Source organism: Melopsittacus undulatus, chromosome 13 (assembly GCF_012275295.1).
Source record: "Melopsittacus undulatus isolate bMelUnd1 chromosome 13, bMelUnd1.mat.Z, whole genome shotgun sequence".
NCBI lineage: Eukaryota > Metazoa > Chordata > Aves > Psittaciformes > Psittaculidae > Melopsittacus > Melopsittacus undulatus.
The window spans coordinates 2424872-2496457 of NC_047539.1; the positions used below are offsets into that span (position 1 = coordinate 2424872).

Sequence of the window (71586 nt, forward strand, 5' to 3'; positions counted from 1 at the left end):
CCCTCTGGCAGCAAGTGCCTGAAGCTGCTCCACCTTTGCACCCATGGTGGGCACAGCCTGTCCTGCTCTGTGCTCCTCAGGGCAACAGGGAGCCATGTGGCTGTGGCTGGAGTAGTTTGGTGTCCTGCTGACCTTGGTTTTGGGGATAAAAGCTGTGCTGTAGGGCTGGGATTTCAGGTGCTCAGCACCTTCTCCTGTGTGGCTTTGAAGGGGTGGTTGTGGAAGCATGATGCTAGTGCTGTCAATGCCTCAGTGACAGCTGAGCTGCTCTGTAAGGGTGTGTACCAAACCAGGCTGAGTGCTAGGTTGTGACGGTTGCATTGATATTTCTTATGGGATTAATTCCTGGTCCTGCTCCTCCCTGCTAAGAGTTCCCAGGGAAGGAGATCTGGAATTCCCAGGATGTGGTCAGTGCTTTAGAGGCAGAGCCCAGCCCAGAGACATGTCAGCTGCTTCTCCCTCCAAGAGAACATGTATCCCACTCCAGGAGGAGCAGCTCTGAGCAGGGATGGGGAAGAAGAGGCTTTGCTCTTGAACCTCCATGTAAAAAACCCTTCCTGCTTCCTTCTGTTGCTGGTTCCCAGGGGTCTCTGTGGGGCACTGCTTCCCCCGGATGCTTTTCCATCAGGTTATCCTGCGTTGCCAGGGCTTGTCCTCCCGGAGCAGACCATGCGTGTGTGGGTCAGCCCTGCTAATAAGGGTTGCATGTGTTTTTCCAGTCATTAAGCATATGACTAATAGAGCTGTCCTGGCTGCTTAATGCACCCTGACAACAAGGAGCCTCAGAGGAGGGGAACAGAAACAGAGGAACGTGAAGAAAATGTCTTAGATTCATCCCTGTGCCAGTAGCTGTGTTTTCCCTATAGGTGTTGTGTCCACACCTTGCTGGGGCAGGAGCTTGGGGAGCCCCTTCCCATTGCAGCTGCCTGGGGGTCTGTGTGTCTGTCTGTCTGTCTCAGGCCATTTGATGCAGCACAGTGGCTCTCTGTGCTGTGATCTACCCCTGGTGTGGGAAATGCTGTATGTTCATCCCTGTAGGTGATGTCCCTGTGCATCCCGACCCACCATGTGTTCACTTCAGCTCTGGTGTCAGGAGGCTGCTAATGGCAATGCTGGGTGTTGGTAGTTTATCCTACTGTTGCATGCTGAGTGTGTATGAGGAAGGGTCTGCAAACCTCAGAATGCACACACAGGTCTCTGGTGTCCACACATCTCTGCATACCCCTGCACAAACATGCCTGGTCCAGGGTAGCACCTCCCCATCGGGGTCCTGCAGACCCACCTGCCTCCCACATGAGACCTCTCTGTAATGGGATACAGAAAAATGCCTTCAAGTTTCCTTTTAATAGCTCCTGTAAATCCTATTGTATGCTAAAGTTAAAGACACATTTATTATTATCATAAAGGAGGAAGAACTAAGGACTCCCTGCCTGGCCCCAGAGTGGGTGACTTGGGAAGAGCAAAAGCCATGGTTTTCCCTTGCCATTTGGCATATCTGGAGACATATCAATGGCAGGAGGTGAAAACCTCCAGCTGCCCATATGGTGCAGACCCCTATGCCTGGGATGGGCGCGATGAGCCAAGGAGCCCTGGGTGCAGCACATGGAGCTGTGGGTCACAGCTCAAGGACCAGGCTGGAGATACATGTGTCCAAACACCCAGGCTCTGTTTTAGCTCCAGCATCCTCCACGCCATAAGGAGCCATGCAGGATGTCTTTTTCTTTAATGTTTTATTTAATATTTTTTAAATCATTGCACATTCAATCTCAATCCCAAATCCCAGCCCAGAGGTCAATGGAGAATTGGCCCTGCACCTGCAACCTGAAACCAGCTCTGCCTGGCTGGTGAGCCTCATGCTGCGCCTCTAATTAAGGGTTCAGGGGGTTGCTTTTCTTTTCTGTTTTATTTTGAGACACTGTTTGGAAGAGCACAGCCAAGAATGAGAATTTCATAGGGTAAACAGAAAGGCTGTTCTCAAGTTATTTATTGGTTCTGTTTTCCAGCACGTGGACTAGTATTGATCTGTTTTGCAGCGTCTCTAGAGGCTTCTTCAAGGTTAAAATGTAGACATTGCATGTTAGGCTGGACTAAGTACTGGCAGGAAAACACATTTGGCTCTTTTAATTGGAAAAACATATTTCTTTTATCACCCTAAGGCCAAGACTCTACCACAGCAGCACAGGGAGGGCAGGGGAATGTATACAGGCACAAGATGCTCTGGTTCATGCTTGCTTCAGGGGATTTGGTGGGAGCACAGAGCCCCTCACAACCACAGCTGGCTCTGGGGTCCCACTGGGTCTTGAAACCTGGGGGATGTCCTGGATGGGGAATCTGGGTATGAGTCTTCTGCTGACCAAACCTGTGTTGGTTTGAGGAGCTGCCATGGCCAAACTTGGTCCTGGCTCCATTTTTGCTTCTCTGAGCTCATCCCAATTGACTTAGGGGGCCAAGCGGGCTCCTACAGCCTGATGGGGACAGCTCAATGCTGGTCCCCAGCAGCTGATGGCTGTGGTTCATTCCAAGTGGGGATGCTCTTCATCAAGAGCAGAAGAGACCCACACATGCCAGCCTCAGACCTCATTATCCCCTGTTTTCAGTCCATACAGTTGGAACCATTATTCAGCTGGAAAGAGTATTCCTCATCCCTAAGAAGCACTTGACAGCCCCTTACATCCTCAAAGTGCTTTCCAATCCCCATGTTGCTTCTGTTCTTGTGTCCTCTTCTTTGGCAGGTTAAAGGAGTCACCCCAGGCCACAGAAGGAGGTGGTGTCAGAGATGGGATGGCTGCTGCAGCTGTGGGTCCCCCTTCTCCATTGCTTCCTTGCTGGTGGTGAGTGCATGCTGCCGGCACGGACGTGGGGAGCTCTGCTGAGAAGGTACAAGCTGAGGTTTAGAAATCATGATGTGTGAATTGAAATGGGAAGCAACGGATCTCAGGAATCACCGCAACTGCTACAAGGTGTTCCTGAAGCTGTCAGCAAGCCATCTGCCTGCTTGCCCTAGGTAAACACCGTGCTGCAACCAGCCCTCTTCAGAAAGCCATGAAGCCGAGGGGTCCATGGGGTGGATCCCGCTCGGGTGGCAGCGTGGGCTGGGTGGGAACAGGAGGGAAAGGGCCCTGCGGTGTGTGTGTGCAGGGAGCTGTGCCACCTCGCTTGTGCTGGGGCTCTGGAGCAGAGCCCTGGCTGCAGCGCTCGCTCCTCGTAACTCATCCCAGGGACACCCGCAGTGGGGAGGCAGCGGCGGCCGCTCGAGGGCCGCCGGCCCCGGCACGCAATTTATGGCTCCGGGAGAAGGAGCGCAGCTGGTCTGGGAGCGGAGCAGCAGCAGCAGCGGGAGCAGCGCGCCTGGAGCCAGGCTGCTGCACAGGCTCTCTCACTCGGAGCTCGTTATTCAGGCATTGACTCTGCCCTTCGCTCCCTTGCACATGCCGCATGAGTGCAGTGGGGAAGGTGAGGAGCACCCACGCAGCAGGGCACAGCTTAGGGCACTGGGTGGAAAGGCTTCCAAGCTTCTATCCCACTACACATCACAGCTTGGGCAGTGGGGTTGTCACGCTCCCCCCCCCCCCCCCCCCCCCCAACAGGGACATCTGGATCCCTGATGCTCTTCACCATCAGGCTGCTCATGCACCGGTGCTCATGGTTAGTCAGCTCAGAGGCCACGTGGAGCAGTGAAATGGCCACGGGCTGGCCCCATCCGCAGCCCCAACACAACGAGGCAGGCAGGCAGCCCTGAAGAGGCTGATTAGTAAAAGCTGGGTGACCTGGGATGACACGGGAGGCTGGTGAGTCAGTATGGCCCCAGAAATGGGCCCACTGGGTCAGGACTGCAGCATCGCTGCCAGATCTGAGGGTGGGAGTGGGAAGAAGGGCCCATGGCTGAGGTAGACCCAGTGAGGGAAGGCTTGGAGGCCACTCATGCTTCCCTGTGGGGTTGGGGTGCAGTCCTGGGCAATGCCCCCAGCCCCTTGCCTGCTGCACGCCCAGGACTGTTAGTCTCACCGTGCCTCAGTTTCCCCTCCATGCAGGGAACAGTGGTGCTCCATCCCCAAGCATCCAGGGAAGTCTGCTGAGCTTTGGGAAGTTCTGGGACTGAGTGAGGTGGAGAAAATCAAAACTGGGAAAGAACAAGTATATTTGTAAGACTGGGCAAACAGATGTCAATGTCCACCTGCGCCTGGCACAACCACACAGGGAGGAGTGGGGGGGGACAGTTTTGGGTTTGAGCCCCCTTGCCGAGGATGCTGGGGTCTGTGTTATCCCAAGGCTCCCCGCAGTGCCAGCCAGTGCTCTCAGACGTCCTGTTCACTCGCAATTCAAAATAAATACAGGGAGTGAACACGACCTTGAGTGTAGTCAAAAGCTTTTAAAACTCTCCTCTAATTCTTTTAACTTCCCGCACATCTATCCTCTACACCAGCCTCCTCATTTCTCTTCCTCTACAGTAAACTTATACTCTTTCTAAAGTGCCCAGCGAAGACACTACAGATGAAATGTTGCTTTAGCTTGATTTCCTATTCCTAACATATGCTTTAATTAATGTCATTTGCTTTGATTTGCTGCCAGCATGCCAGTGCAGCACTTCCTTCGTTTCACAACCTTTGCTGTAACCTTGTGGGAATGAGTATCAGGTGTTCCCGGCTGATTTCATCTGGTTTAGGGCATTTATCTTGAGCTCCATGGCTTTTCTGTGCTGTGTTGATGGCACCAGCACAAAGGCAGAACTGCAAAGTTGTACTTCACTGTATATGTGTGGTACAGAGAGAAGGATGCTTGTATGTAAAGTGCTGACCAGAATTTCTCATCCATGTTTTTTATACTTTCTAGGGCTGATAGCTCAATCCAGAGTGGTGAGGGATGTCACTCCCAGCTCCTGGTTTCTGAGCATCAGGATCACAGAGGTGTTTCTGCTCCCAGCCTGGGTGCACGCTTGTGGTGCAGCAGTGTTTGGGATCTGGGGCAGAGCCCTTTTCACCCCCTCCCAGAGCTGGCTCCCAAAAAAGTGTGAGGAATGGCAGGGACAGAAGCCTCATGTCTCCTTCTGTAGCAGCAGTCATTCTGAAGCTCGGTGGTGCAAACCTTCTCCATCCCACTACACTGAGCAACAGGGCTCCATGGGTGACAGCAGCCTCTCCTGCTGTGCCCACTGCTCTTGCTTCTCCCCAGGTCTCATCCTGTTGTTTTATGACAAGTGCAGATTGACCAAGAACCACTCTCACTATTCCCACTGCATGGCAAGAAGCTTGTGCCCATGTCATTGAACAAAGCCATGGACATGAGATGCCCTCCCAATAGCTGGAGCTGCACCAACCTCACTGCACCACCAGGTCAGTGCCCTGAGCTTCTGTTTAAGAAGGAAAACTGCTAATATGGGGATCTTTTTCCTTCCCTTTTCCTGATGGAGCCAGCTTGGCCTCCTGTTCCAGGCAGAAAAGCATCATTAAGCTCCCCACAGCTTTCTGCAACTGGTACACTTGAGAGCAGCTCCGTGCACAGCAAAGCCTGGAGGAATATTTAGCAATTGTCTATTCTGGCCCCAGATCACTGGCACTTGCATACAGCAGGCCTGAAATGGCCCCTTTCCCAGACAGATCCTTAAGCAAGGTTTTCCTGTCTCTTTGTTTAATCAATCTCAGCCATCCTTTCTCTCCTCTCTGGAGCCAGGGACAGATGCTGCTCCAGCACTTCATCTCTCCCTACTCTCCAGTTTCCCTCCTACCTGTGGCAAGTCTGGGGTCTCAGAGTAAGTCATGCCTCACAGTAAGAAAATTCCCAGCTCCCAGTTGGCTATTGTTTCACTTCCCATTTGCTCCTGTTGAGATCCTCCCTCAGGGATGGGAGTGTGATGCCTTTTTGCAGCTTTTCCCCTCTTAGTATGGAAGCAAAGCCACACCAAAGGCTGATCCCTGCTCTCAGAGCAACCCCGCTTGCTGGATGAGAAGGAAAATGCCCAAAATGGAGAATGGCATTTGTCCCAGGCCTGGCCCTGCCCCACTGCAGCCTCCGGAATGTGTTTCATTGCCGCGTCCCAAGAGCAGGATGGAGGCGTGGGAGGGATGTGACTGAGGAGGGAGCCGCCACATCCTGGATGCTGGCTGGCAATGCAGCGTGGCCTCCTGGTGAACAGTTACAGGGAACCAAACCCAGCCCAAGGGTTTGCCTCTTAATGGGAGATGCTCAGCAGAAATCCCATCCCAGCGTCATGGTGGCACAGGGGGATGCGATGGTGAATTTTGACAGGCTTTGCCTACCTGCTTCCTAGGAAGGACATTTTATTCCCCCTTCCTTCCCTCCCTTCCTCCATCCACATTGCCAGCTCCCCAGTGGCTCTGCAGCCTCCCAGGCCTGGAGCTGACCCCACAGCTTCTCCCCCTCTATCTCTGGGGCAGAAACCCAAGGCCATCTTGCTGCCCCACAAAGCAAAAGCCCTCCCTGAGGTGGACAACTTCGTACCGCAGCCTCCTGTTCCCCAGACCCCTGAGCAGCTCCCTTCCTCCCTGCTTTCATCAGCCTCTCACCTCTCCTTCCTCCATCCTGTCTGGCCACCTCCTTGCTGGCAGCTCCACATCCGGATGCGTGTTTGTGCCTCTCCACTCCAGCCCAGGAGCCCCTATGGTCTGAGGCTGGCTGCTTGCACTGCTCCTGCTCCCCTCCACCCTTTTAAATCACAGCTGCCTTTCCGTGCTCCGAAAGCCTCGCACTCCTTAAATCTGCCCTGGGTGATTTAGCAAGGACCCAGGACATGACAGTCTCCCAGAAGCATGATACATGGCTATTGTAGGCATCTGGCAAGTACTTAAATCCCCAGGGTCCCTAAACTCCCATGAGCAAAGAAGAGAACAAGTCCCCTCACCCGTCGCTAGGGAGCCAAGCTCTGCTTTGATCTGCTGCTGTGCTGCAGGGTCTCTTCCCAGCCCAAAGAGAAGACTTCCTCTTGGGCAACACCATAGGGGAAAGGGACTGGCCAAGAAGAGCCACAGGCTCTGGTGGGGACCAGGGGCTTTTGTGTGACAGCCTGGGAGATGGTGGCTCTGCTGATGGCTGAGATGATGCTGCATGAGCTGCAACCTCCTTCCAAAAGCACAGCAGTGCTCACCAAGTACTACCGGCATACACTGGTGTGTTCTTGTGCTGCCTTACTCAGGCTGTTGGTCGGTAGGGTCTGTTTCAGAGGTGAGGGTCCATGTTGGGGTTTAATGTTTAAATGTGGTTGTTTGACCCAACTGCCCTGGCTGCTGTGACAGAGCAGCATGTTGTCCCACACTGGGGACTTGGACAGGGTCTGCATCCAGCTCCAGGACAGACACAGTGCTGGCAGCTGGCTGCCTTCATCCCCCCTGCTAGAAATCTCTCACCCAGACCAGCATTTTGCTCTGTTCACCCTGGAAGTCAGTGATTTCCCATAGCAACAACAGCCTTCTCATCCCCAGCACAAATTAAATAATCACTTTGGGCAGGACTCACCCTGAACCCCTCATCCCCTGCACAGTGGTGGGTAGATGATGCCAAGTACTCTGTGCAGAATCATGATGCGTTGATCAGTGTTCTGGTGTAGTTTTGTAATACCTTAAGGCAGTTTCTTGCTCTGATGCAAGGCTTCTGAGACAAGTTTCTCTTTTCTTCCTGCCTGGTGAGAAGTGACTTGCAGTGTTGTCACTTGGTGGATTTATGTGTGTCTCATTTTTGCTCATAGCGGGTGTTCTCCAGAGCAGCTTACCCAGGAGGTTCTATGATTCCTCCTCCTGCTCCACCAAGGTCCCCACAGGATGCTGAGCTGCCCTGGGGCTGCTGTCCCCTCTCTGCACACACACCAGGCTGCCACCCTGATCCACAGCAAGTCCCTTCTGTCCTAGGCTGTCCTGCAGGCCTTGGCCAAGGTTACTCGGTGGTGCTGGTGACCATGGCACGTCTAACTGAGGGCTTGTGTGACCAGAGGCACTGGTGGCTGCCGCACGTGGAGCAGCAATGGTAGGGCCTGCTCGGACCCTATCCCGGCAGCACCATTTTGGCTTGGTGCAGGAAGCAGAGCAGAGCTGTGGCTGCTGTGGCGCTTGCATCCCGGCTGTATAAAACACACAACGTGCTGAGCACTGGGTGTTATTCTGCTTTTATTTTTTAAACCATTATTTCCATCTTGGCGTGGCCCCGTTTGCCTGCTCCCATGCTCCAGCACGCTGTAGCTTCAGGGATCTTTCCATTAAAAAAACAAAGAAGTAATTGCAAAGCAGATGGAGCAATTTCTTTTCTTTTTTTTTTTCCCTTGTTTTTTAATATATGTTGAAGTTAAATCAGACCTTTGGCTAGGAAAGACCACTGGGGACTATCTCAGTCTGACGTTCACCAGGGCAGTGATCTCCGGACTATTCATTCTTACAAAGAGTATTGCCAAGCTCACAGTCAAGTCTCTTCTGTACAAAATGTGAAGGAATTGATACGGTGTTTTTCTGGATGCTATTTCAAAAAATACTGCTAGCATACTAAAAAAAATAAAATTAACGTTAATTTTAAATATTAAACATATTTCACAACAGTTTGTTTTTATCTGTAGGATATTGCTTTTAAAAATATTTGGATACCTAAATATTCGTTAATGGTTTAATTATTACTGGTTCCACAGCGAACATTGCCTGCTTGCATCCTACACAGCTTTGCTTGAAATTACGAGGGGTAAGTACACTTGGTACACTGGCACAAAATGATAACATATCCCCCAAATATTTAAAATCCAATCGGAACACGGTTGTTCGTTCGATTTGCCCAGTTTCGGTGGCGCTTGGTGCAAGGCTGTGTAACACATTCGTTTACAACGTTTAAAAGCATTCGTTAAAACATTTACTTAATGGTCTAAGACAAAGCCTCGGAGCTTGCAAACTTGCCCAGCTCAGGCAAATGCCTGCGGATAATTCGACAGAACGATTAAGAAGCAGAGAATCACTTGCAATTGAAACCGTGCGTATTTTCAGTGCTCCCTTAGTGCATCTATTTAGGCAGATGCTTGAGATGAAAGGGCCGCGTGTCAGCCCGTATCTTACCCATGCTTCCTGTCATCGTTTCTTTGCAATTTAATTTTGTGTTTTTCTTTCAGCCTAGAAGTGTTTGGTACCAGTCTCTTGGCAAAAGAGCCTGAGGAATAGAAGGGTAAAGAAATATGACCCAGCTGCTATGCACAATGAGGTTTGTAAGTCCTTGTATGGTATAAATAAGCATACTACACAGTTATTAGAAATTTGGCACTGTCCCTGTTTAGAAGCCCAAGTCTGATGCTATGTAATTCCTCCCGAGCACATGCATAATTCAGTATTAGCACTCCATTCTTCCAGCCTTACTGCTGGCCAAATTCGGCAACTTTTTCTCAGTTTTCATCCATTCAAAATCTCCTCAGCAGTGTAAACCGGTGAGTTTCCGCTCAAGCCAATAAATCTATGCCAACCCACACGGCCGAGGCTCGGTCTTGACTTCGCGGGGGCCGGGGTCGGACCCCGAACGGTTTCCCCGGCGCCCTCCGCTTCGCACGGGTGCTTCGAGCAGCAGCCGCCGTCGGGCAGCCCGGTACCTTCGGGTTGAGGGTTCGGGGCTCCCTTCTGCCCTCGTCTCCGTCGTGGTCGGCAGGCTTTCCTGGGGGAAGGGGACGAGCGAAAGGGAGCAGCGGTGGCCGCAGAGGCTGGAGAAGCAGTGGAGCATCCCCGCAGGTCTGAGCCCGCTCGGTGTTTCCCGGCCCGCAGACTCAGTGTAAATATTGGAGAAAAGCGACAGTAAACTTTTATTAATCGCCGGTGTTTAGGGCCAAGGCATGAGCGAGCTCGGTGACAGTGATGAGTGGTTTGGAGCGCTGGTCCCTGAAAGCAGGGCTTATCCTCCCCCTGCCTGCTCCTTTGACTCGGCGATGATGAGCCGTGAATAGGAGCCACCCTGCCGTCGGGGATCCGGCCGTTTATCTGCCGGGTGATGACAGTCGGGCTGGTTTCGAGCCTCGCCGTGCTTCGGCAACCGAAGCCACCGGGAAAAGCTCAGAGCTGCCGCGGCAGGGGAGCTCCGTCCGGCAGAGCCGTTTCGCCCCGTCCCAAGCCGGGGATGATGAAATCGGCTGCGGTTAAGGGTCCCCGGGGGACCCCGCGGGCCAGAGCCCGCTGCGGGCAGGTGCTGCCCAGGGTTACGGCACTGCAGAGCCGAACGCAGACAGCCTCGGCGGGGTCGCACGGGAGGAAAGGGCCGGACACCGCAGCTCCGGCTGCCCCGTCCGCGGAGATGAGGAGGGGGTCGGGGCTGCTGGGAGGAGGGGAAGGCTTTGGCTTTGCTTTAATTAAATCCTCCCCACCTGGGATGGCCTCTTCCACCTTTCTTTATTATTATTATTATTATTATTATTATTATTATTATTATTATTATTATTATTTAGGAGGGGAGAAAATGCATTTAACGTAGAGAAGCGCGGGACGCGTCAGTGACTCCCTCTGCCAACGGCTGCGTAGGAAAAGGTGGAGGGAGACTCACCCAAACAAAGCCGAGCGACCGACACCAGCCGCAGAGTAAACACAAGAGTTCACCTTGCCGTGGAGCCCGGCCCTCGGCAGCCGCAGCGGGTGTGGGACAGCCCAGCCCGCAGGTGGGAACCAGGGCGGGACCGAGCGGTCTAAGCGGAGGCAGCTGCGGTGCTCGGGTGTGCGCATCCTCCGCGGCTCTGTGCGGGTTCTTTCCTCCGGCGGAGGTGGGGTTGCAGTACGGGACCGGCTCGTGGCTTAGAGGTAGCTGTTACCCGAGAAAACCACCTCAGCCGCCCAGAGGGCCAAGTGCAGCGGGTCAGTGGCAAGGAGCGGTGCTCTGGGAGACTTAAGCCGAGCTTTCCTGCTTTCCTTCCTCGCCCCTAGGCTCGCTTTAGCCTCTTCTCCATTCGTAAGGACGCGGGTTCCTCCTGGCCTCGGTGCAGGAGGCGCACGTCGGGGCCCGATGCCGGCCCGGTCTCACCTACAACGGGCCCCGGCCCGCCGGCTCCTGCGGGAATTGCTGCTCCCTCACCCGCATCCCCTGCCTGCCCAGGCCTTTGGTGTCTTTCTTTTTTTCAGGAGTAGGGGAAAGGTTCATTAAGGGTTGACCCCAGTTTACTTTTTATTCTGCTCCTGTTCCCAATTTCGGCACCACGTGACGGTGGGAGTGAGTCTGGGTTTAAATTCACTTTCAAGAAAAACCTGATTAAAAAGGGCCCCGTGAAGCCCCATCGGCCCATGGCAGTGCCCCGGTGAGGCCGGCGCTGCTGGGAGCAAGCAGCACCTCGGCCCCCGCCCGGGACCGGCCGGCTCGGGTAAGCGTCTCCTGCCTGCCGCCCTTCCGCGGGCGCGGAGTGAGGTGCAGCCCGGTCGAGGGGACGTGAAGGGGCACGATGCAGAGAAAAGCCAGGCGGGGCTGCGGCGATATAAGGCCGTGCGCAGCAGTGGGGCTGTCGCGATAGGCACAAACAACTATAGGAGGAAGCGCTGGTGGTTGGGTACGGTTTGGTCGCCGGTGGATGCGAGAGAGAACTCAGCACAGGGCAGGCAGCCCCAACAGCAGCACTGTGGAGGAGTGGAGGTGTGTGTATGTCTCGTTAATAGTGACAACAGAGCTGATGTGGCCCGGTCAGTCGCGACAGAACTAAGGAATTCTCCTGAGGGGGGGGTCTCCTCCCTATCTGAGGGTTTAGTTTGAGGGTGGGAGCCCCGAGAAGGCCGTGCCCGCGGCCGAAGAGAGCAGGGGCTCCTGCCCGGGGTGTGCGGGCCCGGGAGCTGCTCTGTGCCCGTCGCGCTCACCTTGGGCAGCCCCGGCAAGAGCCGACCCGGCAGCCCAGCCTCGCTGCTGCTGTGTCTGCGGCCTCCCAGCCCGCACACCTCGTGGGTCAGCCTGTTGTGGCTGGGGGAGGACAAGGAGCCCTGCCTCTTTACCCGGGCTCTCGGGAACAGCCGCACTCGAAGGCCGGCCCAAGGCCGGCGGGACACGGGCAGTTTGGTTGCCGGTGCGGCAGGGCTGGGGAAGCCGCTGGAGACTGCGGACCCCTCCCGAAGCGTTGCCCCTGTCTGGACCCGGCTGTTCCCCATTCCCTCTTCTGGGAGGCCTCTGCTCCTGCTGCAGGGTCCAGCTACCCGGCCCACCGAGTCAAGGGCCCTTCCAGCGCGGCCTGCTCCCTCAGCGGCCCTGCTGCCCTGCTGCAGCCCCAGACCCGGTCCCGAACCCCGGCGAGCAGTGGGGAGAGCCGGGACCATCAGTGCTGGGAGGGGGCGGTGGGGCTGGGGGTGTTCTCCCCCACCAGGCTTCCCTCCGAGCAGCAAGAGACTCCGTTCCCTGTCGGGCCCGGTGTAACGCCGGGGAAGGCTGGGGAAGGCCGCGGCTGGGCCCGGTGAGCAGGGACCGAGCGGTCGGTGCCCTCGGTCGGTGTCCCCGGGAGCGGACCGTCGGACGGGCGCGGGGCTGGGGCGAGCGGGTCGGGCCGGGCGGAGCGGGCCAGAGCCGGTCTGTGGGGACGTGATTGACAGCGGCAACGTCAGCAACAGGAGGGGAAGGGAAAAGGGAGGGGGGAGACAAAGAGGGAGGGAGTCGAAAGGCCCCAAACTGGATCTTTATGGAACATTTTCCGCCAAGATCAAGGGAAAGTGAATCCGCGCAGCAGGGGATGCCCCGCAAGCCGCTGCCATCGGGGGCCGCGGAACCGCGCCCGGCCTGAGCTCCCCGCGCAGCCGCCGCGCTGCCCCGCGGATGCCCTTCATGCCTCAGCCGCCCCAAGGCGAAGCCCGGAGCCCCCCGCTGCGCCTCCTGCCCCCCGGCCGGCCGTGTGAGTTCCTGGGGTGCGGAGGGAAGGAAGGGAGGGAGGGAGCTGGGCTCGTGGGTACGGGGCTCCCTGCGGCCTGTGCCGGGGCGATCGCTGCAACCCTGCCCCGCTGTTCCCATTCCACCACCCCTTCTGTCCCCGGGAGTACTGGGGTTCCCTTCCGCGGTCAGGAGCCCCAGCCCTCGGGGACTCCCACCTGTGCTCCCCCGGGTCACCCGGCCCCGCTCTGAAGGTCGGCCGCCGGCAGCATCCGTGCCTCGCCTTGCCTCGGGTTACCCCATCCCTTCCCTCCAAGCGGGGTAGGAGACCGGTGCGCTCGGGGCACCGGAGATCTGCTGCCGCCGGGGGCTGCGGGGCGCTCGCTGCCCCGGGATGTGCAGCGGTGCAGGGGGGCGTGTGCGTGCACGGCCGCACACAACCGTGCCGGTGTCCGTCTCTGTGGCTGGAGCTCTCCTTGAAGCTCTGCTGCCACTGGAACTGCGGGTCCCAGCTTCACTCTTTGCCTCCACCGCCCCGGACTGGCGGCTGAGCCTCGGCCGCACAGGGCAGGGGACCGGAGCGGAGCAGTGCTGTCGGGGTCACGGGTCCGGGTGCTGTTAGTATTTCCCCTTTGGGACCGTCGGTTTCCGTTCCCGGGGCTGGGACCCGCATCATGCTCGGGACGGCTGCACGTCCCTTTATCTGTCCGTCTGTCTGTCGAGCGGGGATCAGGGCGGGAGTCCGCGTCCCTCCACGCTGTAAAAGTCGGGGTTGATGCGCGGCAGCCTCGGTGGAGCTGTCAGCCCTTATCTTTATTGGCTTTTCCCAGTCTCCGTCCAAGTTTAAGAGAGGCCCTTTTATCTCGAAGACCAGCACTCTGCCTGTTTACGCTGCTCCACTCCGCCACAGCGCTTCACCGCGGCCCCGAGCGCTGGTGCGGAGCCTCCGGGAGCCCCGACGGGAAGGGACAGACAGACCGACCGGGTTGGGCTACTCTCCCCGAAGGGTAGCGGCCCCGAACGGTGGCAAACAGCGGGGAGGAGAAGTTAAAGGCTGGGGGGCTGCGGCCACATCTAAGACGAGCTGACCGGGCCTCAAGCGGGAGCGCAGCCACGCGGGGGTGGCTCCCCGGGGGACAGGAGGGCCCAGCCCCGCTCTCCCGAGCTCTGCGGCATCCCACGGGAAGTGTCACGTCCCAGTCTAGCCGAGTGTGGCCGCCTGAGGAGGGATCGAGGGCCGGGAGGGCCTGACCCCGCAGGTGGCAGTACCAGGAGGGCGAGCAGGGGCTGGACGTGGCCCCCGGTGCTGCGAGCTAACGGTGCGCCTCTGTTCCCCCAAGGAAATGCTCCAGGAGAAAAGCCTGTCTGAAACCGAGGAAGGGTTTCCAACAGCCCCCGCGCCCGGCCATGCGGACTCCTCCGCCGGTTCCCCCGTCCTCGGCGTAGCCGGCGGGAGCAGCACGCCGCTCAGCAGCCCACAGCTTCCCGATCCCGAGCAGGTACGCACCGCCCGGCCGCGTCCTGCCCGACGGCTTTGCCTCTCTGCTCCATCCCGGCCTCCCGCGGCCGCGGGTGTGAGGAAATGAGAGGGAATTCAGGGTTTTTTATTCTTATTTTTCATTTTTAAGCATTTTTTCGCACTGCAAAGCAGCGCCTCAGAGCCGCGGCCACCGGGCCCGTCCTGTGCCGGAGCCGCGGCCGCTCCTCCCGAGCAGGGCCTTGGGTTTCATCGTTTTTTTTTCCCCCCTAAATAAAAGGCCCGAAGCCTCTGGGCACATCGCGATTTCCCTGCCCTCACCCCCGAGCCCGGCGGGGCCTCTGCCCTACCCCAGCATCCACGAAAATAACGGCTCCGCGCAGAAACCGCGGTCCTGGACGTGCGTACCGTTCATCGGATCCCGTGTCCACATGGATGAGCCTGCCGCCGGTTTCTGGGAGTCACAGGGGGACAGTGGGCCCTGTCTGCCCCGTCGGGGCACGGAAACCCCCACGGAAAAGAGAAAAGAAAGGGAAAAAAACCCTTTTGGCCGCTGCATCCCCCCTAGATGTGAAAGTCGATTAAATCCGGCCTCAGTTTGTTTCTCTTATTTTTGGCAGAGGGCAGTGGAATTTTTGGGACTCCGTCCTCTTCTCGCACAGGCAGGCCCGAGGATCCTGCAGATTCGCCCGGTGCCTGCCTGTGGCTCTGGTCCTGGGTGCGCGGCCACCGAGCCCCTAACCCTTCCTGCCCCGCTCCTGGGTTTTCTTAGTCATTTCTTACTGTTCTCATGATCTTTATTTTTCCAGACCATAGAAAATATCAAAGTCTATCTCCATGAGAAGGAGCTATGGAAGAAATTCCATGAAGCTGGCACTGAAATGATCATAACCAAAGCAGGCAGGTTAGTGAAAATTCCTCTCGGATGTGTATTGCTTCTGATCTGTACGAAGTGTCTCTGTATGCCAAGACTGGCGTCTGCAGAGCTGCAATCAGTGGTATTAGAAAAACATTATTTATGTGATTGCAGATTTCAGTGAGATCATTTCTTTCGGTGTAAACTGTGCGTGTGTTTGAGCGTGGCAATGAGGTTATGGGCTGTGGAGTCCTTTGCTGCATTTAGTCCGATTTTCTTTGGTAATTCTTCCTGTTCTTATACATATATTTTTTAAGATGTTGGCATGGTTGTGGCTCTGTTCAAACCCCACTCCCTTTTCTCTGCACTGTGCACTAAGACCTGTGCTGGGATGCTTTGCACCAAAGGTTTAGCAGTATGGCGGCTTAGGCTCTGTTTTTAATCTCAAAACTGAAAGAGAGGCAGGTACCACTTTTATCCTGGTAGCTGTGGAAAGGAAAATCTGCCTTCCCTTGGAAACAAACGATGGTTTCACCCGTCGTGCACACCGAGGCCCTGATGGGAAGGAGAGAGCGGCTTGCGGAGCCTTCTCTTCCCTGGAGAACCCATCTCTGTGCCCGCCCAGGGATCCCTTCCCACCCGGGCTGCTCTGGTGGGCGATGGGAGAATTAATGTCAGAAAGATAAACATCAGAATTACACCTCAGCCCATCGCCAGCCTGGGAATCCCGACAAAACCAACGCAGCTCCCACTGCGGGCACCGGAGCAGCTGCCCTTGACTTCTGCGGCCGCTGGAAAGAAAAGTTGCCAGCCTTAGGTATTAAAATCCATTCAGTTCTAACACAGTCCTGTGGCTCTGCCAGTGCTGATTTTATGCAGTGCTAGAGCTGTGAAGGACACTCAAATAATGGGGAGAAAGCAGCAATAAGAAGTCTTTTCACTGTGGTCCCTGATTGTTCGAGCAGGGCAGCTCGAAGCGGGGCTGTGTGTGTATGTAACTTTTCTCCCCTGTTTGTTGCTCACAGAGTGAGATCAAGATCCCAATCCCCCGCTTTGGATTTTGGGGTTGATGAGCGGTTTCTCTATCTTTTCCCCTGTCCCCAGCTCTGCGCAGCAGCTGCCCCGAGTAGGGCAGATTTACTCTAATAACCAAGATATTCTCATTAGTCCCCATGGAGAGGGGGTGTATGTCCCGGGAATCTTCAATTTGTTTGCTGTTTGGACTATTTATGAAGTGATTGTGCGGGTAACTGTCCTTATCACACTCCATTTTGGTGTATAAAATCTTAGGGCTTGTTCTGTAGCATTTACTGATGTGAAGAGCCGGATTCGTTTTGATAGGTCTGCTACCTAAGTCAGCTAAGACTAAGGGATCAAGACCTCAAATATTTCACCCTTAATTTATAGTATCTGAGTGTGTCTGTGCGGGATGTGTAATATCTTTACCAAATTCTAGACCCTAAGCATCCCAAATGTGCATGTTATCTCTTTGTAAGTCTTAACGTGGATTGTTTAAACAAATCCATATGTATAGGGCTCAGTCCCACATTCTTTGTCCTGTGGAGCTGGCAGTGCACACGTAGTCACCTTTCATGAGCATGTGGATGGGACTGAGGAGATTGACGTGAAGATGGAAAAAACTTTGGGTTTGTTATTTTTTTTAAGTCGTCCAAGCCAAATTCTGTAGTTGTGAAAATCGGAGCAGCACCATCAAACCAACGGCCGTTATTTAAAATAGCTTTTAATTAAAACCAAAAACGAAGCAAACGAACCAAAAAAAAGCACCCCTTCCCCCCCCCAAAAAAAAGAAACCCAAAAAGGCAAAGAAAAAGAAATAGCTGAAATGCTAAGAATACCTGAAATGAAATCGCCACTTCGTTTTTTTCCTCTATGTCCAGATGCAAATGGTGGCAAAACACAGGGTAACGTTTTAATCAGTGTTAAAATGGAGCGAGATGGAACAAAGCCGGTACTGGGCTCCGGCAACACCGAAAGCAAGACATAAAAACCCAACTAAATGCACAAAACAATTAGCGTGAGGCTGGCAGAAAGCTCGAACCATTTAAACCCCGTCATGGCTTAATTCACTTCGTTCCCACCGAGGGCCAGGCTGAGCCACTCGAGTCCGTGCTGCAGCCCCAGAACAGGAATATGTCACTAATCGGAACGCAAATGATGGGATGCTAATTAGTGCTTCATGCAGATTTTACTTTACCCAAGCTGTTTAAGTAAAGAGTAGCAATAATAAACCTCCTCTTGACCCAATTAAATAAGTGATGGTTAATGGAGGTTTGTATGCCCTTGCATTTAGCAAGGGGTGGAGAAAAGGGAAAACAGCTAATTGCAGGCATTAATTAGGACTCTAAGTCCCCTCCCAGCAGGGACAGAGATGCCCATGAATGCAGTTAGTTGAAATCACCTCCATGTCGGTCTGCCTGACCTCAAGGGGCACAAACGAAAAGAAACTGAAGTTTGATTTTTAAATTTCAAACAACAACAACAAAAAGTTACTTTAATGACAAGCTCACTCAATGGAGAGGAAATGTAAAGCTCAGCGGAAGCGTTAATTCCATGGCAATGGTGTAAAATAGCCTTTTTGTATAAACAAGGCAAATATTGATAACTTAGTAGGGGGGAGAGGGGGAGTCATTTGTTTCATTCTTTGGAGAGCTCCACAGAACGAGCCAACTATAAATTATCGAGAATTTAATGCTGAGAATTACTTTGGGGGATTATTACTCCCTCTTAGGACTGATCTGTAGGAGATATTAGGAGAACACAGCAAGCTCAGCATTGAAATAGAAATCATGTTGTTGCCAAGAAAGCTTGATTTATAAAGTGGAAACATCTTTAAAATGCACTCGCTATCTTCTTAATGTCCAACTGGTTCATTGTGGGAGGGGGAGAAAAAAGGAGATTATTTTATATTAAAAGGATCCTCAAAAGATAAAAAGTTTATGTTAGCGAAGTTCCCTGAACTTTGCATAAAAGCGCTCGGAGGTAGAACCCTGCCTGGCGGATGGGACGCCAGGCTCCATAAATCAGAGCCTTTGTCTCGTTCCTCCGATTTGAGGTTTGCTCTAATGACGAATTTCGCCTCCAGAGGATTTTCCGTTGATGGCTTTTGAAGGCTCAATTACACCCAGGGCAGGAATCGCTCCGTGTCCGCCGCTGCCCGGGGCTGTGGGTGCCTGCGGGCTGCCTCAGCCGAGGGCAATGGGAGGAAACCCGGCCCCGTGGTTGCTGCCGGTGGCAGTTGGCAGAGCCCCGCTTTCGGTAGGAGCCGTTTGCCGGTGAAACCTCAGTGTTCGGGGGCCTGCGAGCCCGGCTCGCTCCTCCCGGCCGCCTCTCACCGCACAGCCCCGGCGCGGCGGCAGCGGCCGGTCCCGCTCCCGGTTCTCCATATCCCGTTCTCCTTCTCGGGACGGGTGAATAAGCTCAGGGTCCAGATGGAGCTGTGCATGCCTGTGCTTATAAATAACGTTATAATTGTTCACAAATCCCCAGTTTATAGAAGAAAAGAGGGGGAGAAAAGGGCACTTTCCCAATTGTCCTATAATTTTTTCAGTTGTCCTATTAAATCAGATGACTAAAATCCATCATATAGCGGCAAAGGGAACAGGTTGCATGAGGGGATGGACGTGCAGATGTTTACCCGAATTCCATCCTTCTCCAGCCCTGCTGCGCAGTGGACGGCTCTGGCCGTGCCCGTCGGGCTGTTGGCAGCCGCAGCCTGTCCTAGCAAGGCGCACACCTTTCCTGCTGGATTTTAGGAATTCCGGAGCGATGAAGTTGTATGAGGGGTGGATAAAACGCAAAGCAAAGGAGAGGCTTCGGTATAAATCTTGCTTTCTAGTTTCATCTTCTTGCTCTCGTGTGCTATTATTTAACTGAACAATTGCGTTTTATTTTTAACCTTGTGGCAAACCCCACTTTGCCTCTCATAATCCTTTGCGAAATCTCGTCTTCCAGACCTTATTTCTTCGGGAATCTGTGATTGCACAGTATTCCTGCCTCAGGGTTTCTTTCTTTCTGGTCGTTTTAGTTTAGCTCTGGCTGTTTGCTAGGTTTTTTCCAAGGTGCCAACCTTCACAGCGTTGCAGTTTCTATTCAGATATCACCAGGGACAAACAATTGATGAAGCTGATGGCTAATGAGTGAAAAATGACAGTTCACAGGATGTTTGGTCAGAGTTTTGTGAACAGTTACTGAAGAGAAAATATTGTGTCATTCCCCTATGGTAGCACAGCCATCCCAGAGATGTGAACGGGAGGCTCAGGATGCTGAAACTGAGTTTTAGCTGGAGTGCAGGAGGTGCATAGGTACACAGATAGCTTCAGTCTTTGTGGTAGCAGGTCTTAAGAAGCACGTGTAGGAAAATATTGCCCGGGGGGTAGGAGGGGGGATCAATAAAGCAGCTTGCATGTGTGCAAAAGATGCAATCCCCCTTTAGATGTTCATGTTTCATTTTAAAAGTGGCTTATTTCAGTTTAAAAAAATCTGTTCCTAATCAACTTTAGTAAACCAAAATAAAACTAGTTTTTAGGACATCAAGGTCTGAAGAAGTATAAATGCTTTGGCTAAGCTGGTGCAGCTTTCCTCTGAGAATAATCCTTTAAAAGTTAAATTTTCCATGGCTCTGTAGGGCATATGGATGCCCAGTTCTCATTACAATTAAAGGGAAATATTTGTCCAGAATCTTTGGAGGCAGTTACAAGAGTTTCTGCAAAAGGTTTTTGATCCAAAAGCAAACCTTAATATCTGAGATCAGCAATGGAATGTGAGGCATCAATTCAAAACTTGGAAATAAAATAGATATTTAAGGAATGTTTGATCTGCTTAATCCTAAATTTGGGGTCCTGGAGTTACCCTGTGTGGGCAAACTCCTGCTTTTAAAGAACGGATCAGAAGCAAACTCCAATGGCTCTTGGCAGTGCTGCTAAAGATGTCAACAGCTTTGGCAAGGAAGACAGAGCTTATGTACCCAGAGTAGTGCAGGGATGGGATTTTAGTTTCTAATATAATTCTCTCTTCAAACAGCAAATCTTGGTTTTAGTTCGTTGAAGACACGGAATGCTCATGGTTAAGGGTGTTCCCAAAGCTTCCCCGCTTGTGCTTAGACCAGAGCTGCAGCAGTACTGGCCAGGGCTGCAGGGGAGGGTTTGGTCAAGCTCAAACCAGCTGGGAAAGAGCCCCACTATTGCTCAGTCTCTGCGCCTGCATCGAAGGCTCCCGGGCACAGGGGCTGCGGATCACCTCCTGCCCTGTGCTGATGAGCCGGTGCATGGCCTGGCACTGATGCCAGGGCTGCCTGTGGCTCCCTTGGAAAGCCCTGTGGAGCCCACACAGCTCGAGGGGCTGCACCGCCGAGGGAGCCAGGCTGGAGAGGGAGCAAACCCGCTCTGAAATGCTGCAGTGCCGGGTGGTTGTCAGCGCTCCTGCACAGGTCCTCTCTGAGGTTACCTTTGTGCTGTGCTCCTGGTGCTGCTGGCACCCACCTCTCCCATCCTCTGGCACTCTGGAGCCTTTTCTGCTCAATTTCGGTTGCAGCAAAACGAAAGCACTGGAGAAGCATCCCATGGCAAGAAGCCTGCCCATGTTTCAAGTTACTGTGGGGCAAAGAGAGGAAATGTTTCTAGACCATGAAAGCAGCCATCCAGCCAACCACGTTCTCAAGTATGTGAGAAACAATGTTTTATTTAAAAATCAGATGTGCTAGCCAGAAGAAAAAAATACAACCTCACCATTCCAAAATATAAAAATCCCTTAACTGTCTGACCTTCTCATCACTAGGTCATGGTCCTGCCACCAGATAAATCTCTCCTATCTGTCCATAGACTGAGAGTTCAATGTTGCTTGTGTTAGTGACAGTGAATTTGGGGCTGAAAAATGAACTACTGATGAGAACTCCTGTTGAACCTGTATTGTTTGTTATTCTGAGGCAAGGATCTGGCATGGGCTAATCCAGCACTTCAAAGTTAACTGCTCTTACTTTGTATACAGAGAGTCATAGCGGAGTGGCGTGGGTGATAAGAGAAATAAGGGACTCAGGGTTAGGATACACTGGGAAAATGGGACCCTGTTGAAAAAGTCTTTGATCTTTTTAAAGTATTTTCTGAAAGCAAGAATCTATCAAAAAGGAAATGCCATTTAAAAGGCTAAAAGAAACAGCTGACATCCCCAAATTTGTTTGAATCTGCCCTGGAGAATATTAGTTTTAAAGATGCGTTAAGTCAGTGGAAGAAATACTTGTCAAAAGAAGGGAAATTAGAAAAAAGAAGAAAGGTCATCGGAATGGAAACATGATTCTTGCAGCCTCTGTGCACCATTCCTTTCCCTCCTAACAATGAAGAAAAGGAGAGGCATCCTTAGGTGGCCATGGCCAACTCTCAAGAAGACTTTGGAGCCACATTAGTCATTATCAGGGATGCAGGCATGTCATCTACCTCGGTGCTTTGGAACCATCACTGAAGGCATCTCAACATGCCCAGCAGCTTCTGAGGGGCTGGTCTTTCAGCCATGACATGGGTTTTTAGCCAAGATGTTGAGCGATTTCGTGTTTTTCTGATGGTTTCACAACCTGATGTGTAATGAGCATCACCTTTCCAGCACCATGCAGCACCATACTTCTGAAAATCCAGTCATTGCTTTACTTGACCATCCCAAAACCAAACACTGTAAAAGTGTAAAAACCTTTGTCTTTTATTGAAACTCATTTTGAAAACAGGACTTAATCTTTGAGGAGATGGGGGACATTTTACCCTGGAAAGGACAGAAGGAAGTGCTTGGTAGTATCTGAAGCACCATTTACACCACAGGGACATGCAGTGAGCACCAGTCTGCACATTTCCATGGGCTTCAGAGAACACCAACAGCCTTTAGTGAGGACATGACCTGGGTTGCTCCAACAGACCCAGGTGTCTTGGTTCCATGCAGTTTTTTCTGTGGAAGTACTTGAGTTCCTCATGGCTTCCCTGCTTATCCTGTGCTGGTGAGATAAACCTCTTCACAGCTAATGCATCAGTAGGGGCATCAGAAATGATGTTTGCACCTAAGCAGGGAAGGTCGGATCAGATCCTTGTGAGCAGGCAGGTGGTGACACCTGGGGGGCTCCAGAGGCCACTTTTTGTCAATCAATAGTATCAAGGCATGAGCCAGTGTCCCTGGGACACACAGGTCCTGGTACGCAGGACAGGGCAGTTGGTGCTCAGATCAATGTCTTGAGCTCTTTGCTGGTTTTGATGCTCTTGGCTATTCTGTTTACTATTATTCCCTGCCCCCAGAATAAGACTTCATTGGATCTGGGAGCCCTGCAGTTGCCCATCTTTCCAGGACCAACCAAGCCTGTCCCTGAGGATTAAACCACAAGTAAGATACCCAGAAGTGGCTGAGCCTGGAGCGCCCAAGAGGCTGGGAACTACTGCCCCAAACAAAAGCAAAGCTTTCCTCTTATCACTTACTTCCAAATCCAACCAACCAATTAGACATTAATTAAACTTTGTTTGAACATAATAGAAGCTTTGGCTCCATGTCAGTAACTGCTCCAAGCTTAAGGGGATTGGATAGTAATAGGATAAATAAATAAACAAGAGATGCTTATTCTAACAGCTCATTTTAAAACAATTTGTGAATATCATGTAGAGATAAAATGTGCCTAGCATAAACTTAGCTAAGCAATGGCTGCTTCATTATCAGAACAAATAATTCACTCACACATCATCTTTGAAGCTTGGGAGGGCTGTAGAATTGTGCTGCTTGTTTATTTTCCTGGCTTTTACTGTTTTTGCTACATTTCATCTGCACAGAGCGGTGGGGAAGGGTTTAGCTGGGGCTGTGGCAGCACAGTGCAGAGCCCCTGCAATGCCAGCCCTGCTTCAGTTGCCCGTGGTTCCTAGAGCCAGCTCCTCTGCCCTCCGCAGGGCATCCCCCTGCACTTCAGCCCCCAGCAATGGGGTGCCAGACCATGGTGTTTTAATGCAGTATCAACTGTTCTGCTTGCACAGGAGCCTTTCTCCCGTGATCGCTTTCTTTGAGGGCAACTTTCTCATGTGAACATCAAAACTGATTTAAGTTTTCCACTCCAAAGGACATTGAGAACTGCTGCCATCACACAACAGCGCTGTGCCCCTGCCAGTGCAGGGAAAGGAGGTAGAAATGTGCCCGTCCATAACCCAAAAGAGAGCTTTGGGGAGTGCAGCAGACCATCAAGAGAGTGCTGAGGAGTCTGGATGGTGCCTTCTTCACTGGCTTGAGCTGGAGGGAAGGAGAAGTGTGTTTTGAACATGTCCAAAACTGAAATTGCTGACTCTGGTTTGCAGAAAGGCTGTCGGGGCTGATGCTTGGCTGTTTGTGCTGTATTCCCTGTGTATCACTGCATCCCTTGTGCATCACTGCCTGTTGCACAGGCGCTCTGTGGGCTTGTGGCTGGTCGCTGGGTGGGCAGGAGTGGCTCTGTGGCTTCTGCTCAGTGAGTGGCCCTGCAGGCTGCCCTTAATGTGTGCTGGTGGGGCAGACACACACCTTGCTTAAAGAGCAGAAAGGGGAAGAAACCGGTTCAGTTCTGGACTCTCCCACGTGTGGTGTTTGCATGTTCAAATCACTGTGTCTGAGCAGGTGCTGGGTCTGAACAAAAGATGATGAGGGCAGGAATTGCTGCTCTTAATCTCCTGTTCACTGATGCCTTAAACATCACCTAATGGTTTTTGCTGTGCTGCACATGTTCCCAATGCTGAACCTTGCTGAGCTTCCCTGTTTGCACAGCCACCCTTGGCTCAGGAGGTGTCAGTGAGGATCAGATGCTGCCTGCTTGGACACCTTCCTTGGAAGCCCTGAATTCCCAGTTTGTGTAACTGGTTTCCATGCAGAGAAGCTCTCACCCAGCCTGGAGCTGTGTGTGGCAGTGGGGAAGAGGGTGGGTAAAATGTGGATCTGCCTGGTTCTTGCTTCAGACCTCCCACCAAAGCCAGGCTGAGCTTCCCCAGAGCTCCGCAAGGTGCTGGCAAGTCCTTATGGCAGTGCTGGTTATTCTTCTGCCACCACTGGTCCCGGAGCAATGGATGATGAAGCAAGCTATTGTCAGGGAGAGCTGGCCAAAGCGAAGCATTCTCTGTGGAGACACCCATCCCTGAGAGCTCCTGCCTGCAGAGATTTGGCAGAGGGACTCGCTATGCAAAGCTACTGCTGAGCATAGAGCCACGGCTGTGAGTAGTGCCATTGACCTGTAGTAAATCTGGGGAAGCAGGCAGGTTTTTGGCCCCTTCCCAGGGCTGACGGGGAGCTCTATAGACCTACTGTAGGCATGGCCTTGCTCCCGGGCAGGGCTGGTGCAGCTCAGTGCCTCCATGGTGGCTTTATGCTCCTGCTCTTTCAAATGGGACATTTAATAAGGGCCAGGACATGGCATTAAGTGCTCTCGCTTGCCTTAGTTTTAAACCCTTGAAGCTGTATGACTGCATTTTCTTGGACCCAGCTCTTCTTGTCATGCCTTCCCATCAGAAATGCACAACCCATGTTTGTATCGTATTGCAAAGAGATATTTACCAAATGAGTCTCTGCCAAGGGGTTGAGAAATATGTTTTCATTAAGAAAATCAAACTGACAAGTCCCTGGACAACACATTAGTTGCCTTTTTCTCTTCTTTTTTTTCATAAAGCAAAATGCAGCAGCTAATAATAATGATGAAATGTCCGTGCACAGCCAAATTACTAAAGTCTACCCCATGTTTTCCTGGAAAAGAATGCTGAGAGTTGGCAACCTTGGTTGTAACTGGGTCTGCCGACCGCTGAGTACAATGCTACCACTGCGAGATAGCGAGCGGTTCGCAAGTTAAGCAACACCTTCAATCAGATGCGAGTCCCCATTTGTTATCCTTAAAGAATTTCAGCTGTATATATTATAGTAGTACTTTGGCTCTTTGTATTTATTTTAGAGGGCTATACTAAAGAACATTATAAACTCAGGCATGTCCATGCTATATGAACTCCATATGCTGAAGCTTAATTTTAAATGCCATTAAAAAAGCACTTAACATTTACAATATATCAGTCGGGCTACTTTAGCAGCTTGGATGTACTACAGTAAATGAAATGATTGAGAAAAAAAGATATTCAGAAGCGAGATGTTATAAAAATCCCCAGTGCAGGGCATTGACCTGGAATGATGCAGGAACCATCACATTGTGTCCATCTCATTTCTGGGTTTTAATCATTTTCTCCTCTTTTATTTTTTTTTGTTTAATTTTTAAATGTAATTTTAGGGCATAATTAAAGGGAAAAAAATCTTGGCATTCAGATTGGATTCCTTGTGCAATGTTTTTTCAATGTGTGAATTGGGCTGTGTATTCACAGATTGAAATGTCCTACTGTATTTATCCAGGTGCTCACCTGTAGGAGGACAAGGTTAAGAGGAGTGCAGAGTTTATGAATGAAAATCAAAGACGGACATTGGTAAACCACCCCTTTTTAGTCCCAGCTAATTGCATGGTAAACATCTGGAATTTATGCAGGGTGGTTAAAAGAGTCAATTGAAATGGTTTCGAACAGGGCCCATTTTGTTGCCTTCTCCCAAAGCAGGGACAAAATGGTGCTGCAGACCTGGGCCAGCTCAGCCGGGCATGGAGCAGCACACAGGGGATAAAGGGGCAAAGTGGCCCCAACATCTGATGGAGAAACAACATCAGGATTTGGGCCTTTCTTAATTAGGGTAATTAGAATGACTCCAGGATGTAGCAATTCTCATCCTCTGTGCCCTTCTCCTGGCAGAAAGGAGACTCTTCTGTCCAGTAGCTTGCAGGCTGTGGTGAGCTGGTTTGCTCAATTGACTTGTTTTTTACTGGATGAGGAGGAGGTTGGGAAGATGGAGCCAAGAAAATAGTTACTCTGAGGATGCAAAGTGCCTGATCCTGCAAATCCAGGCTCCTGATGCAGTCTTGGGGGCTCAGAAAACCCATGGCTGTGCCCATACTCATCAGGGCCATCTCCTTTGGAGTGCAAGACCAGACATAATGGTTTCACTGTTCTAGGTTTATAAAAAGATGTTCTTTAATATTGCAGAGATTCTTCAGGTACATATGAACATTCTTTAGTGATATGCTGGTTTATGTGACGTTCCCTGTTTGGCGTTGGTTGCTACGTGTCTGCTAAAGTCGATGCTAAATCCATGGGATGGGCACAATTTGCTCCTGGCTCCAACAAGGATTAATGAGTGTGCTGTGAATATGGGAAATTTGGGAAAGCCAGGAGAGCAGTGGCTGGCTGCACCACTGCAGGGCTTAACCCTTTGTCTCCCCCCAGCCTTGGTTTTCAGTCTGTCAAAAGGAACAGAGGTTCAACCACCACGTAGGAGTAATGGTGGGACTTGGTGTTGTGGACATTGGGAATGTGTGAATGAGACAGTTGCATGTGCTTAGTTTGTCCTGTACTCAGAGCTCATGACTTGCATGGCAGCAAGGAATTTGCATTTTTGAGGTTGCCATAAGCCACGTGGAGCCTGCTGAGGCAATGGGGGCTCTCTGCCTGAGCCTCCTATAAGGATGTATGTGTTGACCCTCACCCCATATCTCTCCCTGCAGCCAGCATTTCCTGGCACTGGCCCCCAACCCCCCTCTATATACCCTCATCCATATTAGTGCCCCATTTTGTGCTAGCCCTGCGCTCTGGAAAGAGTAAGTTTAATTCAGGTGATGTATAAGCAGCAATAATGTTTTGTAGCTCATTTGTCCTAGCATGAATCCATCACATGGTGGCTCTGTCTCTTGGGGTGCTGCTCCAAGCTTCCAGCAGTTCCAGAGCTGCAGAGGTTGCTCACTAATGTGTTAACCCTTTTTTATCTCCTAAGGAGGATGTTTCCTAGTTACAAGGTTAAAGTGACCGGAATGAACCCCAAGACCAAGTACATCTTGTTGATCGACATCGTCCCAGCTGACGACCACCGGTATAAATTCTGTGACAATAAATGGTAAGTGAACGTTTCTGTTTGCCCCCTTTTCCATAAGAAAATTGCAGTTGGATCAGCCGTTTGCTCAGGAACCAACATAAATACCTTCCCATGGGAGGGATGCCAACTTCCCAGAGCTCTCTTTGCTGGAGCAGCAATAGACACAAGAGCCAATGGCTGGAAGTTAAAACCAGACAAGCATAAAATATTCTTAACAGGCTGGGGGATAACTGCTGGAACAAACTGCTAATGGAGGTGCTGGATTGTCTATCTCCAAATTGCCCAAGACTGGGTATCTTCTCGGAGGAGATGCTTTAGGCCAAGCATATGTTATCTGGCCGTGTACAAGTGTGGGAGGGTGAAGCTACAACCTCCATTATACCAGAGGCTGGACAAGATGATCTAATGGTCCATTTTGGCCTTCAAAATCAGGCATCTATGTGAGTTGAGAAAAGTCTTAAATTCCTTTCTTTTAGAGTAATATTTTGCTTTTAGGAGATTGGTTATAAAGAAAAACACGGGCGGTTTACGCAAAGCTCTGCTTCAGCCATGCTGATCCAGCAAAGGGAGCAGCGATCCCCCCTATGGCAGCCCAAAGCCAGATCCGGTTTAAAGCTTCTTTTCCCTATAATTCATTCTTCCTCTGTAATTTCTTCCTCTTCTGTTATTCTTCCATTCCCTGTGCTTTGATAGTGAAGTTACTTACCCAAGAGGGGGCTATGATTTTGCTTTCTGAGGAAGGAAGCATGTTGTTTTCTCTTTTGCTTTTTTACCCCCAGATGCTCTCAGCAGCCTCCCTCACTGTGACTATTCACTGTGGTTTTTCCCAAACCCTTCCACTGACCGCTGCCTGGTGAAAAGATGAGCAATGGAAAATTTCATAGTCATCTTAATGGGAACGAGCCTGGTGACATTCTATAAAACACTAATAATTTACTTGCACATTAGGGCTGCTCTGGTTTTGAAAGACCCCTTTTCCGTTCACTTTTGTCCTGGAGTGCCGCTGGGTGAGAGGACTGAGGGCCTCTGTGGCACGGTGGCCACGTTGTGTTTTAAGCATTAAGCCCTAGATGATGGATAGTTGTTAGCTCTGTTTAATTTAGCTTTTGCCAGCCCTAGAGCTGTTTCTCCTTCTCCTTTTATTGCTGCTGGAAAGTCTCTGTTGGTTTTGGTAATATTGCTTTTACTGGTGTTTTATAAGAGGAGAACAATGCACGGTAATGAGGGAGTTGCCGTTAAGGGTTGTCTCATGGTTTGCTTTTGTGTCTGTGAGAGCTGGTGTTGGTGTGGGGGCAAGGCGAGCTGGCAGAAGGGTATGAGGAGCAGTACCATGTGCCAGCATGCAGCTCTGGAGCTGGGAGCAGCCCTTTCCCACTGGAGCTGCCACCAGGCTGGGGGATGTGGGAGCCTGCATGACTGCGAAGGGTGCACCCATGCTGGTGCCCATTCCTGCTCACAGATACCTTCTCCTGGGGAAGTGTATGAGACCATTTCCCTTTGCATAGAGGCCTTAGAAGGCTTCATCCTCTCCCAAAACCCAGATGGGATCTCCTTCTTGACCGATGCCAACACAATTGCCATGTAGAGACTCTGCCCCAAGGAAACACCAAGCTGGAGCATGGGGGTTGCTCTGCCCACCTGTGATGCTGCAATGAGGACCTCTGAAACCCCCATGAGCAGCAGCAGCCTCTCGAACCCCTGAGCCCCAGTGCACCCCCCCCAAGGCTGGTGGGAAGGTTACAGGGTTGAGTTTAAGGACAGGATGCTCTCCTATGTCTGGACTGCTGATTGCTGCCGTGGTAATGCCATGTGTACCCCTGTGTTTGCAGGATGGTGGCAGGGAAGGCAGAGCCGGCCATGCCGGGGCGGCTGTACGTGCACCCCGACTCACCGGCCACAGGAGCACACTGGATGCGGCAGCTGGTGTCCTTTCAGAAGCTAAAACTCACCAACAACCACCTGGATCCCTTTGGACATGTAAGAGAGATGTTCTGCACGGGTTTTGGTCAGAGGTGGGCCTGTGATGTTGAATTTGTGTCTGGACTAAGATGCTGGTTGGGATGTCAGTTAATTATGAGGAGCAGCACTTATCTTGTGCTGCCAGTGCAGCTGTATGGGGAAACATTCAACACTGAGGGAGGGGAGCCACCATTCCTGCCTGTGTGCTTCCCCTGCTCTTGGAAATGCAGCCTCTGACTTGCTCAGTTGTGTCCTGCTTGACGACACTGGCCTTTCATCTTCTGCCAGGGATCTTTGCAGGCAGAGCTGTGAGATCTTTAGCCCGGTTGTTGCTGTGCGTGATACACGCAGCTCACAGAAACAGGTTGCATAAACTCCTTATTTTCCAAGCTGGTTTTGTCATCCCTATAAAAAAATGAATTATTTTATTTGGAAAATCTTAATTCATGTGTATTGTGAGTTCAGAAGCCAGAAGTACACAGTTATCTACCACAATGCGTTTAATAACTCAGAGCACGGGCCCTTCCAGCCTGCCAGACAAACAAGTGTTTAGAGAATGTATGTAACAATATGGACCTGTCTGGTTTGCATGTAAAAATACACAAGTATCATTGGCTGGAGGGAGGGAAGATGGAGTTTAAAATCCTCTCAGGTTTAGTGCCATCAGCTCCTCCTAGTACCACAGGTAAGAGAATCTACTTTGTGTCACCAAACGTGGCTTTTAACCTGCCAGTGTTTCCAGCAGCAGCAGGGAGTAAGGGGAGCTGTGAAAATGTGCTGAAGAAGGGAGAAGAGATGTATCTGTCTTGCTCAAAACCATCATACATCAAGCCTCTAAAAGCAGGTTTCATGTGGAGTCAGTTGTCCTGATGCCGCTTAAAGCCGTACAGAAAGTGTAATTCTGACACAGCTAAATCAGACTTTGTGGGGTTGACTCTGGAGGTGGAAAATCCCAATTGGCTTAAAACACAGTTAAAAATAGGGATTTTTTTGCTGTATTCATGATTTTCTGCAAGTCTTGAACTTCACAAAGCAAAGGGGCCGATCCCTCGCGTCGCTGCTGCGGTGCCGCGGCAGAGCTGGGCTCTGGCACTGTGACACAGTGATAACCCAGCCCTGTGCAGTGCTGGGAACTGACCCCCTTCCCCAACCTACTGACCCCAATGAAACATGTGTGAGCTTCAAAGACTAATCAGGACCATTTAATGCTGGCATTATTAATCACAGGCCATCTCTCCCCTTCGTTCTTCTTTAAGGGGGAAAGCACCATGGAAATGAAATGAAAGCAACTGCTTTAAGGGTTGCACAGTAAAAATGACGTAAACCCGGCAAATGCTGATGTTCCATTGCCAGCAGCCGTACCGACCTGCTTGCTTTGCACGTGGCATTCTTTTACCCCTGTGTTTTTTTCCCTTGGTTAACTGTGTAGCCTAATATATGACTGTTTACACTGTAAAATGTAAACCATAAAACATACAGGATGTTCGATGTGGCCATAAAACAAACAGGATGTGCAGTGTTGGTTTTGCAACTGTAAACGTTTGGCTTTTCCTGACTTTGTAAGTTTTTTAACTGCGATTTTAACACTGCATTTTAATGGGAAGATTTCCTCCTTTCCCACAAACAGCCTGTTTGTCCTGTCACAAAGCTTCCCTAGTGACACAGAGCAAACTCCGCTTTGTGTTTTGGGGTGATATCTGCAGCATGATGTAGTGGCCATGCTGCAGATGAGCCCTGCTCAATCCGCTCGTGCCAGGCAAGCCTTGTACCACAGTTCCCACACTGTCTCGCACTGATGGGAAAATGCCTGAAATAACCTGTTTTAAGTGCCCAGGTCATGGTGTGGCTCAGGCACTGACAATCTGCATCCCCCTTGTCAGACAGTCCCTTGCTAGGCTTCCAAGTTAATCATCTCCTTTAGAGAAGAGGTACTTCACTTTTGCTGTGCACATGGAGGAGAGCTGGACTCAGTACGAGGAGAGCATGAGTTTTCCTCTCAGCTCATGCTGAGAACTGTTGCACGAGTGGCCAATGTCCCTGGGACAGGCAGTGCCTGTGAGGTGTGTGCCCAGCATGGCACAGTCCTCACAGCCCTGCTGCAAACTGGGAATAGGAACTGTGCCTCATTTCTAGGAATTAGTTTCCAGCAATTGCAAACACTCTCTCAAAGCTCCCTAAAAATAAAACAGGTCAGAAAACCCACAGGGCTCGTTTGCCCTCTCGTGCTCCAGCGAAGCCTCTCTGCCATTTCCTTTTGTCTTTGCTTCTCTCCAAACCTCAAAACCACTCAGAGCGATGATTTCTGCAGGCTGCCACTGGTGTATTTTTGGTATGTGGGCAGCTGTGCCGTTAAAGCCATGCTGGTTCACCCTCCCTGCCACCCTCAGCTGCTGTGGGTGCCTGAAGGTGCTGCAGCATCAGGCTCCCTACCTGGCTCCCACTATCCCAGGCTCCAGCTCCTCATGGCATCCCAAAATCCTACAGCAGTTTGTGAGCAGTCCTCTCCAGCACCTGACATGTTCCAGTGTGCAAGGCTCAGACAGAAACCACTTGTTCCTTGGGGAAAGGAGGGGCAAGGAGGCAGGAGAGAGGCACACAGTGGGATACGTTTGCACTAGATACTCCTTTTTTGGATTAACCAAGTTCTTGTTAGATGCTTATTTGGGGACAAAAAAATCCCAAAGGAGCTCTTCCAGCTCCCCTGCTTGTTCACCTATTGGTTAACATCGAATATGGGGAGCTGATCCTGAGTGGACATGGTGTTGTGGGGGTCTCACAAGAAGGACATGATGCACATGGATGCAGATGCAGCGGGGGCATGACAAGCTATTGGGCTTCGTCCCTGTCCACAGCTGCTGTGTGTTCTGGTGGTGAGATGCAGTTTTGAAGGGCAAACACATCATGATGTGGGGGTGCAGCTCCTCTGAGCCTGGGATCTGATCTGGAAAACAGACAGGCAGAAATTTCACATGATTTCAATGAATTCGTTTATAAATGAATCCATGCCCTGACTCTGTGCACTGTAATAGCTGCATAACGTCAGGGACAAGCAGCCCCAGAGTTCATAAAGAGAAGTGTAGGTACATTTGAGGCTTAAATTAAGTAAGTTAAGCAGCTTAATTAATAATCCACGGAGCTAAAGCCCTTGCTGCAACCACAGAATTAGACTGAAGATTATTTACTGTGCTGGCAGGAGGGGATGCTGCACAGGCGGCACTGGAAAGCCTCGCTTTCTGACACCCAGCCCATAAAACCCAGCCACCAATCATTCCTCTTCAGTCCCAAACCCTCACTCCTGCTCCTTCCACTGGCCCGTTATCTATTGTGGTATATTATTAGTTACAGTCAGAGGCATGGGAGGCATTTTTCAATGCAGAGACATTAAAACATGCAGATTTTAAATAAGAACAAGTGAAGTGCAGAGCTCTGTAATGTGCCTGGAACCCCCCCTGGTTGAAGCAGGTTTTGTGGCGGGTAAGCCAGTGCCCAGCTCACACACTACGGACTGAAAATGTGGGCTGTATATTTTCCTCCTGGGGGATTTTTTGACCATGAAAGGCTTCTTTCACACCAGGCTTAACAACTGAGAAATGCTCATGTTGACAATGGATTAAGAAATCAGCAGCCACTGTAACGTTTAGCTGCGGCAAGGTCTATCTGATCCTAAAGGAAGCATTGTAAGCCACCTATGCTTAGGGTAAAATCTTAATTTATGTATTTTCAAACCTTTACATGCAGAGATAATCAGCCTGATAGAGCCTTTGATTTATGTGGGGCTGGTGAGTGACGGGTTAGTGATTCTGGCAGAGCCAATGCTTTGCACTCTAATGCCATGTGAATAATGGGCAGTTGCACATAGCCTGCGGAGACAAAGATTCTCTCTCAATGGCAGGAGCTGGGCAAAAGTGGCACATCCTGTACCCATTCCCAGTGTATTCTGCCTGGGAAGTATCTAGCTGTGTTTTCCAGGTGAAAAATGGGGATGACTCCTTCATCATGAACCAGGTTATGTCATTTCAAGTGATAGCAGATTGGTTAGCTAATAGCAGCCGTAGGCGATGCACAAAAATAACCTCTCCTTTGGAAAGGATAACGTAATACTTTTATTCCCTTCAGGAGGTTAGTTCAGGGCACATGGGGAAATAGTGAGCGTGTATCTCTGTAGTGATAAATGCTCATGAATGGAATTCCACCTTTTTCAGAGATTTAAAGTATGTAAACAGCAGGGTGGAGGGTGCCCGTGAGATGGTCCTTATGGCCAGTGAGCTGTGGGGCAGCACAGGCAGCTCCAGCTCCCAGCCCAGCAGTGAAGGATGCTCAGGGCACTGTGGAAGGGGCACAGGGAGGTTTGCTGAGGGGCTTTGGCTCAGACTCATGGTGGGGTTGTTCACTTGGGCAGATCATTTGAGTTAATCAGGTTTTTTTGTTGTTTTGCTCTTTGGGCTTTTCTTCATCCCTTTACTGCAGGTATTATTTAAGCAGCTGAGATTTGCAGCTCTTTGAAACAAAAATCAGCTCTTTTCTTTCCTACTTGCAGTGTTGAGCAGTACAGCAGGAGTGCATGGGGCACTCACAGCTGTGATAACCCACAGCACAGCTCCTCAGCCCTGGCTCCATGAGACCCTGCAAGTGCTGCCCTGGGCAGTGGGCAGAGCTGTTGAGGGTGCCGAAGGGACCCTGCTCCATGGGACTTGTGTGGGGCACGGGGGCCATCTGTCCCACAGTGCCCCCAGCATGGAGTGGTGTGCTGACAGTGAACAACCTCCCAGCCCAGGCAGCTTTCCTGCTCATGATACATAATAATGTAATCAAAGGTACATCATAATGTGCATAAAGGTACTTAATATACTTTGAAGGATGGTGAGGATGACCAGCAAGTGCTAGAACACCCCCAGCACAAGTTAAGTAGTGTTCTTAAATATGAGGGCTGCTGCAAAGAAGCAGAGGCTGTTATTTAGAGCAGACTTGCACGTGATAGGTGGAGAGGACATGAGGATGCCCTTCAGTTATTGGCAAGAGGACAGGCCATGATGTTTTAGGTACAGTGTTGGGGAGGGCTGCAGGCTGGTGGCTCCTGAGCTGTCTGCAGAGATGCCTTGGTAGTGCAGGAGCCCAGCTCAGTATTAAACAGAGTTAAAAATGAGCTGGGCAGCAGCTCTAAGGAAGCCTGTCTCACCAGACGCAGTGTATCTGGAAGGAAACCCTATCCTACTGTTATGCTCCCTCTCCTGCTGATTTTAGGCAGGCTGTGAGTGCACAGAGCCACATAAGGCCAGTGCTTGCAGGTGTGGAGTAACATGGAAAACAGCAGAGAAGCAAGCACATCACATCAGGTGTTTCTGCTTTTGTTGCTGCTCTCATTAATGACTCCACTGAAATGAAACCTCTGCCAGAAGCCTCAGACTTTCTCATGGGCTTCTGCAGCCAGGCCAGCTTGGAGAGGGCGACAGCATCACATTGGTAGCAATAAATTAAGATTGGAAGTGGCAGTTGTGACAAATAAAAGTAGGTATTTCACTAAATTGCCCCCAACACAGTATTGAGGAGCTTGGTTACGTTACATACCTTGTATCTATCTTGCTTCTTGGCAGCTGATGGTGACTTTTAATTACCAGAATGGACTTTACCTGCTCTTGAAGTGTGGGGTTATTTTAGTTGCTGAGATATAACCTATTGAGGTTTAAAGCTACAGGATATTGTAGGTGGTGTGTCACTTGTGATAGCATTTTAAGTGATATTTCTGCTTCTCTGGACCCATATCTGCTACTTACCAGCTTCACTCGTTAATGTTGATGATTTTGTTTTTTCTCCCCAGATTTATTATTTACACATTTGGTTTTATTTGATTATCACTGAAAGACTTAATTTTTCTCCTAGTCTTGGGGTTTTCTCTCATTTTTCTATAACCCCATTTCAGTATTTTCCTGTCTGCTTGTCAGGCACACTCAGACACTTCAATGGGGTTAATGGCCCAGTAATCTCATAAAAAGCCCCTAAATATTATTTAGATTTATATTCTTTTTTATTTGTTTGCTTTGTGACTTGTGGCCAAGCAGTTTCCTCACTGGGGGCTGCTAAGAGGTTTATGTGCTGCCTCGGCAGCAGCCTCCCCACAGCCCTGATGCGGGGCTGAGGATCGTCTGTGGCCGAAGGGATGGGGCTGTGTCAGCTCCAGGCAAGGTCATGCCTGATGGGAAGGGACTTGCTGGCTGCACCCTGCTTGCTCCCAGTGAGAGCAAACCATAGTATCTCTGTGGCATGACATTAGATTCACATCTTTGTTCTCAGCTACAGATCTCTTATATTAAATATACAAGATTTGTTATATATTTATATATATATGGTTTATTTTACAGACATATGATTTCTTTTATGTATATATGGAATATATAATACATGCATATTTTCTTATATTTATATTAAAAAAGAAGAAATATACAAGAATTTCATATACATACATTTCTCCTGTTACTAAACTAGCTTTTTTCACAGTCTATCTAAAACTTGAAAAAACCCTTTTGTCTGGCCCCAAATATGAAATCCATTTTTTTGGAGCATCACTGTCTTCTGCTGAAAGAATATCCATGAAAAGGTTATTTTCTTTGTTTTTACCCATTCATTTTAGGAGATGTCTTTCAGCTGATCTGAGAAATTGACTTTCAGTCTTGGGTGGGGAACTGGTTTGGAGAGGGGCAAGCAAACAGGTCACAGCTTGCCAAAGGCCTTTTGTGCTTATGGGTGCTGTGGGGCCATGCAGTGGTGTGGGGTGTTGCAGGGGACACTTTGGCTCACATACCAGGGCATGTCCCAGGGTCACACACCTGGGCTCAGCGTGTCTGGGCCATTCAGATGCTCATGAGCTTGTGTGGAGATGGACTTCTCCTCCACACCAAGGCTGTATCACAGCTCAGGAAACAAGATGAATTTCAGCTGACAGTAGATGAAAAAGGACCGAGGAAAAAAAGGTAAAAAATCCCAGTTTTGGCAATCTCATAAGGAACAATTTGTCTGAGCTCATACTGAATCTCTTCCCAGGATTTTCCAGCCTTTCTTTTTTTCCCCCATTGTGTCGATTGCCAGGACAAACGTGTGGGTTTGGGAGGCTCCTCCTCCGACAGCGCAGCGGGGAGCAGCCTGCCTGGCTTCAGGAACGGGGCTGGCTGGAAAGAGCCCCTTCCCACCACCACTAGGGTACTGCCACACAACTGTGAGGCTGCCAGGCTTTGAGCAGAACAAGGTGATGTTTCCTGGATATGACCAAAACTAAATTGGATGAGGTTTAGGTTGTTTAGGGCTAGTGTTTTAGCTGCTGTAGAGGTTGTCTGAATGCAGTGTTTTATTTGGTTGAATTTAGTAACCTTAACAAGACAAGGAGGAATGGCTTTAAGCTGAAAGAAGGGAGGTTTAGATTAGATACTAGGAAAAAACTCTTCAGTATATGGATGGTGAGGCCCTGTCATAGGTTTCCCAGAGATGCTGTGGCTGCCCCATCCTGGCAGTGTTCAAGGCCAGGTTGGATGGGGCTTGGAGCAAGCTGCTCTAGTGGAAGGGGTCCCTGCCTGTGGCAGGGGTTGGAACTGGATGAGCTCTAAGGTCCCTTCCAACCCAAAGCATTCTATGATTCTTTCCAACCTAAATGTTTCTATGAGTTTAACTGCTTATTTTAGGGTGATGCATCTCTTTGAGCTCCTGAGGTGGATGCAGCATTGTACTCCCACCATCTCTCCCCTGGAGATGTCACCTCCATCCTGGGCAGCACGTGTGGGGCAATTCCTGTACCATCTACTTTGTAAAGAAAAGTTAGGTTTGGGATGTCTGATACCATCACATGCTTTAAATATGAAGAGATAAACTTCAGCAGTGGTTGTGATTCTGGAAGAGCCTTGTTGATTATTGTACTCTGTTTTTTTCACATGGGTGACTGAACTGGTGGGTTTTTGTTCTGGTCCTTTGTGCCCCTGCTCATTTTCCCACTGTGGGACAAGGGCCAGCCTAACTCAAGGGCTTTTTCACTTTGAGAGAATAGAAGGAAGGAAGAAAGAAGCAGAAAATATATTAAAATGAGAGATTTTATATTAGTTATGTGATCCCCTGGGAGCAACCATAAAATTATGTGGCTTTTTCGTAGCCATTTACTATTCAATATAAAAAGGGTTGTTGCCATAACAACCACTGCATCATATGACATTTGATACCTTGGTGAAACAGGGAGTGCTCTTAAATCAACTCCCCAAATTTCATATGAAAGTAAATACATTTTACTGGTGATTTCAAGGCAAGTTTGCATTGCGTCAAGTGATGTGGTACCATTACCCTGCTAAGCTTCTGGGCCTGATCCTGAAAAGTGGCAAATGTCTTCGAGCCCTGAAGCTGACATTACTCAGCAGTGTGTGAGATTAGATGCTAAAGGAGTATGTTTTCCTAAGTAAAATTAAATGGAAGGAGCACGACACCTTTTTTTTTTTGACATTTGTTGCTGACTAGGGAATGCCAAAAACATAAAGAAGTGGAGCTCTATTAGAAGTCCTGGCTGCCAACTGTGTGATCAGCACAAAGGAGGGAGATGGGGGGGGGGGGGGTGTTTGTGTAAGCTCACATTTGCCTTTGGAGTTTGTCTCACTGCAATCTGGTCTGCACGTGCGACATTGAGGGGGTAGAAGTGACATCACCCTTGAGATCCGCTTTGGCTCCTCTCTGGCCAGAGTCATGCAGCAATACTTCACTGCAGGGGGTGCATGGCTGGGGGGAGCATCCTTTCCTTCTTCTGGCTGAGCAGTGCCATGACCACCTTGGAAGGCAAGAGATGTCAAATGTTTATCAAGTGATAGAGGAGCTGTTTGGGTCTTACCTGGCACAGCTCGAGGAGGGTCCCTGCCATTGGGGCCGTGATGGTGGTTAGTCACAGCCGTTTGATGGCATCCACACTGATGCACATAAAGATGAAGGTTGACACTAACCACATGGGTATTTTTAACAGCAGTTTCGTTTCTTGAAAGTGTGTGTTTTCCAGGCACTGAGAGGGCTTGGATGGCAGTGGTGGAAGAAGGTTTCCCCACAGGGGCCTAGGTTGAGGTGTCCACTTCCTAAATTGAGGTTATCCATCTAATTTGAGGATTATGGTTGGGGACATCTGGGTTTGGTTTTTTGTTTTTTTCAGGCTTTTTTTTTAATACCGAAGAAAATGTATTTATTAGACATTAAATATGCTGCCATTTCATGTAAGCTGAGCTGTTTCTCTCATAAGGTGGATGATAGACAAGTTCACCAAGTTGCAGAGAAAGGCTTCGCTACTAAGCTGGTGTGCCTCAGTGCAGCCCAAGATACACTGTTTTCCAATTTCCCTGATTTTGTACCCTTGCCCGCTATCACATTTAAATTCCCCTCTAACCAACACACCAGTAACTATTTTCAGTGGCAAGATAAGGCAATCACCATTTCTTTTTTAGCAGCTAGCCTATTTCAGACTATCAAACTGGTACAAAAGCCAATTTAAGAATGAGTGTGGCAGTGTTTGAGAGTGGCTTAATCTCCTCAGGCCCTCACAGTGAAAAAGGTAAGTGCAGGAGAAGATGAAGTTGTTGTTTTAGCATTAGCTTTGAGGCTGAGAGCTCCTCCATCAGCTTGTGTTGTGCTGCTGAGGCCCTGCCTGCCCAGCACTGCCCAGCAGCTCTGTCCTGTCAATTAAAATGCTTCTCATTTTTGACACAATTCTTTAACTCAATCTGTCCCCTGATGTTCGTCATCCGAGTGGAATTTACATTTGTTTTGTGTATTTTTAGCCAGTGACCAGTTTTCCACAGCAGCCTTGAAAACTATTTAGCCTGAATTACTGGCATTTCATTTTGCACAGGCAGTGCTTTGCAGCTGAGGACCGGAAGGCTTTTCTGAATGATTTGTAGGGGGTTTGAATGCACAAGGCTTACACCAAGCACAAGAAGGATGCGGCTCCAGGCACAGCCTCTGTGAGATGCTGGAAATGAAGAGAGTGGTGCTCCCTTCTGAAAAAGATGTGAGAAATCACCTGTGCAGCTGGCAGGGATCACAGGGAGGTGTCTGAAACAGCACCACGACTTCCCATTTTCATCCCCAATCTGACATGCTGGCTGCTCTGCCAAATAGCTGACAGGTTTATTTCTTCCACTGTATAAGAATGGTGTATTTTTATGGGGCTTTGCCTTACTGGAAGCTATTCCCCATCTGTGTCTGTGGACATTGACTTGGTTAACCTCAGAGCTCTGCGGTTCTCATGTCTATCAATCATGTTTTGTGCTCAGTGGTGGTGGTTAGGCTTTGATCTGGCACATCTCAAGGAGGTGTCCTTTCCTGGCTGCGCACCCAAAGAAGTTCGGCACTTTCCAGTGGGTACTTACACTGAGACACATGAGCAAATACTCTGTTTGGTGCAAGGGACAGAAATGCCCAACCTGGCAAATGCAGTGGCTAAATGAAGCTGTTTGGTTGTTTTCTCTCCCCCCCCCCCAGCATCCTGCAAGGATCAAGCAGCTCACAATGAACCTCTAGGCAGGTTTGCAGCCGTAACTGTAACCTTGAGCATCTGTCAAATATTCTTTCCTGGGTGAACCTTTCAGGTTCTCAAAAGTCATATCCTGTTAATCTTGGAAATTGTTTGGACTCCTTGAGTTTGAAGATGTTATTTAAAAACACCTCAGATTTCTTACAGGCTTCATTATAGCCCAGTGGATACCACTTTGGAGGGGGAACACAGACTATTCATCCAGAGTGCATTGAAATTTGAGCTCCTATTTTTCCCTTTGGAAATCTCAGTTTAAAACTGGTTTCTTCGTCCTGCTGTTGACTTGCTCTGACTCTGAGAACAAGTCACCCAACCCGGCCAGACCTGGGCAGTTTGGGATAGGTGCACCCCAGCTTCTGCTCCAGATGACCATTATTTATCAGCTTGGCTCAACTCTTAATTATTGAAAACGAAAATGCTCCTTATGTAAGTCTCAGCTCTCTGGCTTTATTCATCTTGGCTTTGTTTTACAAGTGGCTGATACATGAAAGCAGAGAAAAGGCTCCAGCTGAAAACTTGAGCCGACCCTCTCAGATCTACGCCCTGCACATCAACAGCCGCAAAGTGGTTAAGAGACTTGATGCAAAGCTGATAAAATGCCAAAAATTCCTCATTCTCTCTCTTGGGGAGCAGGGAGGGTTGTCTGGAAAATGTCAACAATAAAAATTGCATTTAAGTGGTATATAATGCAGCCAGCTACTGTGGGCAGAGTTACGTGCAGCCAGACGAAGGGACTTAAACAGCATGAGCTCCGTATGTTACCTCCCATCCCAGTCAGAGCACACAGCAGTGCCACCGCTCTGAGCTCTCCTTGGCATGGGCAGGCATTAAACAGAAAGGGTTCCTGAACACAAAAGCCAGCCACAGAGCAAATGTCTTCTGTTTCTTGGTAATTCTCATTTAAAATTGGCTAAACCCACAACTAGAGTAAAGTGAAGCATTGTGTCCATCCATCTGTCCATCCATCTATCCCTCTATTCATCTACCCATTTATTTACCACAAGTTGAAGACACTACCCACTGCAGTATTTTCTACTTGGCCCTTCGCCTGTGTCTTCATCAGAAATAGGCATGACCTTGCCAAATGCTTTGGGCACCCCAGGGGTGTCAGCCTGGCTGGAGATCAGCTCCAGGACCAGCTGGGCTTGGGGAGTACACACTCACAGTTTAAGAGCAGGAAGAAGGGATTGAAAGGGGTTATGCCAAGAAAACAAGAAAGCGAAATTCCATCTTTGCCTGGTAAAAAGAACAAAGGCTTTTCTTAAAACCATCCCAGCTCTTAAAAGAAACTCCATTTCTTAAAGCCATTTTCTTCTGTAACATCTGGGCACATCCTTCTTTGTGGAAGATTAATGCTGGGATGGGCAGCCCTCCTTGGCCTCTAATGCTCTGTTGAGAAGCCCTGCACTGGCCTGAGAGGTGCCTGGACGCAGCCATCTCCACACAGAGCCACTCCACAAACAGGAAGGGGGGAAAAAATCTGTTCTTTTGTAGTTAGAATGTGTAGTTTTCATCTCAGTAAAGTATTTATGAGGATTCTTTACGGACCAGTCTGCTGGTGAATTATATTGCACAGCTTCAGCACAAGATGGGAAAAAAACCCTATGAGTTTTTTTCCACCCAGACTGACTCTATCCAATAGCAATAAGAAAATGAGGGTTTACCAGGAAAGCTTTAATTTCAGTTCTGCTTGCCAGAGCAGCAGATACCTTTTCTGTCTTGGTTCCTGTGCATTTATATAATGTAATTTTCCCTTCTAGCTTGAAAGCAAAGCTAAAGCTGAGCACTAGTGAGCTTTTGTGTCCTGCTAGTAAAAATATTGTGTCCAATAGCTATGGCTTTTTTTTGTTCTTTTTCTTTGAATAGGATTTTTCACTTTAGCATCGATTGTTTTTCAGATAATTCTTAATTCAATGCATAAATACCAACCACGACTGCATATTGTGAAGGCGGATGAGAACAATGCTTTTGGGTCGAAGAACACAGCCTTCTGCACCCATGTTTTTCCAGAGACATCCTTTATATCAGTGACCTCCTACCAGAATCACAAGGTATGTTGCTTTTTGGGCTAAAATCACTTAATTTCTCTTAATGGTCTTTTGTTGCCAACAGCTGCAAAATGATCTTCCAAATTGCTGCAGCACAGCGATGTCCTGCTTTGATGAGCAGGATCTGTTTGCTTGGAGGGAGGGGGGGAGCCGGCTATGCTGCTATTGTACAGCAGAAATGCCTGCTTTAGAAGAAAAGTTTCCATCCCAGCATTAAGGAATAGGGATGAGCCAGAGGATGCAGTTAAGGAGCAGCATGGACATTGCTGGCTAACTATACCTTGGCAAACCCTGCGAGTCCAAACACTAACGAATTGGCGTGCTCATAAGCACTAAAATGTCATTCAAAACAGCGAGCAAATCTAATAATGACTAGTAAAGCTTGCTCATAAATCTACAGTGAAAAGTAATTATAGTATGTGTATTTAGTGAGACATACGAGGAATGTAACCATAAAAATGCAGCTAACAGCCTGCTCTGTGGTTAGCACGTGAGGGCAGGAGGGGGTTTAGGTTTGGTTTGGGGGGCTATAGAGTACAATGGCTCGGTTCTGTGCTTTGGGTGTGTGTCATAGGTACCTATGTGTTGTAGGGTTTGCCTTCTCTTTGTGCGTGTCGGCAGCGGTGGCAGGAGGTAGTGTTCTGCCTGATGATTGTACTAACCCAGGCTACCAACATGATGACCAGCAATGTGACAATTAATTGTCACCTCCCTGTGACAACGGGTGTGCTGTCACCAAGGCTGGGAGAGGAGAGGATGACAGGCAGGGATGGCATGGCTTCCTTTTCAATCCTGCTACTGAGTTGCCTGCCTTTGCACAAGCTCCTGCTTCCCCTGCAGTTTTCCTAATGGTGAAATCCAGCTTCAGGGTTGTATGAGGATTAATTGGAGTTTTCAAAGTACATCAGGATTCATAAAGCAGTGCCGGAGCCCTCTGCATGTGAAATCTGCCATGTGTTACTGTGTCAGCTCTGTCTGTACACATTCATAGGAAAATACTACAGGAACAGGAACACATGTGAAATTCTGCCTCCCCAGTAATCTGACCAGACCTTTTCCTCCCAAGCAGGATGCCTGCATGCCCTTTGATGCTTGAAGAATAGAGTCCTTGCAAGAGTTTGCAATTAGTAAGGCAGTTAAAAGACTCAGAGCAGAAACATGGATGTGCGTGTCATGGGGAGAAAAAAGCCCAGGAGTACCTGTTTGGATACTGGAGTGAATCCTGCTAGAAGAGTTGTAACTGTTGGTGTAAAATGACCAGTTGCCCAAACATGGTTCACCAAAAAGGCTCAAAAGAGCTTATTTAATACCTACTTAAAATGTCAATAGTGCCTTTCATCCCTAAGGTTCTCAAAGTGCTTCATAAACTGGTCTGGGTATCTTTTAGAAGAACAAACCACTGAAGTACTTTTAGCTCAGAAATCTCCAGCTTGCAAGAAGTGTCCTTATGAATAATTGTCTTTCTAAACAAAAAGTGAGTCTTGGTTACAGAGCTGACTGGGCTCCTAGAGATGGAAAGCTGATGATAGAAGCTACCCCTGAGTACAGACCAGTGAGGATATTTAACCTAAAACTGCCTCCTGAGCTGGATGAAGCCAGGGGAAGGTGACAAGGAAGCATCGAAGCTCTGATTCTTCAGTCACTAAATAATAAAACTAAATTATAATGTGGGTTATAACCTGATGTGGGTTAGGAAGGGCTCTACCCTTCTTGTGGTTTATCAGCTGATTGGGAGCTACCCTGGAGCCACTGCAGGCTGCGGGAGAAGAGAGGAAAACCTTGAGCCCTTGAGGCTGGTTAAATTCATGTCATCACCTTCCTTCTCTATCGCAGACACTGGCCAGCTGTTTTCTCAGGAGTTTTTTGGTAAGGGATATTTTCTGTAGCAGCACTCTTACAAATTCATCTGAAAACAGAACTTGCTGGTTATCCTTACTGCTGAAATCAGATGCAGGCTGCAGCAAGCCTGTGGCTGGCTAGCAGGGAGAGCAAGGCTGTGCTGCCCCAGACAGAGAGGGGACCCACGGGCAGTGGGTCTGCAGAGACACGCGTGTCCTCACCTCCCCATCAGTGTCCTGCCATGCTGTCACTTCGCCTCCTCCTGGAAAAGGTCTTTTCAGTGACAGCTGGATGACCAAGGAGATGGTTCTGCTCACTGGTGTCCCTTAGTAGGGAAAGACATTGCTAAGACCTGGTTCTGTCCGTGACATGTGTTAGATCTGTCTATAACCTCACAGTCAAAGGGCCTTAGGAATATATTTGTGCATAGACACCTGTACAGGAGGTGGACAAGGGATATTTTTAGGAGCTCCTGTGTTCCTACAAATGTTCTGGTGCTGTTCTGGCATTTTCTAGCTCCTGAAACCCTCTAGGGGATCTTGGTCACTACCTGCTTGTCTTTACAAAATCCTTTGTTAAAGAGATGGTTATTTTAATTTTTCACTGGATAACTACCTCTTCCCAGCATTCCTGATCGTTGCATGGCTTTGGTATGTACCTGGTTGTACCCAAAGTTAAAGGGAAGGGATCAGGTGGCAGGGTTGGCAAAGGAAAACTGGATATACTGGGGCTGTAAGATAGAGGAACTAGTGAATATCTTAAGGAAATTTCACACATTTTTTCAACAGGATTTTCATGAAATGGCAGATCCTTCATAGCTTCCTTACAAAAACTGGGCTCCATCAAAATTAAGTCTACACCAAGGCAATTTTAAGGCATTTTGACCCTTTTAATACACTGTAGCTCTTTGGGGGAAAGACACTTCTTGCAAAAACACAGCAGCTTTGTCTTGCCTGAAGATAAAGTACTATTTGAGTTATGGTTCTTTTCACAGAGCAAAAATGGCTGAATGATGGACATAAAGATAAATAGAATTGTTATGGAAATGGCCCTAAGGCCATGCCATAAGCAATAGGGCTCTCTAACATGGAAACATAGACTTTCTTCTAAATCACACATGTATATTCTCTAACAAGGGCCCAGAATAAGAACACAGCATCCAGAATAAGGCCAAGACTCAAGGAAATTCACTTTCCTGTCCTCATTTATAACTGACAATTCTGTCAGCTTCAAAAGCTGCTTCTGCAAGATCTAGCACTGAATGTGCTCACAGCTCAGTTTCACTCTCAGCACTGAAAACAGAGACACTGCCTCTGCCACTACATCTTTAAATGGCTGAAACTCTTGTGGACTCTGCATTTCACTGAGTGTCACACAGGGCAGGACATCTAGAGACCTCCAGCCTGATACCTGCTGCTGCACCTCTGCATGTGATCTGTTCTCAAATGCTTTGTGCTTGGTTTCATTCTTTTAAAGATCACCCAGCTGAAGATTGAAAACAACCCCTTTGCCAAGGGATTCAGGGGCAGCGACGACAGTGACCTGCGCGTGGCACGGCTGCAAAGGTACAGCTAAGGAGTGTGAGGAGGGGTGGTGGACAGGGGGGTTGATGGTAAGGAGGTGCTTAGCAGGGTGGCCTCCAGCTCATCAGGATCAGGGAGCTGCTGCAGTGTGCAGGCTTGTGCTCATGTATATGCATTGGTGACCTGAAACCAAGCAGCACGTACAGACAGGCAGAGTCCGACAGGCACCCTTCAGACCTGTGCCTGCCCTGTGCAGAAATACAGTCTTACAGTGGAGATTTAATCCTTATTCTGCTGCTAATGTGCTGAGCCTCTCCAGAGAAGTTCAAAGTATCTATGCCATAGGGCATCACATTTGTTTGTGCTTGAGGGCATTAGGGCTTTCAATGCCATTTATACCCCTGAAAAGCTGTTCCTGTAATTCAGTGACACATTCTGTGTGCTGTCCTAATACTTGCCCCACCCAGCAGAATGCAGTATGAGTTCATCACATGTGGCAAAGGGTGTTGAAGATATTAGATGGAGATGCTCTAGTGAAGCCAGACTATTATATCATCTTTCTGTTAATGCTGATTGCTATCTATCTGGTAATATGTTTTCTCACCTCTTTCAGCAAAGAATACCCAGTAATTTCCAAAAGCATCATGAGGCAGAGGTTGGTGTCCGGTCATGGCCAGCTTCCGACAAAGCCAGATGTTAACCCACTTCATGGGAATCACCAGGCCCTTCAACATTATCAGTATGAGAACGGTGCTCACATGCAGTTTGCAGCTTCAGATACTCAAGATCTGCCACTCAACACCTTCACAGCACAGAGAGATTCAGGGCTCTTCTATCATTGCTTAAAGAGAAGAGGTAACTTGAGTTTACAGCTGAAAAAATATTACAGCAAATAAACCTAAGAGCATGAGCACTGAAAGCTTACTGCTAATTCTAGTTTGGTTTGGATTGGTCTCTCACGCCTTGATCTTCAAAGATACTGATGTGATCAAAGTGTTTTGGAGGGTTAGGGTCCATGGGCTGGGTTTTGGGGTAGTTCTTAGTTGTTTGGTCCCATAGAAGGCTCTTGACTCTTAAGTCAAGTGACCCACCCCCAAAAAATCAGAATGCATAACTCAAATGGCACAAGGCTATACTGGAAAATTATCCATTGTTAGACACAAATGAGTTAATAATTGTTTGGAGGAGGCTTTACCTATCCTGAGATGTTCTGACACTGCTCATTGGCATTAATGAAGCAATAGACATTCAGCACTTTTGCAGGACAAAGCCAGTAGCAATTCTCTTGATGTCTGCACATAACTGAGACCATGGTAGCTCTGTGTAAGCTTCCTCTTCTTATCCACTAGTTCACTAGTTCTCAAGTCTAAGTGAGCTGTAACTACATTCTCTTCCTTCTAGCCCAGTATCGGATGAGGTCATGGAATGGTTTAAGTTAAATGGAAAAATTCTGCACAAAAAATAATCCTTCTATTTGCATGTCTCATTGGCCACTAATTTATTTAAGCTGCGAGAATCCTCTGATCATGGGCAAATGAAGAATCTAACAACACCAGTAATGAGGACTGCAAGGCAAAAATGTAGTTTTAGCAGATGTTTAATGTGCAGATGAATTCATTAATTCATCCAGAGAATACTCCTAACAACTAACAGAAAGCTGCTGGTAAACACAGCCACAGTCATCGCAATGTGCAGGAGAGGGGCTATAGCTTCTCAGTGTAAAGCTGAGGACTGATGACTGGGAAAGGGCCCCCTTTATCTGGAAATATTTCTGCAGCTTTTGACATGAATATCTGGGAAATGTATGGTCATTTTTGTAATGATAGGAAGGCAGGCTGCGATAAGACCCTCTAAGAGACTTCTTGAATTTGTCAGGAGTACCACTGTGAGAGTGTCAGGGACCTCTGTTATCTGGATGAACGTGAAGTAATCTCTGATGTGAGAATAGTAGCCCAAGTCTCTCACTTAACGTGACAAATGTCACCAGAAGGCTTTGAGGCCAAGGGGATTAGCCTGACATTTGCAACACAATGTCTTTTTGATGTTGTATGCTGTCTTTCCAAACTAAAGACTGGATTAATCTGCAAAAGAGCACCAGTTGTTTAGTGAAATGGTCACAGACTCGATGCTCAGCTTCTAATGGGACTCCATAAAACCACCCCAGGCTCTTAGCAGATTGCTGTTAAACACCATTGCTCTGGGAGCTGCTCCTGAGTGTGCTTTTTTTACTTGCAGAAAGTGCTCGGCACCTGGACCTGCCCTGCAAGCGCTCCTACCTGGAAGCCTCCTCTTCTGTAGGAGATGATCATTATTTCCGTTCCCCACCTCCGTACGATCAGCAGATGTTAAGCCCTTCCTATTGCAGCGAGGTGACTCCGAGGGAAGCGTGCATGTACTCTAGTTCTGGGCCTGAAATTGCTGGTGTCTCGACGGTTGATGACTTGCCACCTCCGCCTCCCCCCTTGAGCTGCAATATGTGGACTTCTGTTGCACCTTACACCAGCTACAGTGTTCAGACAATGGAAACTGTCCCTTACCAGCCTTTCCCTGCTCATTTCACGGCCACCACCATGATGCCACGGCTCCCGTCCATCACGGGTCAAGGCTCGCAGCCACCAGGTAACAGCCACTTCAGTGTCTACAACCAGCTGTCCCAGTCTCAGGTTCGGGAGCGTGTTCCTTCTTCATCTTTCCCACGGGAAAGGGTGCACCCGTCTGTGTGCGAGAGAAAACCCCCCTCTCCACACCTAAATGCAGCGAATGAATTCCTGTACTCACAAAGCTTTTCCTTGTCGAGGGAATCATCGCTGCAGTATCATTCAGGGATGGGGACTGTGGAGAACTGGACTGATGGATGACTCTGACGGCCAAGCGATGCCACAGACAACGTTACTGCTCCAGGACAGTGTTCAATCAGTGTTGATACCTGTGGGTAACTTGCACTTCGGTGAGACAAATGTGCATTTCCAGAGGGATTTGTGTGGGTGAAGAGCTTGTATCTTCAGACACACAGAGAATTACATCTCCTATCTCAGTGGGCTGGATTCATCAGTCTCTTACTGACTCCTGAATAAATTAATCCTCACATCTTCATCCAGTAGAAACCATCTTCATGACTAACAAGTGAAGTAGCTACTCATTTTCTTTTACTTGTAATATTAAACATCCATAAGCAGATTTTGGCTATTTGGGAAAAATAGGAGCTTCACTTTCATGGTACTTGGTTCATGAAGTCACAGCATCCCAAAACTGAAAGGAACAAGTGACCTGTTTGGTTGCATAGTTCAAAGACTGCCGTAGCAGCACTTCTTTAGCTTTTTTATCTGTAGAAATTACTTCTTCCTCTGGAAGTGATGGAGTCATAGGAGCGCAGGGGCCAGCAGGGAGGCTTGGCGGTGGGGTCAGGGAGATGCAGTGTCGCTCCAGTACCTCCCCGGCACAGCGCAGGGGTCTTGCCATGGTGCGGAGAGAAGGAGGCACTGATGTGCAAATGTCTCTTCTTCCCCCCACACCACCATCATTCGTGGCTGTGGGAAACTAAAGAAGTGAAGCGTTATGCCCGAGGCCAAACAGCAAATTAGTTGCAGTATTAGGAACAGACTCAGTGTCTTCAGACTCCCATCTGTTGATTGAATCACACTTGCTTATTGCAATATATTTATGAAGTTTAAGCTTAAAGTCGCTAATACTTTCCAGAAACGATTTCTGTATTTGCTGGTCCTTGATTTCTTTCATATTCAGCTGAAACGTGCCTTTTTGTGCTATGTTTTTTTGTTTTGCAGCTAATTTGGAAAGAATTGTTTTCAGCACAAAGGAAGCATAGAGGAATATTTTCTTACTTGTAGGGTGGGAAGAGTTCCCACTACCTGTCAGGCTTTACAGTGTACAAATATTTGTAGAACAGGTAAAAATCTGTAACCAGTGTATACATTGCTACTATTGCTTACTGTGGAAGTATCTTGACCTGACTCCTTCAGCCCTGGCTTTGCCTAATAGAGTGTCCCTGCGAGGTAACGAGGGATCCCTCAGTCAACAGCCATGGCGAGAAATGGCCTCTTGTGGGAAAGCAAGCTGCACTCTTTCTGGAACAAAACTGCCATTACCAAGCTGGGATGTGTCCTACTCCGGTCTGTGGTGTGTCCATCCTGCTGGCTCCCAAGTGATGCTGTCCCAACGGATTGCAGCACAAAGGTGATGCTGGAAGTTTGATTCCACTAAAGAGTGTAATATCAAAGCTTTAGTCATACACAGAGGGGAAACACACAGAGGGCTTTTCCCCCCTCTCTTCTTCCCGAATGGGCAAAGGCAAAAACCCAGAAATACAGATTTGGAAGTTGGGAGGTACTTCTGCATTTTGATGAATCCATTCCAATGAAGAGAGGCTGATGGATGAGGGCGGCTGCTTGCAGTGGGAGAGCCCTGAGGCCACTAAAGTGGAGGTCATGTTTCAACCAGGACAATTTCATACAGCCATTCAGCAGACCATGAGTGTGACTGGTGTGGATTTTGTAATCAGATTTTGGAAATCACTACAATTTTTGCATGCTGAATAGCTATTTATATACATATATATTTTATATATATATATAAAAATATATATATATCACAAATGCAGGCCACGTGTCCAATCCAGCTTTGCTTTTTACAATTGAAATACTTAATAAAAATGAATGTTGCAAGGTTTTTTTTTTTGAAAGACATCTATTTAAGATTTTTTTATTACACACTTTTGATGTAAAAACTAAGAATTGGTTAGATAAAAAACATATATGCTACAGATAAATCTTTATTAGAAACCACATTAGATACAGGTGGTGTGGAATTTTTAACTGTTTGTTACATAGCATGGACATTTTATTTTACATATCAGAACATAAAATCATTTTACTGCTATAAGCTGTCTCTGGGTGCATTTCAATAATTAGTATAAAAATGTACTGTGGTGAATTACTGATGCCTCGTCTCTCTTCTGTCTCCTAATGTCCAATTTACCAGTCTCACACTTTCCCAAGGTGCACACTTGACCCTTTTTTATCATTTCAGAGCTACACTGGCAAACTTCACCTGCCCTTGGCAAGTGTAAGGGGGTTTAGTTCCTTTGTGATCTCTCATGTTTCTTTGTTTTAATGGACACATGAATTGATCTGAATCCATCGAGCACTACGAGGCTAAGTTAAAAGCAGCCCCTAGCCTGATAACAAGAGCACCAGAATTATATTCCTGCACTTATGTGCTGGTCACTTACAATGACAATAGTGAAGAATTAAAGGTTGGAGGTGGGGGAAGAGGTCTGAGCTGTGTCACTACCCATAGTTTGAAATGCTCAGTTAATTTCTCATAGTGACACTGAATCAACACTAAACGAGACGAAAGTTGCCACTATAACCTAAAAATTAATGGGGTCAGCAGCCCAGAGTCCAAATGACAAGCTAGACTAGATCTTTTGCCTGTTTTACAAAAAAGATTAACAGAGTAACAATGTCACTTTAAATGAATAATAACTGCCTTTATTTTTAACCACTTTTCATATATCTTCGGCTCATCAATGCAGTATTTATTGATTTAAGGCAGTTTAAAAAGTAACTCCTATAAAAATTGTTTCAGCAGCTTTCAGTTAATGCAAGGGATGTAGAGGAGACTTGAATATAATTAATCCAAGTTCTAGTTTATGAGCACACAGTAACACTGCTGTCAGCCATTGTGAAGGGCACAGCCAAGGCTCAATTTCAAACTGACCAACTGAGCTAAGCAAGTGCCCTGTGAAACCCTGTGGCACATAACAAGCCATAAGTTATAGTGTGTGATATTTGTGAGTACAGGACCTGATTGTAAAAGGCTGAACTAGTGCATAAATGTGCAAAATATGGATATAGGCTAATCTGGTCATCTGGGCTCCTTTTATAGTCAATGGAGAGAGAGCAGACCTTTAGATTAAAACAGGATGAATCATTCTCTAATGATGATCTTTTTCCACTCAGAGAGGAATCTAGCCCAGCCACTTAGCCTAGATTTCCCATTTTTAAATGGCTAAAGTTAAGTTAGTGTGGTGCCCGTTTCTATGTGACACTGATAAAAGCATTTAGATAGTATTAAACAGCAGTCAGCTTAGAAATCACATTGTGTCTGAGCACAAATCCTTAGCTAGCACACCCCCAAAGAGTGTGCTGGTTGTATTAATTTATGGAATGCAAACATGTTGTTCTTTTCTGGCTTATGTTTTTTGGTTCTTTTCAGTACAAAATGTCTAACCTGTGAATGTATCCAACCCCCAGAGCAAGCTCATGGTCAAGGTGAGAAGCATGTGTCTGGCCAGATGAGAGATTCCACTTCATTTCTTCTGCATTTCACATCTGGGCAGGTTTGGCAGCTGCTGAGTGTGCAGCATCATTCTGGTGACGCTGGCCTGGCAGCGTGCTGCCCAGCTGTGAATGTTCAGAGACAGAGAGCACAGCAATACTGAGGTATCCTTAAGAATATGGTCTATTTGTTTTTCAAATCAGAAACACTAAACTGTGGACATCATTAAAAAAAAATCCCAACAACCTGCACAGCATTAAAATAGATCAAGTCTGCTTACTGTGCCCAGGTTTGATTTACTACAGTTTAAACAGCTTTTACTTCTCAAGAATGTGGAGAACTTCACATGTGTGGAGGCTTTTCAGCTCTAGCTCTGGTTAGATGGCTTGTTGCATCGCAGTGGGGAACGGTAAGCCAACTACAGGAAAGCTAGGTCCATTTCAAATCGGATTAAGGCAAAAATTAGCAAGCGAGGAAAACTTGGATACACAAGGTCTGTTTTCCATTGAAGTGTTCTACTCTGTACTAAAAGGCTAGGGGACTTTTTTATTCTGTTTTTCTTTAAGGTAAATGTCCAAATTTAATATTGGCTCAAGCAAGCTGAGTTCCACCGAGTCCAACAGCACTTACGCCAGCACTGAGCTTGGCCTCCACTCTAAATAGAACAAATATTTGTGTCAGCTTGCTGACTCTGTGAGTAATACGAATATTTGCCAAAATTTAAACAAGCTAAACTTCAGTCATGCCAAAAGCCCCACCATTCAATTTGGTATCATTGGCAGCTCACAGGCTCAAGAGAGGCCTATGTCTGGAAGAGCTGGGGTGTTTCTGGCAAACACTAATTGTTTTTTTTCTCTCTCTCCACATTTTGGAAAATTTGTGCCTCTCTCTATTAATTTATGATGTCATTAAATAATTCTTTTTGCAGCTTGTATAGAAAGAATGTTTCTTTTGAAGATGAGAACTCCCCTGAGGATGGTTACAGTGAAAAATTCCAGCAGGAGGAAAAAAAACTCCTCTCTCTTGGCCCCTCATGTTTCTGCAGCACTGTTTGAACAGCAAAAACATCTACAATATTAGAATTTAAGGACCTGCTCCAAAGTGGTGCCATGCACTTCACTGTGACAAGAGGCAGCCTAAATTCAATGTGATTTGAGGGTTTTTACTGCTCTGATTGTAGGCTGGAAGAGAAGTCGTGAGTCTGTGACTTGCTGATCAAGAGCATAAGGGTTTGAACCAATTTTCTTTCCACAAAGTACAGGATCAATATTAAAAATGAAAGAGAAGAAAATATTTGGCACAGTACAACAAAAGCAAAAACCTTGTCCAACATGAACTGTATTTTAATGTAAAAACACTGTCACAAGAGAAACTGCCCCTTGGGCTCTGCCTATAAAACTGTCACTGTAGACACTGGCATTTAGATGGCAGCTTCATGCTAGGGATTCACAGCCAACCCTTGCACTGGCACTGTGCAGTACAGACCAGCCTGTGCTGTATTTAAACCAAAGTGAAGTTTAATTTTAAACTTGGCATGGGCTCCTCAACCCTGTTGAGAAGCTGCTTGGGTAACGGCAAGGGAAGTTAATAGCCTTGGAGCTTTGTGCCATGGTGCTGGGTGGTTACAAGCCTGCATATCTGCCTTCTGTCAGAAAGACAGAAGTCATGATCAGCAAGCATACCTGTATCACTGCTTTTGAGACTAACATTTCAAATGCTGTGATGCATTTATGCAGGGTGTGCAGCAAGTCACCACTGGGCTGAAAATTGCATTCCTAAGCTTGAGTTCACCTTTGTAACCAGGTCCTGGAAGAAGGAAATAAAAAGTCGATTAATGAGTGCAAAGTGCTGATAATGCTGGTTCAATTGAAATCAGGGTAATTTTTAGTTCTGGTCATTAGAAACTTGTTTAACAAACAAAAAGCAAACCCCACTGGAATGAAAAGAGAACAAGTAGCTACATCAGGTCAAAAAGCTCTTGTTCTGTATTAAAACACTGATGGGTAAGAGGCTCGAAGGAGCATTCTGCAAATGTCTTTCACCTGGGTTTTTTTGTTGCTCTTTCCCTTAGTTTTCAGCAAATACACTTTCAGCCACACACTGTTATAGTCTTGGTGAGTGTTTTCAGCAGGGTTGTATTTACAGACTGGAGGAAGTTTTGTTTTTGAAGAGAGCTCTGTGGAACACTGGCACCGTCTGCTTCGACAGCAAGGACAAAATCTGACAAATGTAGCTTCTAGTTGGGAGGTTTACACTGATAGCAGGAAACTGGGCCAAATTTGGGTAATTAGCCTTGGACACTGCCAGCTGTAATGGATGCATCCTTTAACAAGTACTTACCAGAGAACAACATGTGCAGAGAACAACATGTGCAAAACTACTATTTCCCCTTAGCAGCCTCTTATCTGACATCAGGCAGACAACAATGCACGCTGCAGTTCAGCACTCAGCAGAGATGAAAAAGAATATTTTCGTGTTTTCTTGCCAAAATCATAAGGCCAATTCCTGTATCTGTTGAAGCCAATGGGAAAGCTTTCATAGAGTTGAGTATAGCAAGACCAGCCCTCTAATTTTCTTTTCAGCAAGCCCAGCATGCAGCCTTGACTGTGTGGTGTAGCTTAGGTATGAGGCACAGTGTGCTCAAGTTTGAGGGGTGACAGCCACACTCTGCAAATTGCAGGTTACTCATGCTCAGTACATCTAAGCAGCTTCTGAGAGAGTAACACATTGAGTCTAATATGCAATATTGTATTTAATATCAGTTGTGAATCTAATACACAAATGGATAGCTCAAAACATAAGAATAAGAATCAAACCACTTCTTATCCCTACTACATTTAAAGCATTCATTTTAGCCTGAAACATTAAAGCAGCTTGCCCTGGACATGAGGAATCAATAATGAGACATCCTGGAAAGGTGATGAACTCACTTTGTGCATCAGAAGTAATATGAAACAGTCAGCATGCAATGGATACCTAGACTGAAAGCAAAGGTGATGGCTACTGAGCAGCTACAAAAATGGAAGTGGGGATAGTAACTGATTCACTTTACAGTAAAAAATAAAAGCATCTACAATGTCTCACCTGATTAGACATCTTTGGGAAAGGATTTGGTCTAAGACTATGAGAACACCAAAGGTGACTGAGTAGAGAAAAATACCAAAGATCTCAGCCATATAAAATTTCTGTTTTAAATGAATCTACATTCTTCCTTCTCATCCTTCTTAAGACACAACCAGTTCAAAGCTTAGATAATTTTTCCCCTCCCTTATACTTTCCATCCCACCATTTATCATTATGAAGGCAAGCAGACAGGTTAGAAGCAGGAAAGACTTCCACTGGGATTTCTGTCCAGTCTCACAGAGAAGGACTAGATTTACATTCAGTGTTAGAGCTGAGCACATGCCTGTTACAGAAATGTTTGGAGGACATGCAGTTTTTCTACATTCCCTCACCAGTAACATGTAAGGAGAAAGGAGTTTTAACTTTTGGCATAAACATTGCCCAAGCACCTTAAGACTGGAAGGTATCAATGCAAGCAGACTGAAGGGCTGTGCTGGGAAAAGCAAGAGGGCAAATCTTATACTTCAACACAGGCAGGATATTTAGGGTGAGGCAAGTGAGGGTTGGAATACTGATGTCTTCATGGATCCACTAAGCATCCAACCCAAAAACTGGGGAGCAGCAGAAACACTGAATCAAGAACCTAGAAACAGTAATATTCCAATGCCCTGAGAACACAGGGGAAACAAGGACTATGCCTGCACATCCCATGCTATGGCACACCCCACTAAAGAGGAATAGCATGTTCAAGCATGACCAAATGTGCTGCCACTAGCTCATTGTGTGTTTTAATGTCTACTGCAGACATAGCTTGCTCTCCTGACAAATGCTGAGTTAAAGATGCAAAGAAGCCATTGCTAAACTATCACTTAGACCAGCTACTATGTAAACCAGCACATGTGAAGCTAAAAAACCTGAATTTATGTTTCTCTTTGCTGTGGTTTCAAAGGAGAAAATAGCTCTAATTGCAGGCTAAGAACTCCAGAGAAATTCAGGATTTATAAACTAATACCCACAGCAATGATTCAGTCTTACAGCCATCAGTGAACTACTTGCTTCTCTCAAGCATAACTTGAAAACAATATTCACTCACCTCTGGGAAGTAGTTAATTGTATTGTTGGAAAGGAAACCAGCAGCCAGGAACTAAATACAAGAAAAGTGTGAACTGGAAAACAGAAAGGAAAGGCTGAATAAATAAATACATATATTTGCTGAAGAGTAAAAGCAACTGGCAACATGGCCTGAGGACCTGATTGTCACTGGTGAATACACGCATGCTGTGTGAATAATGCAGCAATGCATAAGGTGAAGTTCACAGTTCCCTGTAACTGAAACTGGGAGCCTAAATTGCCACCAGTCACACATGGCAAAGTTTGAGAGTACTGGATGAGTTCAGGAACTGCATGCACTGCAATATCACTTAGCATCGAGTCAACAGTTTCAGTGATCTCTTGTTTTATCCACTTAGCATGTAAAAAAACTATGGATAATACAGCCATGCTCTTCACAGTATGAAAAAAATAGGTCTCTGAAAATGTGTGAAAAAAGAGAAAAGTAACTTTTCTCCTATTTAAGACAGACTAAACATCCCCTTCCCTCTGGGATCTCTTACTACTTTGGTTAAATTTCATTTTTACAGGTATATTGCCCAGTCTTGATCATTGCATTGGCGCTAATAAAAAAAATCCTATTAATTTCAGGTTATTCTCCTACCACATGTACTGTATGACCCTTTTGTGACAGGCTAATATAGTAATAATTCCTTCTGAGGCTCCAACAATGTGCTCAGATGTTTCCTTGGAAATATTTTGTTCCTTTCTGTTGTTCCTTACTGCAGATTAAGATTCTTCTTGTGGCAGTGGTTCCTTGAATTGGTTTTCCACAGCCTAGCTTCTTTTGTGTCCTTCCCAGTTTTCCTTTCCATAGACACTAAAGTGCACCATTTCAATGAATCATGCTTTCTTCTAATAAAATGTTATCCGACTTCAATGCCAAAGGCCACATTTCTATAAAAGAGATTCAGAATGAGCAAAGAGCACAGCAAAACTTATTTTTCTGTTGTTCTGTAGCTCCCCCTCCCCTTTTTTGGGTGTTAGAGACTCCTTAGAAGGTCAATAGCATTAGAGGAACTCAGAAACTCATTGCATCTGTAGTATTTTATATCTTTGGGCTCATTAAACCTTTTCTGCTGCACTCTATTAGCTACATAGGCTAGGAATTGTTGTTTTCTTTATGCTCTTGGGCAGGGCCATGAAAAGCTAGTTCATTTCTTGGCTCCACAAAATATCTGTCCTCTTATTCCTCTGACCTTTCCCAGCCCCAGTTCCTAAAGCATGCTGACAGGTAGCCCAGAGGCAGCTGCAAAGGGTCACAGTAGAGGGGAAGGAGCAGGGGCCTCCAGGGTAAAAGACTTTTCCTGAGCCCTCCAGGCCCAAGGGAAATGGCTCTGGTTATTCCTCTCATCTTTCCATCTCCCTGCCTGGCAAGAAGGTGACCCAGCACCCAGTAAAGTGTTTGACCAAATACTCGACACAGAGAAGAGCTGAGCCAGGCTTCCTGGCAGCACACACGGAGAGCTTGGGATTAGGGATATGGTTACTGGCTATGAATAATAATTACCCAAAACCTTCAGTAGAAGGATAAAAGTCAGCAGAGAGTACAGGAAGGTTTTGGCTTATAAAAGTCACTGTGACTTATCAACAGCAATACAAAAAAGAGCTCTTGCGTACGGCCCATCATGCCAGCAAGTAAACAAAATCCATTGGTTCAGCTGTTGCATAGGGGGCTGGCTGTGCAACAAGCTTTGGATATCTCACTGTCTAAATAAGAAGGATCTTCAGATCTTGAGGGTATCAACAACATCTTTTATGTGTTTGTACAATGAGGAACAACTGGGAATTGCCAATATAAAGTGACACTAATGGCTGTCTGCACATTTAATTTCATAGGGTACATGCCTTTTTGTAATATTACTGAAAATCACTAACATGTAAATGAAATAAAACCTGTTCTTTTACTTACTGCTAATAACAGCCAGTCATACTGTCCTTGATAGCCACACATAAAAACCACTCAAGAAATATTTCTAAATGGTTTGCTCCATGGTAAACTGCTACACCATAAATGAGACTTCTGGAGATGTTACCTAAATTAGTCTTGCTCAAATTCCTTTGTGATATTTCAGCATAATAATAAAAGTTAGAGTGCTTTTGCCTTTCCTTCAGAAACTGGTCTTATAGGTTTTGTTAGTTCCAGCTCTATACTGGCAACGTGATGTCGTGGTGTATAATTTCATAGACACAAAGACACTTCGCTACCATAGCTCTCATTATTAAACAATATATTTTAATTGTCACCACCTTTCTCACACAGACATTGGCCAAATCTATCCTTATTGGCTTCAACTGAGTTACACAAGGGATGAATTTGGCTCAATATATAAAAAAATACAGCAAGTTGAGTAATAAAAAGAAATGTTTGGGTTTCTTTTTTTTATAGCAGTCAATGTTTTTTGCCATAAGAACACACATGCCTGGCCAGTAAAATCTCATGATAAAGGGCTAAAGTGTTTAAGACTTCATATGCAGAATAGCCCATGGTGTTTAACTATAATAGCAAAAGATGCCATGTTATAAAAGCATTTCTTACCTGGAGAAGTGATCCATGCTCTCCAATGAAGCTTAATTACCCAAGACATGCTGAGTTTTTCCCTCCTGGCAATAACCTCTAACACCAATAATTCTGCTATTTCTTTTGACATCTGAATAGCTGAATATTGTTAATTTTTGTTCTAATTTCCTTATTTGGATTATAGCTTTCCAGTGTTTTACTTCTCATGAAAGTTTTGAACATTATGAGAGCTTCATTCCTGGGACATTCCTTTTTCTTTCTTCCACTTTTCCCCTTGGAATCTCAGCCCTGCTCTGGCACTCCTGCTCTCCCATCTCTTTACGCTTTCCCAGCATACTTGGCTCCAGATGTAGATTTATGCATTTCCCTTCATGTGATTCTTTCCTGCTCCACTAGAAAAGTTTCAGCTTCATCTCTGGCCCAGAAGATCCACATTTCTGCAGCATGAATTTACTTAAGGCATTGAAGAAAATGCCATGCCTGACTGTAAGTCCCCAGCACTTCTGAGTCACTGGTTTTACAGCTCTCACGCACACAAACACATGAATCCACACATGAGGCACAAAGCAGTAACTCTGGAACTAGCAGCAGAGCCTATAGGGAATCCTTATGCAAAAAAACCCAACTGTTATTATTTGGGGGAAACTGAGTCTCCATTATTTATGTTAAGTTATATCAGATTTACAGCTCAGATTTGTGCTGTCCTTTTATTAATTCATAAAGATTCAAATTTATATATAGAAAAACCTGTTTTTTTCAAGGTGGGGAGGAAACCTCTCCCTTGGAAAATGATGTGATATTGAGCTATGATTTAGAATCATCACCTGTGTTGTCCTCCTCATCCTCACGCCTGCATCCTCGGCTTTTGATGAAGTCAATTTCCTGAGTGCATGTGAAAGCCTGTGGCTGCAGCCTGGAACAATCCTACCTCAGTGCTTCCCTTATGTTGTTGATCCTTTAATTTCCTCCAGCCGACTCCTGCAGGGGACTAGTTCGAAGTTTTATGCTACTCTTTTGGACTAATCATTTACGACTACTTAAAAAAAATAAAACATACGTAAAGAATCACTTGCATCCTGCCAGTGCTAGATAGAATGGCCACTAACTGGGACACACTTCTAGCCAAGTGGCAACTCAGGCTCAATAGCACTTCATAGGAACCTAAAAATGCTGCTCAAATCTTTATAACCAGACCAATTATTTAGAATCCTATTCTGAAATGACGGTTGCAATCCATAAAATACCTCTGCAGTGCAAATTTTCACACCTTAAAAAACTAGGCTAGCAGAAAGTCATATAAAACTGGTTAATAGACGGAATCACAATATCAAGAGAAAGATCTTCTATTCTGATGGTTATGAAAGTTACACACAGGGTTCTTACCAAGGGCCCCAGTTCTGTGTCTTAAAAACACAAAATTGAAGAATATCTGAAACTACAGCTCTGAAAGACAGACACATGCAGGATTAGAGATTTAAAAATATGTGCCTCAGGAGCCAGCTGTTGGCTAATGACAAACCAGGAAAAAAGATGAAATACAGAAGGGACATACATGAATTATTAATTTCTCCAAGATGATGATGTTAGCATTCAGTAAAATGGAGATCAAACCAGTAACCTCGTTATATCAGAAAAACAATATGCATTTAACATTGCTTTTGTAATAAAATCTATTAAATTCTGACTCTAAGTTGAGAAGCTGATGCTCATCTCTTAGACAACAACACTATTATTTTTTGTTATCATGTTAATTACGTTATCACAGATGCACACCCTTCCAAATACACTCAGTGTAGCTCTTCTGAGCTGTGTTAATTATGACAGTTGAGACCCAGGCTTAACTTAAGCACACAGACATGAATGGCCAATTCTAATATATTTGTAAATATTATAGGTGATTAAATAGCTCTTGAATAATTTTCTTATTACATTCGAGGATAAATTTATACAACAGTTTGATATACTTTACACACCAGCTACCACCTACAAACTAGTGTTAAATCTTAAAACCAATCCAAGTACAGTAGCTCAAGTGAAAACAAAATCACACTACATTTGCAAGAACAAAAATGGGTTCTGCATCTATTTCTGGCTGCATGTGTTAGCATGGCTTAGACTCACTCACCCAGTGTGGCTAAAAGCAAGTAATTGAACTGTTTCACACGCTCCTGATAAAAATCTGAGATTCAATCAGAAAATTATTCTGGCATACTAAATGAAGTGTGTTCCAAAGTACTTTATGAAACAGAAAGGAGGAGATAGAAAGGCTGAAGTGATCATTTATATGAATGGCTATGTACAACAGAAACAGAAAAATCTCAAGCAGCAGCCGATTTATACGCTGCTAATTCCTTCCTTAGACAATCAGACTTAGACTGGTCTGATTTCAGCAGGAAAATCTCTGCATGGAGATCAACACTGGTCTCAAGCATAAGATCCTAATTATTTGAAAGGCATTTGTTTTCATAGCTTTTTTTTTATGTGTCCAAGTCGATGGCATTTTAATGCCTTATTAAATGGTTGTTTTACAGCAGCCCGTCTGTTCAGTCTCTGTGCCCATGTCTGTACTTTGTGCTGCAGGATTTTACCTTTCATGCTAGCCAAAAAATATTTTCCAAATTCCCTATAAAAGTTTTCGATATTTCCTAAGACAAATAGAGTGGTTTTTTACATACTCTAACATGACATTGATATGGTAGATATGACATGTATGCCTCTCTGTTTATGGTGTGCTTGCAAAAAAGGTGAAGGTTTGTGCTCATTAAAGTGATACCCTCACTACCTTGAGCCTAACTTTATATGACTTTTTTAATTACATAGACAAATGCAAATGTTTTCATTTCTGTTTTTCTTTAATTCAGTATAAGTCCTGGCAACACAAACTATATGAATACTCCCCCACCATGTTTTTAGCCCAGACATTGCCACGTGGGGTCTCTAAATGCACAAGAAATGAAAAAGAGAACCAATTCAAACCCAACCTGAAATAAAATCATACTAATGAGTTTTTATATCAAATTACTTTGAGGTGCATGTGAGGTAAAGAAGTATTCAAATGTGAAAAAGGAGATTTTAAAATCATATGTTTACCAGCATTCTGACAACAGTCCCGGTGAATAGAAAAGGTGAATAGCCCCTTTTAAACATGGTGAAGCCCTTGCTTTGTTAAGTCAAATGGCAGAACCCCACTGACTTCAAAGGACCCAGAATTTGTAATCAGGTAGCTCTTTCCCATCACTCTTACATGAAGATTGTACTGCTGTTCCACATAGACTGAAGAATAGCTTTATCAGAGCTGGCAATAAATAACAAAGTCCTTCACTTATCTTTCTTATTGGTCCTGATGAATATGTGGCATGGGTCAGCAAAAATCTTTTAAGACAAATCTAAATTGCCTGTTTTCAGTTCTTGAGTGTTCTGTAGCAGTAAGCAATAACGAACAGATGATGGAAGCAGCCAGACCTACAAAAGAAATAGTATTTTAAAAGTACTATATTTAGGGGGAAAAAAGGTTTGCCTTGGTACATAAAGAGCTCTATTCATTAAAATAAGTTTTACAAATGTGGTTATTTCAAAGAGTCAAAAAGTGTGAAATACACTTAAAATGAGTAAAATTTGTGGGTTTTCCTATGGGTTAAATATGTGCCACGCTAATAAAGCTCTCCTCACACCTCTTCCGAACTCGCAGTCTTTGGCCTCATTCTGCAAGATGTTTTGAATTGAGGGAGCTCAGCACTTTGCTGGAATGGACTATTAGCTATTAAAGTCCCAGCTCTTTAAAGATCAATGGATTTTAAAGGGATCCAGAAGAAATCATCTAAATCTGACATTCAGCATCCTTGCACCAAGCCCATGAAGTACATACACGAGTTCTAACAATTCTACCCCAAGGATCTACTGGAGGACTGAGCATTTCCGAGGAGCAGCTGTTATGCTGAGTAGCTAAGCAGGCACACTAAGGGTGAAATGAGAATGGAGACCAAGCCACACAAATCAGAAACATCAAACAACCTCAAACCTTCTTCCTTACAGCCCCCAACAGGTCAAATGTTAAAGCACAAAGTACTTTGAATCCTGCCTAGGTGCTCAGATCTTGCGAATTCAGATCCAGAATCCGAGCACCTCCCAGGTACATATGTATCTAGGGTCATTGATTCAGAGGCTCAAATAACAGCTAAACGAATCTGCTACTTAATGGAAATAGGCTTGTTTCTGCAGGAGGGCTTCCTCTGTTCAGAACCAGTTTTCTGATGCTCTTCTTCCCACTCCTGTTTTAAAAATGTTCTTGGTGTGCAGTATAAAAAACACATCAACAGCTGACATATAAAAGAAACCCATCCCTGTTCCATTGAAATGTGGCCCTACTGGTGTAGGTCAGTATCACTGGATACTAACCTAGAAGTACCACCTATGTGCGAGCTCATTCAAAAGAGGTTTTATAAAGTGATGAAAATCTTTACACAACTGATTTTCCAGTGTTTGATCCCTCCTACTGTTTGATGAAAGCTTCAAATAGCTTTAAAATGAAATAAATGTGATTAAAGAAGATTATTCATAATTATCTACTTACTTAGCTTTTGTCTTTTCAGTTTTCAGCTGCCTATTATGTCCAGACACTGAAATATCTGTGTGTAACCTAAATGTGTTTAAACCTTTGCACTTATGTCCCTTGGCTTCTGTAACTCTGGTATCATGGTCTGTTGCTACACATGTAAATGAGACACTAGAAATGTAACATGACTGTTCTGTGATTGTTCAGGTATAGAAAAATAGGATATTTAAGAAAGCATGGCTTTAAATACTAAACTTTAAAGCTGAATCTCTGCTATAGCAAAAACCCCTCAAAATTTCATAGCACTCGGTTTAACGTAGGAAGAAAATAATCAGCCTACTACTTAGTTCACATGCATAGACCCCAGAAATCATCACAATATTTTATAGATAGATAAAACCACATGTTTCAGGCACATGGTGTTGTATCAGTTCTTCACCAAGGTACAGATTTTCTCTGCTTCATCTAACAGTAGAGATGGAGAATTTAACAGCAGCACACTTCCTTGAACACTAACAAATCAATAAAATTCAATTTATTGCATGCTTATGTCAGGAGAAACTAATGGACAATAGAGCCATGTGTTTCTGCAATCCAACTATGCTTGTTTACAAGAAAGAGTCCATAGTTCTGTACACAGCAGGAATCCCACAACAGGAGATGATGGTTTTGCCCACCAGTCCAATTCCCTGTCCCAAAGGAACACAGACTTTCAGGAGAGCCACTTTGACAACTGGACATTGGGCTGTGATGGGTTCTCCATATGACCTGCTCTTGTGTTTTGAGATAGGGCAGTGCTGGTAGGGAACCTCCAATGCTGCTCTCTACATAAACCTGTGCTCAAGCCTGTTCCACACCATGGAAGCAATCTGCAGTCAAAAGGCAACATGCCCCTCAGAGTCCCTGCAGCCTGCTGCGGATTTGTCCGAACCATATATCCTTTTCCAAAGAAATGGAATTGAAAAATGTCCTATAGATTTAACCAGTGTCAGATGTTCTTTGAGCAGAAAATTAATTTCTCTCCCGAGAACATAAAGTTTGCGTTGTAATAGGTCACCATCTTCCCAAGTCCTTTGATTTCCTCTGTCAAAACTGCCCCCAGACCATAAGCATCTGCGTCCAGCCTGAAAGGTGTTTGAAACATGGGGAAGCTAAAATGGGAGCAGTTACAGGAGCTATTTTAAAAACCAAAAGATGTTAAATCACACTATGCTAGCCACTGACACGGCTTCCTTCGCACCAAACTCATGCTGTGGTTTTACAATATTAACAAAGCCACAAATAAACTGCCTGGAATAGTAGTAGCAATAATCATTAAAAACCCCAGAAACCTTTACCTGACAGCCACTGTATGGAGAGTTGGTCAGGACTGTCCTGCCTTCATTTTCTTTTTGTCTGTGAAAGTCAGTCCCTGGCTGGCTGTGTACTCACAATTAACTACTTCTGCTTGCAATGATTCACTTGCCTTTGGATTTGATTTCAGGCTGATGACTTTCAGTGTATTATAGACCATTTGTAAATATGTCAGTTCCTGTTTGAGTGTTGTATTTCACATCAAGATATAGTCAAGAGATAATCCAAAACAGGCCTGCTGTGCCATACCTTCTCCCCATCCTCTAAAATGCAGCAGGTGTTGAGATAAAAGACATCTTTTTAAGTTGCAGTAGGCCTTGTCCTGCTCTGAAAGCTCTTCCCTCCCCCTTTTCCTGTTACTGGCTCCACAGAATCTGCTCAGGCCACCATTTGACTTTAATCAGAACTGCAAGTGAGGTCCAAAAATTGTGCAAAGCTCACTTAGTTCATTTCCTCTATGCCCAGTAGCACTTCTTACAGCTTTGCCTTTGCTAAATAGGAGGTGCAGTGTAATGGGCTGGTTTCCCTCAGAACCAGTCTGTGCTAAACCACTCTGTGCATGCTGGATCCACAGAACTGATTTTTTAACTGGGAAAAACTTTGGGGAACCTAAACAGTGCACTAAAATAGCAATTTTGGCTCAGCCATAGTGTCTTCATTGCTGCTAATGGCACTACCAACAGCAATGGCAACTCTAACTTCAGTAGGGGTTTGCAAGCTCAGTGCAGCCTAGAGGTACTTACTGGACTTTTATGACTTGTTCTGATTTCTGAGCAGCTGTGTTTTGACACAAGTAGTTGTGCTGGGTGGGTTAAAGCTAGAGCAGGTATACCTGCGTACAGCATCATACACTATGAGGAATTCACCTGAGAACATGCTGCAGCTCAGCGTTTAACTGAATGTAAAATTTCCCAGTGCAAGAGAAAATGAACCTTTCCTTCAGATGTAGCAGCATCTTAAAATTGCCCTTAAATGATGTTTTCATCAGTCTAGCTTTACTTGGGTAAAAAGATACTGCAACAAGTAACTGCTGTAGTAGTTCACCTCCCTATGAGGAAAATCTGCTCACTGCAAATCAGTTACCTGCAAACCCTAAGCTTCACCTGGGCCACACAATTAAAGATTTCTGGCGATTTAATTTGTAAGACAACACTTCCAGCATGTATTACTCCATTACAGGCTAGAATGAAATCCAAATCCTCCCATAGCTTATCTGCCATTTTAGTTACATTTCTTGCTCAGAAGAGACAAGTTTTCAAAACCAATTTTCCCACCTTTTGGATCCCTGCTTGAGACCAATCTTTTTCAGTCCACCTAGTGCAATAACTTCAGCTTGAGAAAGGATACTTTATTCCATTCATTTCATGGACCCTAATATAGATTCAAAAAGTAAACAGACCAAATCTAGAGAAAAGCTATAAGCTTTATGCTCATTTCTTTGGAGCTCAGCACTTTCAGCTTCATGTCTTCACATTTCCTGAACTGATTGGAGAACTTTCCCTAGACATTTCTGAGGCTCTGTCCTGGGCAGCCTCAGAATGGCTTTTATGGCCAATTTTTTTCATAAGTCTAATATTTAACTGAACTACTTCCTTTAATTTTTCCACAGCTGCCAATTTTCCTTGTTTTACAAACCAAGATTATCACTTTTCCTAATTGTACAGTAAGGCCAGGGATCAGATTAGGATTGCCCCTTTTCATCAGTCATTTTATAAACAGTACTTGAGTTACAGGATTTGGCTGCTAGGAGCTCCAGTTTCTGTCCATCTTTCCAGTCATTCACTGGGGCTGTGATTTGAACAGACCACATATGCTCCGCCTGAAGCCTATAGCTCAGAGGTAAAGGGTTTGATACTTTTTGAGCTGATCTGAAATATCCCAAATGAGTATATGTACATTTCAAATTACAAGTGGTTTTTCTGCTAATTTCTCACAGAGATCACTAACTGACAATCATTTTGTTACACTATGGACTCCAGATATGACCTAAGATTCTTGGATTTCACTCCAAATTTTATACTTTATTTTATATCTTTATATGTTCAAGCCAAAGTTCCAGGCTGACCAAAACTATCTTGTTTTCTGCTATCTCCTGGTAAGCTTTCTGGGTGATGGCAGTCAGATTGCTGAGCCAAACAGTCATCTTGTCAGTTCAGTCTTGGAGGTCTGTATACAGCCTTCCCATCTTGCTTTGGAATTTTGTAGATGTCCCCAGATCTTTCCTTCTTATCAGAGGCTTCAGCCCTTCCAGAAAGGGCTTAGAGACATTGCACATTCTTGTTGAAATTCTATCTGGCCACCTTCAATTCCTGCAAGTCCTGCAGAAAACAAGGTACTTGAGAAAAAAGAAGCAATGACTTTTCAGATACTGGTGTTTAAAAACACTGTCTGGATGTTCTGAATTAATATTGTGTTAGAAGAAGCCAAATGGCTGCATGCCAAGACTCAACCTAAGGTGTATTTTTATGGCAAGGCTATAAACCCACAAAATAAGTGGTTTATAATGGAAATTCTGACACACTTTTAATATTAAAAGCAGAAATATACTGGTTGTGGTAAGTATTTGACAGCTGTGGTACTCACCTGTCAGCTGTACTGCCTAAACAAGTCCATTTTGATGGTGGGATTCTTCCTTTATCTCATCCTATTTCAGCCACACTGTTTGGGGGCAGATGGGTCCAGCCATATTCTGTAATTCACTCTGGAGCCTTTCAAAACCCTTTTTCTGGCTGATTACAGGGAAAAGCAACAACTTGGATTCACAGAGTATGGAAGCCTGCAGTGTTCTGAAGCTTATTGCACTGACTTGGCTTCAGGCAGAGAACAGCTTCCATTCTCATCTCAGCTGAAAGATGAGAGTTTTCATTGACACTGTTCCATTTGAGTGGCACTTCCCACTGGGTGACAAGGTGGTCGGGAAGAACTGTGGGATTGAGCATACAGGCCCTGCTTTCAGTTTGAAACTCAATCAAAAACCATCCTTGGAAACTTGCCGATACCAGAAGTATAGATCAGCCCATGCGCAACTGGAGAAAGGAGCAACCTTGAGTAATATTTAGTACAGTCTATCAGTTTACATAGGTAAAAGATTATTGACATGCTGTGAATGTGTTAATAAAAAGAAAATAATGGCAATAATAAGACTACAAAGAATTTCATAAGGCTGAAATATCATACAAATAAATACGATACCTAACACAACATGTCATAACTCCAGCTTGAAAAAAGACAAGGCACAGTTTTATTTGCACATGAGTGCTCTGGTCACCTACAGTAGTAGCCTCCCATCAGGGTATCATTTACAACACATATATACATTTATCTCAAGGGAAAATAGGAGGGAGAAGTGTGAAAAGGCAGAACTAGTTTTCATCAGATATATTCAAGATGACAACGTTCAAAACATCACTGGCTTTATATGTGATCTGTCTGTACAGCTTGTATTGAACCTGAGATTTCCAATTATAGTTAGGGGGTTTACAGATACTTTTCCCATCCCAAGCATCTTGATTTGCAGTCAAGTTCTTCAGGAAAACCAAGAAAGAAATGAGTCGATCTTTGATTTCCAGAATAGAAGTTGAGACATACATACACACACTTACATACACATCTTGAACTTATTTCATACTTCACACACAAGTTGGAGAGAAAAGATTGTGACTCAAAGTGAATGAAATCTAAACAGCTGACAAATAAACACAGGATGATGGATTAAACTTTCCAAGTAGCGTACAAGCCTTCTATGCTATAAGATTAACTTTTGCTACTCTTAATGCACAGATGAACTGCAACAGCAAATAACAATGCAGAAAGCCTTTTGTTTAAATAAAATGGAGAGGAAATGAAAACCAAATTACACATTACTTAAAAATAATCTATCTGGAGATGAAATAAAACATTTGTGACTCTGAACCAGGATTCATACATTTCTTCCATCATCTTCAATTAACACCCCTAGGAAATTTAACACAATTAAATTAATGTTCTAAAGGGTATGCTGGATGGAGGGAAGCAGAGCCTGGGGCATACTAACTGGCTGCAGTCTTTAAGAGAGTCTAACAGCTTTAAAGACATAAGTAAATTTTACTTGCATCTTGAGGATATTTAATCATACATTTACATTAGCTTAGTTTCCTAGAGTCTAAGGACATTTACAAAATGCCTAGAAATTAAATCAAAGCTAAAAAAAGTGATTGTTTTGTTTCAAATCACAAGCAGGCTGCTTGCCTCGCATTTGAAAACCTCTGTGGTTCTCCACAGAACTTCCTGTGAAAACAAAATGCTGCCATAATGATTTAAGACAGGACTGAAACACTATTGACCACAACAGAAAGCCAAATACAAGGCAAGAATCAGATGGAAAATGATGGAAAGACAGCATATGAAGGAATCTTAACAAAGGCACATCTAGGTACGTCAATATTTATGCAATTAGAAGTTTTCAAACGGCTGCAAATTCAGAAGAGAGTCAATGCTTATACAAGCTTGTGCTTTCCATGCTGGACACATTAGCAGGGTTCTCTAAACTGTCTACAGTCTGCCTGACAGACAAGAAACACCTTGGTGGTTATGTGCTCTAGCGTTTCTCTTTGGAAATACAAGTGGTATGTGAGACTTCAATGCCCTGGCTTCAGCCTGGATTAGGAGATCATTATAAGGTAACGCACCACCCCCCTTCCCTTTTATCAGTTACGAGCACTATTGTTTTAAAACGTTTTACAAAGCATGTTGCTGCTCTACTTAGTTAAAGGATCTTGAAAGTCTGCTTATCTACATATCTAGTTTACATACCTTCAAGTTAATTATTCCAGTGGCTCTTTTCATGTCTGTATATAAACAAAAGATGGGTGAGGGTGTTTTTAATATTCTGGTATTGGAGGTTATGCTCAGGCAAACTTCTGTCATCAGCAGAAATAGGGGATCCTGCCTCCTGCCTGCCTTCCTTCCCTCTTCTGATCAAGTGGTACCTATTACACTTTGCACTCTTTACTCCAGTAAGCTTTCCAGGTGCTTCAAGCATATATACACACACATACATAGTTAGACATGAATATTAATTTTTAGAAAACAAAACCAGTTCTGATGCAACCTGGTGAGCTGAACAACACTACCAATGTGTCTGGGAAAAGAGGCTTTGGCAAGAAAGTTGATTTTTCTTCTCATGCAGATCAGGCTTTTCTTTATGATTAGTCTCATATGTTTCTTGTTGGTGACTTAGTGTAATTTTTAAATCTAAATGAATGTCTATGTTAGTTTAATCCCTCTATTTGGATGCTATTGGAATGAAGCCCCAGCCCTGGTACATGCCCAGGTCTTCTCCAGCTGTGCCTTGCAAAGGAGGAAAAGAAAGGAGATTGACAGCAGCTCCTGTTGCTCCCCAGACCGGCTCTGCAAATCGACAAAAGCCACAGTGCTTTCTTTGGACCAGCCTTGCTCCTTTTATTAGCTCCTAGCTGCTTTGCTGGGTAAGAAAATCAATGGAAAATGGATTTTTGAAAGTATTTGTTTTGGTGTATAACAAAGATAGCCCAAGAAAAGTACTTCAGGCAGAAATGTCATGACTGAAAAATAAGACTGGTAAGATTTTTACAACCAAGTTAAGGGTTTTCTTGGTTTTACTTTCTTTGGAAGCAATAGAAACCAACACACCCTTTTCTGGTACAACAATGCTTAGGCTGCTCGAAGGTCTACCTATCTTCTTCTGACATGAGTTAAGAGGTTTTTCTTAACTAGTATTAATGATTAGAATGTTAAAGAACTTTCACCATTGAAATGTAAAAGGTTTCACAACTCAGATCCCCACAGTCCAAGCAGCAGAAGAGCTAGAATATTTCCACTATGGCATGGGAGCAGGATGTGGAAAGTTAGAAGACCATTGGAAAAAATATGTACCATAGGAACTCTATTTTGTTCCATTTGAAATCATCAGGGGAAAATTGAGGGATGCAAGCCATGAGTATGAATGCAACCCCAAGCAGGGGAAATGCAGCTCTTATGGAGCTGCTGCAGCTCTTGACCTGCAGTGGGAATTTTGGATATTGGCTTTCTTGGTGTTCCCCAAAATGTCCACCCTATTCCACCATGCAAACCCCACTTACCTGGGCTTGCACAGAGGTGGAGAGCTGATCTGGTGTCTGCCAATGTGTCATATATAGTCAGTCTGGATAGAGCTGAAGAAATCCTAAAATCACTCAGACAAAGATAAATCTGTTTCTTAGGCCCTGTCTAGACTATGAAAAGATGGGTTCTGTCCCTCCCTGCCAGGGCTGGAGAGGATGTGGGCAGCTGGGTACATTTGATCATGTATACGGTTGGACTGCACAAAACTGAAATCACTTTGCAGAACCAGTGTTGGCTGAAAATATGCTAACCCTAGCAGTAGCCTTGCTGTGCAGACAATGTCAACCTGCCAAATATGAAAAATGAGGTTTTGTTAAGCTACTTGTTATTAGCTGCTCAAAACTTGACTGCAGCTGAATGAAGAAACCCCAACATTCCCACGACAAACACATGGCTTAACCAAAATACGGGAGGTCCTTTCCTCAGAGAAGATGACAAGCCTAGAAATAATTGTTAAAATAAATACTCGAAAAAACTTGGCTCTCTTTCTTCACCTACACAAAAAGGAACAGTTGAATCTATAAGCCAGAGTTTCTGGCTAACAAAGTATTTCTCCTTCAAAACAGTTAAGCAGCATACTTTGATCTTTGTGTATGAAATACTTCATCTTTCAGAGTAATCATAGTCAATGTCCAGTCTCATTTTAAAGTATAATTTGTGGCTTTAATATTTACAGTGTTATTTTGAGGAAGCACAAAAATTATAATTCATTCAGTATTGTTTATGTCTTGTTTGAAGTCACAGATGTTACAAATTGAAGTTAAGATATTCAGATTTTTCACATCTTTTGGCATTTTAAATTGTGGCTTTGGGACAAAATGCCTTCCTTCCCAAGGCTCCTTCCCTGACTAATCTCCAGTTGATTTCAGGATGATTTGGTTTCTACCTGACATTAGAAGACAGAAATTGGCTAAAAGTAAATTCTGGACCATATTAAGAATTATTTTGCCTGCCAAGTAATATTATCCTATAAGTCTCTATAGTAAAACCACTATAGTAAAGAAATATTTATAGATGAATTATTTCCATATAAAAAGAAACTAATTAAAAACTACAGAATGTAACTTTCTTCTATCAGTGTAACACTACTGTACCACATACATAGAGATGCCTGAACAGGTGAAGCCTGAGGTAAAGGCTGGGGTACAGGGTGCAAGGACTACCTGGAGTTTAGATTAATGGAAAATGAAGAACATGGAGAATGTTCACTGACTCTAGTGCAAAGCACAGCAACAACTGAAACACAGATCAATACAAATAAAAGCTTATATTGACTGAAATCTTACCTAATGTAACACAAAGCTTTTTATAGGTAGTAATACCAAAATGAACCAAAAAAAGTCCCAAACAAAAAAATGAATCATAGAATCATAGAATAGTTAGGGTTGGAAAGGACCTGAAGATCATCTAGTTCCAACCCCCCTGCCATGGAAATCAAAAGCACTGGCTCAATCTTGTAAACCTTTTAATGGGATTACCTAGAATGTTTTCATGTTTCCATGTCTTAGATGTGATTGTCTTATTAAGATCGGATAAACTGTACTACCTTTAGTTGCTTTAGAAATAACATCTCTAATATTTTGACAGTGTAAGTCATGTTCATACACCTTGTGCAAACAAGGAGGA

At 46.1% G+C, this 71586-nt stretch overlaps 1 protein-coding gene across 2 annotated transcripts; it reads left to right on the forward strand.

Annotated features, from left to right (window-relative positions):
* Positions 1-9165: 9165 nt before the first annotated feature.
* On the forward strand, positions 9166-48291 carry TBX4 (T-box transcription factor 4). 2 transcript variants are annotated; one of them, XM_031053705.2, is made up of 9 exons: positions 9166-9177; positions 14115-14273; positions 15061-15155; positions 26943-27062; positions 28871-29018; positions 41433-41585; positions 44898-44986; positions 45558-45799; positions 47180-47802. In XM_031053705.2, the coding sequence occupies exons 1-9, from the start codon at positions 9166-9168 to the stop codon at positions 47800-47802; spliced, it is 1641 nt and encodes a 546-aa protein (XP_030909565.1). The 2 variants fall into 2 exon arrangements, with proteins under 2 accessions (XP_030909565.1, XP_005154394.2); XM_005154337.2 differs by lacking the exon at positions 9166-9177 and adding an exon at positions 12698-12799 and having other exon boundaries at positions 47180-48291.
* The last annotated feature ends 23295 nt before the right edge of the window (positions 48292-71586 follow it).

Coding starts and splice junctions, on each gene's coding strand:
- TBX4 (XM_031053705.2), top strand. Junction 15,156..26,942: donor ATCATAACCAAAGCAGGCAG/GTTAGTGAAAAT, acceptor TTATCTCCTAAG/GAGGATGTTTCCTAGTTACA. Junction 41,586..44,897: donor CCTCCTACCAGAATCACAAG/GTATGTTGCTTT, acceptor ATTCTTTTAAAG/ATCACCCAGCTGAAGATTGA.